Source organism: Aphelocoma coerulescens, chromosome 26, assembly GCF_041296385.1.
Source record: "Aphelocoma coerulescens isolate FSJ_1873_10779 chromosome 26, UR_Acoe_1.0, whole genome shotgun sequence".
NCBI classification, from domain to species: Eukaryota; Metazoa; Chordata; class Aves; order Passeriformes; family Corvidae; genus Aphelocoma; species Aphelocoma coerulescens.
The window spans coordinates 3743934-3816022 of NC_091039.1; the positions used below are offsets into that span (position 1 = coordinate 3743934).

General features: G+C 44.2%; 1 protein-coding gene across 3 annotated transcripts; it reads left to right on the plus strand.

Annotated features, from left to right (window-relative positions):
* The first annotated feature begins 25962 nt into the window (after positions 1-25962).
* On the plus strand, positions 25963-52487 carry NGF (nerve growth factor). Of its 3 annotated transcripts, none has more exons than XM_068995739.1 (3): positions 25963-26447; positions 48522-48649; positions 51624-52487. In XM_068995739.1, exon 3 carries the CDS (start codon positions 51635-51637, stop codon positions 52349-52351), a length of 717 nt encoding a protein of 238 aa, XP_068851840.1. In that variant the 5' UTR covers positions 25963-26447; positions 48522-48649; positions 51624-51634; the 3' UTR covers positions 52352-52487. The 3 variants fall into 3 exon arrangements, with proteins under 3 accessions (XP_068851840.1, XP_068851842.1, XP_068851841.1); XM_068995740.1 differs by lacking the exon at positions 25963-26447 and adding an exon at positions 47856-47874; XM_068995741.1 differs by lacking the exon at positions 48522-48649.
* Positions 52488-72089: the final 19602 nt, after the last annotated feature.

Genomic DNA, 72089 nt, shown 5'->3' on the forward strand with positions numbered 1-72089 from the left:
AATGTTATTTTTTTTCATCTAGAAGCGGAACTGGGGAGCAGGAGCCATCAGACCACAGGTTTCCCTTCTCCCCAAGACAGAAACTCAGCAGCTCTCAGAGAGGAGCTGGGGATTCCTTGGCTTTGTGTGTAGCAGCAACACTTCCCTGAACTGCAGAGTTCAGGGAGGGAAACTGCTGTGCCCTGCTACTGCAGGGCAGGGAACACAAACTGGAAGATATTTACACAATATTTGTCATTTAAAAATAAAAGATGACTGCAGTGGGAGCTCTGAGAGGTCCAACACTGTCAAAAGATTAGAAGTTAAATACATTTTGATTAGAAATTCTGGACTTTGATGAGCCTTGTGAGTCCCTTCCAATTTAGGATTTTCTATGATTCGATGCCTTAACTGTTTCATTTACCACAATCTTGCAGAAATGGCCAACACCAGAGCAGGGGTTTGGTACAGCTGAGGTGATCTTAAATCCTGTGCTCTGATGAAGATATTGATCTATTGAGATATTGATATATTGAGGAATTGTGTGGGCACACCTTGTCACAGGTGTGGGCAGCTCAGACCCAAGGCTGTGCTTGTACTGATGGTTCTTAGTTTGGCTAAACTGGAGCAAAAGGAGGGGAAAGCCACAATAATTGATTAGAAATAACAGTTTATAAGAGGGGAAACCATAAACAGTTAAATAACCCAAGGTATTGAAGGGAAATCAAAGCTAAAATCACAGAATCACAAACATCCTGAGCTGGAAGGGATCCACATGGATGATCCAGTCCAGCTCCTGGTCCTGCACAGGACAACCCCAAAATCCCACCCTGTGCCTGGGAGTGTTTTCCAACATGATGATCTTTCAAAGGATGAGAGGGACACAGGTTGTTCACCAAAACCTCAGCAGCATGACACAAAAATTAATTCAATATTGGTATTGGAGTTGAAAGGATGACCTGGCAGGACTGATTTCTCTCTCCTAATGCACATCTAATTTCTCTCTCTCCTCAGGTTCAGTTGTATTAGGATGACATTTCAAATCTCAGTGCTCTGCATGAATTCCAGAAGCAACTTGTGCCAGTGGGAAGGGAGAATTCAGCATCTGAATGAATTTCAGCCTCGTGTTTTGTCCTGAATGCTTGCTGTTCCCTTTTCAGATCTGGAAAGTTGCACAGTGACATATCTCTGGATTTTTTATGTTGTGATTCTTTTCTCCTAGGATCTATGCCCTGCTGGTTCTGGGAAACTTGTGACCTCTGCATTTTTAATTAGAACTCGTAACTTTTTCCATAGCAACATATTTTGATGCTTCAAATACAGAATCTGTCAAATCAGACAACTCCTGGTCAGATGAAATCCAAATATATGGAAATGCTGAGCAGGAATGGGATGTAGGATATGGCACAGTTAAGGAAAAAATTAAAAGAGACAACAAAAGAGGGATGGAAAACTTTGGTTAATTTATAAGTTTGATTTTAGTAATTAATGAATCAATACAAATTGTTCAATTGTTGTGTCAGTACCCACCTGGTACAAAGGGATGAACTGTTCTCAGGAAATATTTTAGATGTGGAAAAGTCTTACTCCCAGGGATGAGTAGAAGCAGGTGACAAAAGCAAAAGAAATCCTCTGAAACAAAACCTGAGCTCAGATATTAACAGAATAATGGATGGGTAAAGGCAAATAATTTAGTTAAATACAGCAGTTCTAGATGGACTTTTTCAAAACCATTGATTTATGATACATACCTTGCATGTGCCAAAATAGTATTTCCTCCAGCAACAAAGTTCTGGAATTTTTGTCATGTGGCTTTACTGTTTAAGGGTCACTGTAATTCATTCACTGATTCTCAGTTACAGACATTTTTTGGTATTATTGTTTTTACTCTATTTACTACAATTCGATGCTATTTATTAATTACTTCCTATAATTTGGTATTACTGTTTTTGACATCTCTGTGAGCTTTTTCAGCATATTTCTGTCAATAGAGACCTGTGCAGAATAGTGTCACCTTTTCCTTGGATTTACCAAGTAAGGCACTACTAAATTTCCTCTCTAGCATGAAAGGTCTTGGACTAAATTATTATTATTATTATTTTCTGATTGACCAGACTTTTGCTCACTCTCACTGTCAGTTACTTGGGCTTCCTTCTGCTTTAAGCAAAGATTTTCTTTCGGACTAAGGAATCACCTTATGTGATTTGGTTTGGTTCCTAATCCCACAGCAGTCCCTCACCCTTCTGCAAGGCCATCCCTCTGGGATTCCCTGTCAGGCCAGCAGCCAGGAGATATCCATGGGCTTGTTAAGTTTTTTAAATAAATGTTGAAGTGCAGAAACATCTTCGAGAAGCAAAGGCAAACACCAATGTGGGAATGGCTGCTTTGGTTTCTTCCCTCTGGTTAGTGTTAGACACATGATTACTGTGCCTTTGTCTGGTCCATCTGTTTCCACTTTCCATAAAAAACGCTGGAATATGAAGTTAAACTTGGTGTGTTTTAACCTAGCACTGCAAACAAGGGGTTCCTGGGGTTCCTGGGTGCTCCACTCTCAGACACCCTGGGGGTGTGTCTGGGCAGAGGGGCACAAAGCCCCGACATTGCCTCACAGATATCTGATATTTTCCCTCAGAAAACTCAGATTCACATCCCGGAAAATGTCCTTTGTAGTCTGCAAGGCTGTCTAAACAGAGTATGAAAATAGATGACATCACTTACACAGTTTAGGTTTTCTCCATGAAAATGAAAAGCTCCGTTCGTGTGAACTCCCCAACAATTGTCAGAGGAGGGAACTTTTCAAATGAACTGCTTCATCTCACTAATTTAGAATAACAAAAACCACAACACTGCTCTGCAAGCTTTGATTTCCCAAACCCATGACGTTTTTTAATTTATTTAGAAGCACGATGGAACAGTTTCATAAATCTCCTGCCACATATACCATCCACTTAGATCTGACAGCTTGTTTGCTGGAATATATGAGACACAGAAGGAGCATCACTATATTTATGTGTGCCCAGAAAGGACACAATATTATTTTTAAAAACCAAATAGCAAAAATGGAATGTTTTGGAGTTGGAGGAATGAAATTTCCCGCATTTTGCCTTCCAAGTACAGATTGTTCAAGGTTGTGCCTGCAGCAATCAGGTGTGATTTCTGCCCAAGGAGCTTGGTGAGAGCAGCTGGGACTGGCACTGCTTGGACCAGCCCAGCACCATTCCCTCATTTTCTGGGACTGAAGTTTTCCCAGCTATTTCCACAGATCCTGGCTGCCTCCTGGGTCCTGAGGATGCCACAACCTCAGACAGTCCTATAAATCTAGAGGGGGAAGCGATCTGTCTCTCGCTGTAAGCAGAGAGCCCACGAGAACGTCTGTGGGGTTTTACCAGCAAAGCTGCTGAAAAAAGAGCCAAGATGGGATCCCTGACCTTTCCCAGCCCTCCTCCACCCGGATCAGCCCACAGCCTGCTCTGGAAAAGCTTCAGCTCACCCAGGGAGCAAAATTAGAAATCTTCTCCAGGGACACTCTTACTCTCTTGCACCAAACCACTCCTCAGCGCAACGGGGGATGGAAAGCAGGGAAGAGTGAGTTCAGAGAGCGTCTGTCCCTCACTGAGGGTTTCCCACAGCACAGTGGGAATGCCCAGACACGCTCAGGCAGCGTTGAGAGGGAGCTGTCGAGGGGTAGGAGCAGAGCCAAGCCCTGGCCTGTGATTCACAGAGCAAGAAAATCATGTTTGAACTGAGTAACAGCAGCAGTTCCCAAGTGTCCAGATCCTCTCATCCCTGGTGCTCATACAAACCTGACTGGCACTCCAGTAATGGAATCGTTTTTCCAAAAATGTTTGGACTTATGGCTGTTACTTAAGGCTTTTTGAAGGTTTATGATAACCGTGTACAGTTTCTTAGAAAAAAACCCTGGTTATTATAGTCTTGTTTTTATCCTAAGTCATCACAAGGTGAAATCAATAATTGTGGAGTATTGTCCAGTAAATTGAAAATCAGATATTCCAATGAACGAAACCCCAGGTATTTGCAATAAACTAAAAATCAGATATTACAAATAACCAGCTGCAGTACACAAATGTTTTTAAGTTCAGGTCACTAATTGTTGGGTTACGATTAGAGTTTTTAAGTGAAACCTATCAGACAGTTTGTCCAATTTTTGTGACCACCTCCAACTCCTCCTGCTTGGGGGAGATGTGAGGACTGGGGAGAACCATAGTGCAGAAACTGACCCTGCACCAGAGGGAGAGCAGCTGCTCCCAGGGAGCTCCAGGTGTGTTTTGGATGGGGAAAACACACTCAGCACAAAATTCCTGGAAGGTTTGGCAACTGCTGCCCCACAAACACAGAGGTGCTGGTGTTATTTCAGCAGATTTCCAGCCTCCACACCGTGAGCATCTCTTTTGTGTGCTCCAAAACCTCTTCTGCTGGTGCTGCCACACCCACTGAGGGCTGGTGTTGGCCTTGACAAGCACCAGTCCTGCTGGCTGCTGGGGGCAGTGATGGCAGAACCATGGAATCGTGGAATCATTTAGTTTGGAAAAGCCCTCTAAGATCATGGAGTCCAACCATTAATGCAGCACTGCCAAGGCCACCACTAACCCCTGTTCCCAAGTGCCACATCCACACTCTTTCCAAACACTTCCAGGGGTGATGCCCTGGGCAGCCCAGTCCAGTCCACTTGACAACTCTTTCAGTGGAGAATTTTTCCCCAATATCCACCCTGAGCCTCCCCTGGCCCAGCCTGAGGCCGTTCCCTCTCCTCCTGTCCCTGTTCCCTGGCAGCAGAGCCCGACCCCCCCGGCTGCCCCCTCCTGTCAGGGACTTGTGCAGAGCCACAAGGTCCCCCCTGAGCCTCCTTTTCTCCAGGCTGAGCCCCTTTCCCAGCTCCCTCAGCCTCTCCTCACCAGACTCATGCTCTATTATGTGCACAGAAATCTGAATTTGTAGGATTTTCCTGCAGGAATGTGGGAAGACACAGGACAAAAGCCACAATGCCCAGTGGCTCCCAGCTCACCCCAGGAGGGAACAGCCTGGGCTCAAAGAGCCTGATGAAAGCTCAGCAAGGCCATGCCATGAGTCTGCTCTGGGCTGTGACCTCACACAAGTAATAAGATTTTTCCTGAAATAATTATAAAATGTCTCCAACTGTAAGGGACCCATAAGGATCATCATGTCCAACTCCCTGTTCCATGCAGGAATTCCTAAAACTAAGCCATAGGACTAACAGCCTCACCCAGAAATACATATATAGAAATAGAAATACAGAAATAGAAATAGGAATAGGAATAGGAATAGGAATAGAAGAAATAGAAATAGAAATAGAAATAGAAATAGAAATAGAAATAGAAATAGAAATAGAAATAGAAATAGAAATAGAAATAGAAATAGAAATAGAAATAGAAATAGAAATAGATAGAAATATACATAACATAAAGTGTTTTGCAACATGTATATTATAATATACTGTATTATATATGTAACACATTACAGAGTGCATAAATGCCGTCACCAGAAACCTCACAGGATGTGAAAATTACCCTCTCAGCTTTATAAATCCTTGTATTACAGTAACTATCCACTTTTTTCCTGTACCCTTTTACTGGTTTTTGTGCTCACACTGAGATCTAAGGTATGTCAGCTTGGCAACTGCTTTAAGTGCAGTGTTTGTCCAGAACTGGAGTATAAAAGCCATGTACAGTAAATAACCAACATAAAAGCAGGTTTCCCTCCTCCACTCAACTCTCTGTAGAGGCAACAAAGAAAGAGTGGAAAGAAAATGTCCACTTTCAACTGTCTTGCTCAATGTAAAAACTGCAAAACTCAAAGCTTGGCTTCCTTTCCCAAGAAATTCCATATTACACGGTGGCAGGTAAATGTAACAAATATTTAACACGAGGTGCCTTCCCACAAGCAGTGGATCAGATCAAACGTTTTAATTAAATATCTTCCCTCCTACAACCATCTAAAGGGCATGGAAGTGTGTAAGATTAGGACACGTATGTGTTAAAGGGCTCCAGAGTATTCTGTCTTCCTCCAGAAAGTTGCATTTTAGGGGTTTCTCAAGTCAGAAGTCAGCACTGGTCCTCCCTGGGTTTTCTTCCAAGGAATGTGTCCATTTCCCCCCGAATCCACAGAAATTTCCCACGTTCACAACATTCTACAGCAACGGGAAGAGCAGTCATCCATCCTCTTTTCTGAGAGTGGATTTTGTTGCCCCCTGCTTCCCATGCTGTAAAAGCACACAGCATCACCTTTGCCACAGCTCTCAGGACTCAGTTCCATCAAATCCCTCCCATTTCCCACATTATTTTACTCTTTCCCCCCATTATTTTACTCATTTTCTCCATTATTTTGCTGCTTTCCAGCCTAAAGCATTCTTCTACTTCTGCATTACAAACACCTGCACCCCCTTCACTGTCCTTCTCACCCTTCTTTAAACCTTTCCCAGTTCCACTCCCCTCCCCCTGGAGCAGTGGAATAACTGCACACGTGTGCCCAGGGAATTTTCAGTGACAGAATTCTGTCTGCAGGTCACCTCACATCACAAACTAATTAAAAAAAAAATCCTCCAAAGGTATTTTTCCTGACTCTGAACAGTCAGCTCAGAGCCAATTATTCTTAGTGCAAAATTACATTTTTGAGGGGGTTTTTGTTGGTTTTTTAAAAAAAATTTAATCCTGGTGCATCACTTCACATACCTACACTGATCTTTACCTTTCACTCCATCTGACTGAAAATGTAATGTAATAACATCCTCCTGCAGTCCCTCAGGGAGTTTGAAGAGCAAAGCCCACCATGAAGATGGAGTCTCCTTGCTACTTTCCCATTCCTAATCACTTCTGAGTACCACGAGCCTGGGTTCAGACCCCAGGACCTCCTGGAAATCAACTCTTTAATCCCATCATTCTTCCTCCCTTCTAAAAGATCCATTTCCTTGCATAAAGACTTTCCTCTCCTGGACCACAACAGCCCAGCAGTGTCAGCACAGAACTTGCCTTTCTGAAATGCATCATTATGATTTTGAGATCGTTTCAGGGTAGAGAATTTTATGGTTTTATTTGGTTCCATTTAAGTGAAACCACTTAAGGAGTGGAAGCATTTTAGGAGGCTCAGATCTGGCTCTGCACAACTCCCTGACAGGAGGGTGCAGCCAGGTGGGGGTCGGGCTCTGCTGCCAGGGGACAGGGACAGGATGAGAGGAAATGGCGAGGGAAGGTTCAGGATGGATGTTGGGGAATATTTCTGCACTCAAAGGGCTGTCCAGCCCTGGCACAGCTGCCCAGGGCAGTGGAGGAATCACCATCCCTGGGGGGATTTAAAAGCCGTGTGGATGTGACGCTTGGGGATGTGGATTAGTGGTGGCCTTGGCAGTGCTGGGTTGCTGAAAATGAGGAATTCCAGGCATGCTGAAGAGGAGGGTAAGAGGGAAATGTTCTCTCAACCCAGATTTGTTGTAGTTTCAATTTATACAATTCCTTACAGAACTTCTGTTTGACCACTTTAACAAGAGGGACATCACTGCTGTCTGTGGTTTGAGTTTGCAGAACAGCATTAAATAACTGTACTGCAGGTACAGTTCACCTGTCACCAGAATAAGATCCGTTCATGGAGACATCACACCAAGGACAAGTGAAATTTTATTTTAAGGTCCCCTAAAACAAGAAATGAAACCATACCTTAGCAGTAGATGGCTTTGTCACTACTAGCACAAGCAGTAAATGTCCCTGATAGAGTCAGGGAGACCAAGGAATCATTTTTCCTGAAGGTAACTGGTTTCACAGGTGATTCTGTCAGTTGTCCGTAACTGGAAACTAACGGGGTCTGCTCAGAGAAAACCACTTGGATTTCCCCCCAGCCTGGGACTGTAGCTGATGTTCTGTGGTGGAGGGGAAGAGGAAAGGAAGGGGAAGAGAGGAGAACAACAGGACAGGACAATGAAGAGGAATTGTGGAGCTCCTCTGCCTTAGATGCTTGAAGATTTTGTCAGGAGAACAATACATAACAATTATCAACTTCAATTCTGTGCCATAATTTCACACATATTTTTATAAGGCAGTTAAATCATTAAACAACTAGATTAATAAAAAATAGTGATACCATAATTTAACAGTGTTGTCAATAATTTCCTGAACATTTTGTCTCTCAGCTGATGTAAATAATCATCGTTTACTGAATCCTAGAATGTCATCACGTTAAATCTTTCCATACAACTTTAAATCAATGATGGAAACACGGAAGTTTGCCGTGGTTGATCTCAGCTGTGGAATTCTGAACCATGTGTTGGAGATGGAATATACCAAAACACACAGGGAATGAGGCCCTCGGAGCAGGGATTGTGCCCCTTCCATTCAGAGCCCGTGGCTCAGTGTCCCACGGGGCTAAACCCTTCCAAGTCTGCTGCATCTCCAGGGAATTAATTAACTTGGAAATAAAAGAGCAGGATGACAGCTGATGGGAGTGCAGTAGATACACAGAGGTTTTTCCACATCACTGTTTTAAATTTGGGTGACCGAATTTCGCCCTCTGATTTCTGCACTTGGAGTCTGGCTCTGTCTGTAGAAGTCTTTGAATACAAGAGGCCGTGTACAAATGTCACCTTTTAGCTGGGCTGGATGGGAGGTGATATTTTTGGCAGCATTAAGGTTTTTTTCTAGAATTTCTTTATGTCCCAGATTCCTCAGTATTTATTTTATAGTTCTGTGTCCGTGTCCTCTGGGAGCCTTGGTCTGAGAACTTTCTGCCGTGGTTTTGGTCGGTATTTGAATGAACATTCAGCTCCCTTCTTGTGTCATGGAGTCACGTTTCCCCCCTCCCAGGACTGAAGTTTGGGTTTCTTTACCCCTCTTTGGAGAACTTATTGTCTGACATTAATTCCCTGAGGCTACAGATGAACCACGCACATTTGAAGTCTAAAGTTTGAAATCAAATGGGAAATAAAGGTGAAAAAAGAGACTATCTGATAATAAAAATTATATTGATCATCTGGCAGTATTTCAGGGGCTACAATTTGTTCTCATCTCCTAGTGGCAGTCAGTGAATCTCAGTTTTCTTTCCCAAGGAATGACTATAGGGAATTATTTGTAAGTGCTAGAGGGTTAAAATGTCATCATACCAAATAATAGCAAATTATCATAATTTCAAACTTACCAGTCTGTTAAAAGTTGAACCTGGTGATCTGCTACTCTGCAGTTTAATTTTGCAGAAGGAAAGTCACTGTTCCTCAGGATATTGACTCCTCAGAAATGACTGGACTTGGCTTTTCCTTGCCGAGTTCAAGCTTTAACCTGCAGCAATCAGCCTTTGTTTCTCTACCAGGAAGACGCTGCAGAATTCCCTTCACTCAGCACCTTGTGCCAACAAGCAGCCAAACTTCAGAGTCTCCGGAAAAAGGAAGAAAAGCCCACACTTGGTGTGTCTGGAGGGCTGCAGGCCATGGAACCACGATAAAAAGATGGAAAAGAAATAGACTCCAGCACCTGTGATAATAACCAGGCGTTTACATGTCAGTCTAAACAGTTCTGAAGAGCCACAGGTGAACTCTACACCACTGACTTCTCCTTTTCCTCAGAGAAAACATCCAAGGAAAACCAGGGAGTGCTGTACATCAGGAGTATATCCTTAACTTCAGAGAGTCACAGAATATCCTGAGCAGGATATTCCCCCTGGGAAGGGACCCACAAGGATCATCGAGTCCAACTCAGGACACCCCCAAATCCCACCCTGGGCATCCCTGGGAGCGCTGTCCAAACACTCCTGGAGCTCTGGCAGCCTCAGGCCGTGCCCATTCCCTGGGGAGCCTGGGCAGTGCCCAGCACCCTCTGGGGGAAGAATCCCTTAATTGCTCTGATTGCTTCTGAAATTCCTGCGTGTTTTCCACTGCTGACTGTTCTCACTTCTAAGATTTTCGAGGGACAGTTGAATACCGAGAAACGGGATTGCAGTTGTGATGAAAAGAAAAGCAGTACCTTCCAAACAGCTCTGGAACAGATGCTGATCTTTGCCTTGAGGTTAACGGGGCTGTGTTCGGCATCTGCTGGTGAGTCACCAGGGCAGAGATTAGAACGTTGTGTTTGTGTTTAGATTATCTGCTGTAAACGCATCCGGGTGACTGTCCTGGGATTAGTTTGATGAAGGCTGACATTTGTGTACTATCACCTCGTTGTTATCTGGTCCTCACAGGCTTTGCTGGCAGTTCCATCACTGCCTCCCCCATTCAGCTGAGGAAGGGGAATAAGAGAGTGGAAAAGGTCAGATGTCTGAAGTGATCTTCACCATGTGGTAACATTTACATCACAAAAATTAACGGACTAACTGCAACCCCAAGATCGAAGGACAAAAGCTCTCTCTCCTTTGGGGTGCAACCACCTTCTCACACAGAATTTGTGTCTGATTCTTCTCCCAGCTGTGTAAGACAGGAACAGAACAAGGGGGAACAGTTTTAAACTAAAAGAGGAAGATTGAGATCAGATATTAGGAAAAGAATTGTTCCCTGTGAGGGTGGGCAGGCCCTGGCACAGGGTGCCCAGAGCAGCTGTGGCTGCCCCTGGATCCCTGGCAGTGCCCAAGGCCAGGTTGGATGGAACTTGGAGCAACCTGGGATAGTGGGAGGTGTCCTTGCCCACGGCAGGGGTGGGATTGGATGACCTTTGAGGTCCCTTCCAACCCAAACCATTCTGGGATTCCATGATTCTGTGATTCTATGATAAGATTTATTTCCAACCCCCCAGTCTGTAGCTAAAGTTTGCTGAGACACTGGTTTTTCCTTCTCTTGCTGGAACTGTTGCACCACATTCCAAACACCTGCTCTTTCCACAGTGAGAAATGTTCCAGCAGAGAAACATCTGGAGGAACCACTGGTTCCATCCATTGGCAGGGATGCCTCCCACTAGACCAGGTGGGATTTGGGGTGCTGGAGAGCACAGCCTGAGGAATCAATGCACAGCTGGAATTCCTGATATAAACACATTTTCATCTGAAGCTGAAGTTAGAGAAATGCTCCAGCTCAGCACATCTCTGCCCAGTACAAAAGAACCCCAAATGCCAGGAAGCTCTTCTCAGAGAACACGGGGGAAGTCCCATCTGAGAACTCTCCCAAGGAAGCCTTTGGACTCTGCTGGTGCCACAGGGAGCTGCTCACTTCAGAGTCAGCTTGTGAAACTCGGAATCGGAATTATCTCTCTTTGCTGTTTCTTTCCTATAAAAGTTCCCAGTGGGACCCATTGGCTTTAACCACCAACATGAGCAGCCACTTTCCAGGGGCACTAATTATCACTTCATTCCACTGTTTTACGAGGCAAAACAAAGAATCTGAGGGGGAAAGAAAAGCAGTTTATGAAGTTCACAACAATAAGTTTTAATATAATGCATTATTTTCTCCTCATTTGGTTCTAGAGAGGACAATGTGGTTCCAGGAATGCTTGGGCCAAAAGTTTCAGTGTCACTGAAAGCCTAATCCTTAGAAAACATTGAAAGATGAACTTTGACTGTATAGAACTTTAAATAAAAATAGCATTTTTACTAATGTATTCTTCCCAAGTGCCTGCTTCTTCCTAGCATGTTTCCCATCCCAATACTGTTTTTGCAGCTGGCAAATGACACTGCCAGTGAGTCTTTATGTTCAATGTTATTTAATATATTCCCATCAGAAAGCTATTTTTACTGTACAATTTCAATATCTTCTTGAAGTGTCTTGCATGCAATGTTCATATTTTAATTTACATTTTTTTCCCATAGGATAAGTAAATAGAGATTCAAACAACAATATTGAACCAATTTAGGTTTGTTTGCTGAGAGAAGGGATCTTATAGAATGGAAAATTGCTTTGTTTTACTGAAAATAAAAGGGAAAATGCAACTTTTTCAGGCAGTTATCCTGGAGATAATGGATACACCACCATCCTAATGGGATATTTCCATTTTGTTTTGTAGGTTTGGGGAAATAACATGGTCAATAATCATAAATGGTGGGATGAAATGTTCTCAAAATCCTGTCTCATTCATAAAATGACCACTTTGACAGGTATGACCTTCAGCCTGAGGGAAACACCAACCTGGCCCAGGGCTCAGGACCATTTTGTTTGGGGTTTGAGGAGCAGATATCACTTACACAGGTTTGCCCAGGACAGATCTCGGTCACACCAAGATACACAGTTCCTTCCTGCTGTACTCTACTGTGTAATAATAATAATTAATGCACATCCCCTGATCCTTCTCTTGGACTGAGAAAATTTTTATTCACACACAACTGGTATAAAAATACTGTGACCTCTTTAACAATCTTCAAGCCAATACTTTCTGCTGAATTGGAAAAATAATCTTATGTGGCTACAGAAATAATGTTTGTGTTTTATCAGTACTGTTCCCGCCAAAGGCTGGATTATCTGTTTCACATCCATTTAAACACAGGAAGGTTATAACGGGGCAGACAGCAATCTGGGCTTTATTGGCTGGGAAAACTGACCTCATAAATCTGATTTGATACATCTGTCCTTTGGGCTGTCTGCATGTATGCCCATGCATCCAGTTGGCCATGTGCCTGCTCAGTGGTGGATCAGCTTCTGTGGCTACTGCTCAGAGGATTTTCCATCTCCCCCTCCATGCTACTAAAATAAATACACTGAGGGAAGTGCAGAAAGGAAGATGTGTTTATGGGTGCTTGGAGGTGCTGAAGAGAGACAAGATATTCTAGGAGGAATGCTCAGGAAAACATTCAAACCACCCACAGCAATGTTGATTCTCCATTTCTGGCAGCAAACAGGGAGGTCACCCCCACTGGCACAGGGTGCCCAGAGCAGCTGTGGCTGCCCCAGCCCTGGCAGTGTCCAAGACTAGGATGGACGGGGCTTGGAGCAACCTGGGACAGTGAAAAGTGTCCCTGCCCATGGCAGGGGGTGAAACTGGATGAGCTTTATGGTCCTTCCAACCCAAACCAGTCTGGGATTCTTCCTGATTCTGTGATTCCCTGTGAGGACACAGGAGAGTGGGAATGCAGCCCATCCTTACACAAGGCTGCAGGTCAGCCTGCATCCCAAATATCAACCACCACATCAACACCAAGAGCTTGTGCCTGCCACCTGAACAGCACATTCCAAACTTGTTCTTTCCACAGTGATGAATGTTCTGGCAGAGACACAGCTGGAGGAACCATGGAATGGTTTGGGTTGGAAGGGGCCTTAAAGCCCAAAGTTGCATTTCCATCACCCCTCCCACATCAACACCAGAACATTGCTATCTGCCACCCGAACACAGCTCAAAATGCCGAATTTCCAGCGAGACCAAGCTCTGAGCAGGGACTGAGGGATCAGAACCAGTCCTGTGTAACCCCAAACCAGGTGTTCCAACAATCATTCCAGGTGGATGGATGTGCTTGAACTGCCTTTCCTGCAGTGAAATGTTCCAGTGAAATGTTTCCATCACCAGAGACATGGGGGGTGGTGCTGTGCAGCATGGTGCAGATGCCTTGCAGTGAGTTATCTGAAGGAAACCACCAACAATCCTTTCTCCCTCCCGTGTCCCATCCATTCCATGAGTTAGGACTCTCCATTCAGGCTTACACAGTTTTCCACCAGCAAGCCAATCTAATATTTCTAGTGAGTAAAAGAGAAAGAATAAAAAAGAGTATATTTTGCCCTTTACCTTTGTCTATTTCAATAAAGGTCCAGGTACCAATCACAGAATTGTTAAGGTTGGAAAAGGTCGTAATTGGCAGTTTTTGAAACAGCTCATACAAGGTCAAGAATGTGTTTGCTCCTTTCTGTTCTCTTCCCCTGGTCTCAAGGACCTTGATGTAAAACTTCAGAAGTGCTGCTATTATGCTCTACATAAAAAGTGAAATGTATGATAGAGGTAGGAAGAAATTAAAAATTAAATATTGTCATTTTAGAACATTTCCCTCCTGCCTCAGGTTTTCTTTTTTGATAGACCCACATGTAATTTCAGGATTGATAAACATTTCTGTTCCAAATGTCTGATTTAGTTGCTAGATGCAAGAACAGCAGCAAAACATACTAAAAAATATTTTATAATTATAAATATGTGTAAACCCTAAGCAGCCTGGTTTGGAATCTGTACTGATTTCTGCTTGTCCCAGGCTCTGTTGTTTAACTTCATAGTGGGAGAGCAGAGGATTAAACCCCAGATTAGCCTCCATTCTCTGGGTGGATTTGGCAGTCCAGCTGTTTAGAAGGAAAGAGAAGAGGAATAGGCTCAGGCTATTGATCCAATTTTCTGCTCTGTGCTGAGAGGACACAGCAGCCTGGGCAGATTTTAGAACAACTCCACTTCCCAACAGTTCTTCTCATAGTGCAGGATAAGATAAGAAGATCATGGGAACAGCAGCTGATAGACTAATCCACCCATTGATTTCTCCTCCCTGCTTACTCCCTGTGTTTTAATTGAATTTTGTGGTTCAGTGTTGCTTTCAGCCCGTGCTTTCCGAGTCAACCAGATTATAAAGTAAAGCAATGGGAAAAATCAAATTCTTGAATTTTGTCCAAATGGAATTGGACAAAAATAGACTCAAAGATTCTCATTGCAAATTGGACTCTGGAATGAAGGTTGTGTTGGGGTTTTTTTTGTTGTTCTGGTTTGGGTTTTTCTCCTTTTCACTCAGCTCTTGCTTGCAACAAGGCCAATGTGAAAAGGAGAATGCTGGGAAAGAGACATTTTCTTGTTCCCAGCAAGCAGGTTAAAAAATTAAGGGAGCTGGAGGTTTTGAAGAACTCACTTTTGACACAGAAGTCACAGAAGAAACTTAGCAGACGGGGACAAGTTGCTGTCAGTCACCTCTTACACAAATACTTCCTTTGCCAGCCGTGCTCCAGCTCGGTTTGCTGGCTCTCATCAATGCTCTAAGTGCTAATAATTTAACTGCTGGACATCCAAAGGCATCACATTGTTGAACATAATTCTAAAAGAAAGGGAGTAATTTAAAAATAGAGATGAACAGATCACTTCCACTGCAGCACCGGGCAGTCTTTCCATGCCCTGCCTTCCCTGTGCTTCAGACAATGTACAGAGTTTTCCACCACCTTGAGAACAACTCCTGGATCCCTCTTTCTTTCTGCTTTACCTGGGCACTTAAGAACTTAGGAGGTAAGATTTACAAACACAGGTGATGATTTGTTTGGTCATTTACAGCCAAGATTATGGATGGTAATTTCAGTATCTCCTTACTCCCCAGCATCCCAAGCAAACTGCAGGGAATGGATGCCTCTTCCTCATTAGCAGAGCTGTCTCAAAGCCTGGTTCCAGTCCCAAAGGACACTGTGATGTGATCAAGTGGCAGAGGAACTGACAGGCCACGTGTAAACAGAAAATCCAGGATGGAAAAAAGAAAAGCACACGCACAACACAACTTTTCCCACTGACCACAATGTTGTAAAATGTTCCACTAAAGAGCTGCGCTCATAAAACCAGGATTAGACCCAAAGAATAAGGGAGGCACTCTTTGAATATCCTGTAAGTTCTCCTGGACTTCCAGAACTCCTGAGTAGTTGTTCTTTACAGGAAAACATAAAGCATATGTATTATCTGAGATTTCCAAGTGGGACTTCTGCTCTTAATGTAGTAACACTTAGAATTCCCAGGTTAATTCCCAAGCAGAATTACTTTACCCATGTGACAGCTTGCATTTGGAATGATCCAGATTTTGGAAAGGCTTATGGAGTGACAAATGCAACGTAAAATTGTCTTTGCTTTCCTGAAAAGAACAGGAAGGAGAGAACAACCCAAAATACCGACTGTCCCTCTGCATAATGAAGAACAGTTTTAGGACATAACATGGTTCTGTGCTTCCAAGGAATCCCACTACAGCAAGGAGAAGCGTGCCAAGACACAGCAGCGTGGCAGGAGCTCCTGCAGAGCCAAGCCTTCAGCAGATCATGGACAGTCAGGCAGGAGCCAGGCGTGATGCTCCCCACGAGGAGCTGCACGTCCCCATGGTGTCACCAACAGCAGTGCCAGGCTCCCAGAGCTCAGGGACATGGACATGAGGGAGACCCTCGAGAAACACTGATCAGCTGGCACCATCCAAACTCCTTTTTATGGCAATGACTGCTCCAGTATTATCTTTTTCATGTTTGGAAAGAGGACATGGCCTATGCCTTGCACTAAGGAAAGAAGGAATAGTATTGATATCCAGGGTAGAAGCAGTAACTGGTTTGGGGATCAGAACCCCAGTCAGTCCTGGTTTGGGGATCAGAACCCCAGTCAGTAACTGGTTTGGGGATCAGAACCCCAGTCAGTCCTGGTTTGGTCTAAGTGGAGCTTTTCCTGCCATCCATAACTTGGGCTCAAGGTGAGCTGGCCAAAACCTTCCCCTCTCCCCCTGCTTCCAGAACATTCTGTACTTCCCAGTCCTGAGGCAGTGCTGGAAGGTCATTAACCCATTGATTCCAGGCATGAACCAGTGCAAATCCCACAGTGCCAATCCATCCCCTCCATCCATGGGCTTCCATTCCTCAAGAGCACAGAGTGAGTTTTGTTTGCTACACAACTGCATTATATAAAGCTGCTGCTGGCAATATCCAAACATATTAAAAGTTTAACTAAGACAATGTGTTTGAGAAGAATTTGCTTTCTTTGGAGCTGGAATGTCCCCATAAAAAGGCATGATCTGTACGAGAGTGAGCTGTCCAATGATCTGCAAACCCTGCGTTGTGTCCTGGAGTAAACCCTGCTTTCCTCGAACCCAAATTGGTTTGGATTCCCTCTGTGCATGCAAAGAGCATTTTCAACTCGTGCTGCAGCTGCATGTTTTCAACCTGCATTTGGGGGGGTGGCTGATTTTCACAGGTGGACTTCCATGTCACAGTATTGCAGGTCTAGTGACAATGCCACAGAGCCTCTTCAGGACACCCTGGGAGGGAGCTGTGAAAGTGTCCCTGAAAAGCAAAGCTGTTCCTGTTTGCAAGGCTTGATCCACTACAGTGGTTTGGCAAAACCCATACAAATCTACTTTCCTTATCTCAGAATTCTCCCTTTTCCTACAAGCCCATTGAAAACACTGTTGTTCCATTGGAAACACTACTATTTATACAGATCTGTGCCGTGGGTTCCTGCTGGTTCCTCGTGCCTCCTCCCCACCTCACCTGGCCTCTCACGGCTTCACCCCATCTCTGTAGCATCCCACATCTCTGCTCCAACTGTTCCACTATTTCTCCTTAAAGCTTTGTATTCCCCAGGCTCCCCCACCTCCTTGTGGTCCCACCTCAGCTCACAGGGCAAGGATGTCCAGGATACATAAAAGTGAGCTGCTTGAGAGCTTCACTTCCCTGCTGATAATTGAGGGATTTTATTCTGCAGACTATTTACCCAGCAATCCAGAGGTGGAAATCATGGTGAGGATGAGACAAAGTCTGCGATATTGAAATAAAAACCTGGCGGATGAGTGTGACAGCCCTACCAGGGGTTCACTCCATGCCTAGTTTTCCTCATAGCAAAACTGAAAAGCTTTGTTTTCATTCAGTTTTCAACTCAGAATAATTCTCACAGGGAGAACTTTGCCTTTTCCTGCAGAGCAACTGAATGCACAGGCTCACTCCCACACTGGCTTGGCCCAAATGTAGTTCTGGCCTGGAGTTCTGCCTCCAGCAGAGCCCAGAAGTGTAGAAAACAAGTGTAAGAAACAGGGCAAGTGCAAAGCAATTCACTTGTGGATGTGCCCTCCCAGTTTACTGCCTTTTTTAGTAGTAAAAACAAGTTGTAACATTGGCAGGGAGTCCCAGTGTTTTACACTTTCATTATCTCTATTGTTATACAATACAGAGCTCAGGTCCTGGAAGATGAGTATGATGTTAAATACTTCTAGAGCTTTGCTTTAAATGTGATCATTTGAACTTCTTTTCAACCTTCTCCAAAGCCTCATTTAGATTTATCAATAAAGATAAGCAGATACTGGACAGAGAGGTGATGAAGAGCAAGTCCATCCTTTGAGTCTCTGGTGTCAGGGCAGGGTCCATCCAACTGGGCACTTTTTTTCAGCTCCTTTAAAATGTCCCATCCCCACCAGAATCATAAAATCATGGAACAGTTTGGGTTGGAAGGGACCTTAAAGCTCATCTCGTTCCACATCTTCCACTAGACCAGGATGCTCCAAGCCCTGTCCAACCTGGCCTTGGACACTTCCAGGAATGGGTCAAATTGTCAAATGCGTCTCCCACCAAGACTGATGTTAAGTCAATATTCCTAATTTCATAGCAGGACTCCCTCCTACATCCCTGCTACCTGCCCAGGTAGTGCTGGGAGGATGAGAGCTGGGTGCAGGAGCCTGGGTCTGACTCACACTGAGTGAGAAAACACTTACAAATGCAAGGACAACTTCCACGCTTTAAGATAACTCTGATATTCTGATCCTTAGTGAGAAAAAGGTGGTTTAATTAGGGATGACCACCCTAAAAAAATGGGCTCCTTCCAAAAGAGGCAGAACCAACTTCTCTGAGCCAGGTGAGAGGTGCTGGGTAGGCTGGACTTGTGTCCAGGCTGGGACATGATCCACATGCCTGAAGAGAAACTGCAGCCGGGGCTGACCTCACTGCTGTGAAAGCAGAGAAGCTTTTTCAGTATCTGCAGAATTTAAACCACCAGAAAAACAAGGGATCAGCCTCACAAAGCAACAGCACTGCTCTCTTCCACGAATAAAATCCAGTGCAGAAAAGAGACATTTCACACTAAATTGATGTGAGTCTGGGGTCCAGGTCTGGGCTGTTTCTCTTGGTCAGGTTAAACAAGATTGTGTGTCCCCACAAAGGGGAGGCCTGTTCAAGCACATTTTCCTTCTTAATTAAAATAACATTTTGAAATTACAATTGGCCTGTGACAAGAATGAAGGACAGCACAGCAGCTGGAGCCATCAGCTTGTAGGGACTTGCAAACAGGCACCAAGAGCTGGAATACACTCAATCCTACAGAATGGAACAGGATTTCTTCACATGGAGAAGGGATTCCTTGGGTTTTTTAATGAACTTTTAGTGCAACAGATGGCTTGGTGCTGTGCACATAAAAATGATTTTATTGGATATCATCACTGCTTGCAAATGTATCAGGAAATATGTGAGGCTCAGAAATCACCTGCACAAACCTCGGGGCACCTCTCTGCACCCACCCACTGAGTCCATGTGCAGCTCCAGGCTCTGGAAGGGCACAGGGGAGTGAGAAAAGGCTCACAGGAGGGCGTGTAAAGAGATTAAAGTGAGTGATGAAACAGCTGCCTTGTGAGACTGTGGCTCCTCGGGCTGGGGAGGGCAGTGGGGCAGGACACGGGAAGGTTTAGAGAGTGATGAAGGTGGTGGATAAGGTGGGGATGGAAGGGCTGCTCAAGAGCCCTGACACTGCTGAAAGGTGGGGACACTCACACGAGAGCAGCTCAGAACATGCACAAGTACTTTGAGAGATGGTGGAGAACTTCTGGATATTGCTGCCAGAAAAGGTTTGGAAGCAAACAGTGCTTCAGGCAGACAAGTTCACAGACAACAGGTTCATCCAGATATAAATGGAATTAGGGTAGGGGTGTGCCTTCAACATCCCTTCTGCCAGTAGATCTTATCTCCAGCTGTCACTTCAGGGGACAAAGTGCATTTTTTATTCATTTAAATCTGCTGTAGTCACTAAACACTTTTTTTCTGTCCCTAAAGAAATAACAGTAGTAGTAACAATAATAAATAATAACAAACAATAACAATAACAAAGAAATAACAATAATAAGAACAATAATAAAATAATAATAAAATCCAACCAAAACCCCAACCAACCCAGTCCATTTCCCACAGAACACAGACCCACAGAGCTCATGCTTCCAGGCATTGGTATGTAAAGAGTGAATAACAGTCCTGGTTTTAATTACTGCCCTGCAACAGTGCTAGGAACAGAGAGCCATGTTTTACAGCAATTCCTAAGTGTGCTCCTTCTTGGAAACACAGAGAAGGGCTGGCCAGGGAGAATCCTGCAGATGGGATTCTTTTTCAAAGTTGGAATTCAACCAAAGGAAATTAAATCTTGAATGACTGGGGGGCAATCTGGGGCTCTCCCCAAAGGGTGGCCTCTCTCATGTTCACTGATTTATGGTAAAGCACAGGTAGCTGGAAAACTTTTACAGGGCAGAAATGTTTGAAGAAATTGGCTGATTTATGGTAAAGCCTGTCCTGGTAGCAGAGCCTGGCCAAATCCTGGATGAACTTTAAAGCAGCCAGGTAATTCCTGTTATCACAGAGTAATTGCTAACTCTGACAAATTACCTTTTTTACCTCAATTCCACAGCTTGGTGACATTTTGCTAGTTAATACTTCTGTCTCCTTTCCACAAATATTCTCTTAAAAACTTCCAGCAAAAACCAGTGCCTGAGAAGGAAGGTTTAAGCAGAGTGTTTACAGAAGAAGACCATGTTCCGACCAAAGAGCAGGAAAAGGTGTTTAATGAAAAGCCTAATTTTACCCTTAAAAAATTATATACCAGCAACTCAAATGCCAAAGTGTTTGTTCCACCCCCTCCACAAGATTTAAGCAACAAAGCAACATTCCCTGAGAGCACCAAGTTCTCTCGTGGGGTCTGTTCTACAGCAGGAGGTCAAGGGGCACCCTGGAATGTTTTGGGGCACTCTGAAAAAAGCAGATACTTCTGTGGGAGAATCTTTGGCCCAGTGGCCACAGTTGCTGTGGTGTTGTGTACACGAATCCGCTGTGCAGGGCCATGGAACATCCCTGGAGAACAAGCACAACCTGATCCCACAGCTATGGCCCCAGTGCTGCAGCACATGAGGATTCAGTCCTGAAAGGAGGAAGAATTGTGCTCATGATCATATGTCATCTGCCCACTAACAGGGCAAAAAGGACCAGATTTTAATGCTCATCCCCTGCAGATAAAAAATCCCTTAAGCGGCTGCCAGCTGCCAGAGGTCATGAGCAAAGCATGGTCCTACAGGCAAATTATTGTCATTATGTCAGCATGGGCTGTGCCCCTGTGATGGGGCCAGGCTTGGGCAGAGTGGGATGGAAGAGCACTGGGCTCATTTCATCAATCAGAGCAGGGAGGAGTCACTCTTGGCCAGAGCTGGTGCTCCTCTCTGCTTCCAAATCCTTTGCAGCCAGGAGAGGAGTGATGTTGAAGCCAGGGATTCTCAGGGTATCTGGAATAATGGTCCTGCTGTCCAGCAAAGGCACGTGCAGACCTCCCCCAGAACGGTCCCATTTGATGCTGACATTGGGGGAGTGAGTCCTTGAGCTGCTGAGCTTCACTGACAGTGCTGGCACCCCCCAATAAAGGATCCCCCTGTCATACTGTGGGCATTTGAAAGATTAATGCTGGCACAGTGTTGGCAGCACAGAACCAGGCACAAATACCCAACCCCAGCACCGGGGAGGGATGTTCTTTACTGGCTTTTTAAGTGCCTCTGTCAAGGAGATGAATGTGAAAGGTGCACCAGAGCAGGTGTTCTCCTAAAACTCCATCAGAGCAGCTTCTGTCCAAGGAGAGAGACCTCAAACAAAATCCACCATCAGCAAACTCTGACAAGAAAATGGTTTCAAAGGAGAATTCAGACTTCAACCCAAGTCTGGCTCAGCCAAGCGCAAAAAGATCAATCCTGGGAAAAAACTTTGCAGCTACTAAGCAGAATTTCTTAAAAATCTTTATCCTCTTACAGAAGAGCACGGAATAAACATCGGAGTGCTGATTCTCAAAATCCATAGTTCCTTTAATATTTTAAATGGCACATATGTTCTCATTTGATCCTCTCTGCCAATGAATAGCTGATAATTAACCATAGAATCATAGAACAGTTTGGGTTGGAAAGAGCTTTAAATCCCATCCCATTCCACCCCCTGCCATGGGTAGGGACACCTTCCACTGTCCCAGGTTGCTCCAAGCCCCATCCAACCTGGCCTTGGACACTTCCAGGGATCCAGGGGCAGCCACAGCTGCTCTGGGCACCCTGTGCCAGGGCCTGCCCACCCTCAGAGAGAAGAATTTCACCCTAACATCTAATCTAAACCTACTCTCTTTCAGTTTAAAGCCAATAATAAAAATATATATTAAATAAAGAATATATTGCACGCAAGCCTGCATTCCAGAAAAAAAAGTGTAGTTGTTGTCATCTCTTCAAACAACTGTCAGGCCAAATCTGTGCTGAGTCTGAAGCAGAATGTGAAGCTTTTCTCAGAGCTCTGTCTATATGTCACTGCCACTACAATTATATCCTCTCAGTAACAGCACTTGAACCATCACCAGACATTTTGCTTTTAGTCAGCTCAGGCTTTTGAGATGTTTTCATTTAGAGTCAAAAGGTTTCCTTCTCCTGTGTGCTACAGAACCAAGTGAAAGAGAAGGAGAAAGAAAGGATTAGTGCAAATCACTTCAGCAATCCAGCACAGATGAGTGGTTGTCTCCCTGCTCGGTTTGGATTGCAGGCTATTGGAATTGCATCGTGTTCCCATCGATTTTCCAAGCCGCATTCCCTATGTGGTATCGACTCAGCTGTGAAGCCATGAGGCAGAGAGAGTTAAGAAAATATTTACAGGAGACTGAGTCCTACAGTATATCAGTAATGAACTCGTTTGTCTGACCCATTTATTCATGACCCATAAGTGAGCTTCTGCTTTTTTCTGGAAAGGTCTCCCCCCCCCCACAACCCCGCAGTGGTGCTGCACAAACTGACAAAGGCAAAAACAGACTTCCTCTATCAACTTTTTTGCTTGCTGTAATGAACACAAGAAGAGAATTTGCATTGTGCTCATTCCTTCCAACCTCTTGATTAACTTCTACTTAGCCAGACATGGGTGAGCTTCCTCCAGCTGAGTCGTAGAAGTTTAATATCTCCTATGGAGCCAGGCTGGGAGAGCTGGGGGTGCTCACCTGGAGAAGAGAAGGCTCCAGGGAGAGTTCAGAGCCCCTTCCAGGGCCTAGAGGGGCTTCAGGAGAGCCGGAGAGGGACTTGGGACAAGGGATGGAGGGACAGGACACAGGGAATGGCTTCCCACTGGCAGAGGGCAGGGATGGATGGGATATTGGGAAGAGATTCCTCCCTATGAGGGTGGGGAGGCCCTGGCACAGGGTGCCCAGAGAAAGCTGTGGCTGCCCCTGGATCCCTGGCAGTGCCCAAGGCCAGGCTGGACATTGGGGCTTGGAGCAGCCTGGGACAGTGGAAGGTGTCCCTGCCCATGGCAGGGGTGGGACTGGATGAGCTTTAAGGTCCCTTCCCACCCAAACCAGTCTGGTATTCTGAGATCTCTTTCCATTCACTTTAGCTCTGGGAACAGCTCTCAGACAAGTTTACACAAGTTAATGACGTTCTGCTTCCTGCAAATTTAAAAGTGTAAAAGATAAATACTCTTTTAGGTAAAACAGACACCGTCTTCCACTCTGAGTGTTTAATTTGAGATGCTTAAAACTCTTCCTCACACTCACATCAAAGCACCCCCAGGACAGGCAGGGGAAGAGGGCTACTTGAGATACAACTTTTTTCATGTAAAGACTTAGCATTACAAGGAAGTCTTGAATGTAATGCACACACACATGTAAATAAGCATCTCTGAAGAAAATAAAACTTGTTAAGCTCATCTTATCCCTTTATACTTTTACAGGATCTCTGAAAACTGTTTGATGCTCTGTGGGTCCCTTTCTCAGTGACCTGACACCTCTCTAAAGTGCCAAGATTTTATGAACAGCAGCTGTACTCTCCCATGTTGCTTCCAAACCCACAAAGATTTCAGAAATAAATGAGGATTCATCAAAAGCAACATTTTTCCTCGAAGGCTGTTTCTTCTAAACAAAAAGAGCCCAGACACTTCTTCCCAGATGCCTTCTCTGAGACTTTCAGCAGCACAAAAGACACTGATTCCAGGAGGAATCTGTAGAATGGTGTAGTGTTTTGGGTTGGAAGGGACTTTAAAGCTCAGCCAGTTCCAACCCCCTGGAAGGGACACCTTCCACTATCCCAGGGTGCTCCAAGCCCTGTCCAGCCTGGCCTTGGACACTGCCAGTGCTGGGGCAGCCACAGCTCCTCGCAGAAGAAGCTCATCCAGGAGATCATGGGAGGCTTTAAATTGCAGTAGAAGCAGAGAAATAACTGGATGCAACCCAGCAGAGAACCAGGATTCATTCATTCTGTGCTCACAAGACTCTTTATGCAGCTGCCTCTCTGATTCCAGAGCACATCTTTTCCTTACTCAGCCTAACATCCCAATCCCTCACCTCGCGCCAGTGACCTGCCCAAGCAAGAGAACCCTCAGCTCATGGAGGGGTTGAGCAAGGATTTTCTCTTTAAATCTGTGCCTCCAACCAGTGCTGGAGGAGAAGGGTTCACCTCCGAGCCCTACAGTCCCTGGGATCAGACATTCCTCTGTGCACTGCTGCCACACCTTCTCCAAAGCTGAATTGGTGTTTGTTTGGGTGACATGGGAACGTCAGAAAAAGCAGAAAAACTCCTTCTTCTTCCCAGGGATCCCAGCTGTGCTGCTTGCTAACATCAGCCTGCTGGGGTGAGCTCAGGAGGGATGAGAATGTGGGACAAGAGGAGGATTTCTTCAAGACAGAAATTAGTGCTGGTGATACAGATTGAGTACAAACACAATGTTTTGTTGATTACTGTGTCCAAACGAGCTTTTGTGACACAGTTTTAAGAAAAATCAGGCAGCTCTTGCCAAGAAATCAACTTAGAGATGCTCAACACAAGTGTGCGCTAACTTTTAAGTAAAGAAAAGAAAAATCCTATCATTTTATAGCTCTCATCTGATGATGTTTGCTGCAGTCACAATGGACTCTAAGGCTCTTTCCAATTTTCCAGCACGAAGTCCTAATCTGAGGATATCTTAATGAAGCGAGACAAATGCTCAGCACAAGCACAGCCTGGCAGTTCTGCCAGGGACCCTGAGGCTGCGGCCAGATCCCGAGGTCAAGGTTTACAGACAACGTTTGAAGCAACTCTCTCTGTGTAAATGAAGACACACTTGGGCCTGTGACTGCCATCACGTGAAGAAGCATTTTTCTTGGAGAAAAACAAAGCAATCTGCATAATCCTGGCAAATGGGGATGGCAATTTCAGCACTCACATCCAGCATTTTGTGCTGCAATTTCCTAAAGCATATTCCGGGCAATTTTAAACACACATCACCTCCAAGAATCAATCGAGCACTGAGGCCACTTTGGCACTGTGGGGAAGGAATTCAGGGTTTTTCTACTGGTGCTAATAAAACACGGGGATATGGGTGCTCCAGGTGCAGAAAGCAGCACACCCCTGTGGCAAATAACTTGATTATCTCAAAGCTTCTCTGCCTCCTTGCTCTTCGCCTTTACATAGTGCCTTCCACACATCTTTCCCCTTCCCAAAGGATTTAAGGACCAGTCTCTCCAGCTGGCTGCCCTCTCCTGGATGGAATCAAAAAGTGTTTGATTACTTCCACTTAGATAAAACGCAGTGATCTGCTTTTAATTTTTTTCCTTGGGTCTGTATAATCACAAAGGTTCCACTGTGCCAGAATGAGAGCTAGGAAATTCTAAGGGGCTGCTTCATAATCCTCAACAGAGCTGCCAACTTTTTTTGAGAGTAGAGTTTATAGCCAAATTGCCTTATATATATATATTACGATGTTTTAAATTTTTATATTCCTTTCCTATATTTATCAGTGCCTAAATCCCACTGTTGTTCCCTTGTAAACTGTTTAATCCTTCTCCTCGAACACACTGGAAAACATTTCCATATCTCTTTGTTGCTTAAGGTAAGCGTGTTAAACGCAGGATATTTCAGTTGGAAGGATTATTATATAATCTTTTCCTCTGCCTCAAGTCAGGGTCAAATATTTCTTTGCTACTCTCAGCCAGTGTTTGGCTGACCCCAGTTAAAGCCAGCTGATAATGGGGACTGCACAGTTTTTGCGGGAACCCGGTCCCCTCCTTCCCCAGTTAACCATTGGCGTTCCTACAGGTTTGTTTACAGGCTCCCGAGATGAGCAGAGGGCTCTGGAGATGATTTTCTAAAGGACCCATTCATCAGGGAGCTGGGAGTTTCATTCCGGGAGCCCTCATCTTTAAATTGAGGGCAAGGATTAGGATGCAGAGTGGAAAGGCTGAGGACAAACCATCCCTTGCAGAGGGCTTCAGTCACTGCCAGCGGCACCGGGAAGCCGGAGGGTTCTCTGGGCGTTCTGCGAGCGCACTCAGACGACCAGCCACGCTTTGAAACTTTCACTGCACATCTGTGCGTCCCTGCCTGGGCTCGGCAGCGAGCCAAGCGCCGAATTCCTGCGAGTCCGTGCAGCTCCCACACGTCCACAGCGCTAGGACCCAGAGGGAGCTGGATCGCTGTGAGTCAGAGCGGAGCCCTGAGCGCTGAATGAGGCTGCGGCGGCAGCGGGATGTGAATGGCTCTTCGGGCTGGGCACAGGGGCCGAGGACAGGGGTGCCACGGAGCGCGTAGCAGCCTGGACACCCCTCGGGCAGCGCAGAGCCCCCGGCGAGCGGCGCTCCGGCTCTGAGGTGAGTGACCCGCCCGGCCGGACCGCGGCTGCGGCAGCGCCCGGAGCTCGGCGGTCCCCGCTCGGCCCAGGTGCGCCGGTTCTGCTCTCCGGAGCCGGCACGCGTGGGATGGCTCCGAAACGCCGAGCGCTCGCTGCCTCCGAGCAGCGTTCGCAAGCACGGCGTGGTTTGGTGAAACCGAAAATCGCATCTGCTGAGGCAGGTTTGGCTGCACGCACATCTGGAAGGTGTTCGTGGGGCAGCTGTGGATAAGCTTAAAGCTTGAAAAACATCTTTAGCCAGAGCAGCTTAATCTTAGGGAAATGCAAGTGGTCTTTTTTTTTTATCCAGGTATATGGGAACTTAAGTTTTATTTGCATTCTGCAGCAGTTACACCTATATGAAAATTCTTTACTGGCTTTGTTCTGAATATTGAGGCTTTCTTATTTCCTTTTTTTCCCCTCCCTGTGATAATTCTACTCTAGATAAAAACCCCTTTCTTTCTTTACTAATATAAATAAATAGGAATTCTGCTAAATCAAAGCGTGACTGACCCAAGGCAGAATCCTTTTAGCTGCAGACAGAGCAGTACTTCACTAGAGACCATGTATCCTCTGGGATGTCCACTTGGAAAAGCTCACGACCTCCCCGCTGCCTGTGTGTAGTGACAGGATGGAGCTGACAATGTTTATTGATTTATAGCTGGTGATAACACTGTTTTAGCCAAGACACTGCTCACAGATAAAAACGGGGGATTCCAGGCAGGGAGACAGAAGGAATTTGTGTGCTGAGAACAAAAAGTGTTTGTGCTTCGGTTCTTTCTTCACTTTAAATTCTCCTTATAATGCTCAAGAAGTTTTAGAAAAACACCAAAAGTGAGCGTGCTTGTCAGGCTGGTTTTCCAAGTTGTCACAACTTGGAAGTTGCATTGTAACTGTTAGACGGATAATTTATGGATGTTTTCATGCATTAGAGTATCACAATAAAGTTTTTGGGGCACTTTTTTTGCTAAGCCGAACTAAAATGTGACAATTATCTGCAATAAGACAGAGAGGGAGCTGACTTGTCTGTACATTCCTGCTCTTGGCACTTCTGAGCTGGTTCAGATATTGTGGAAAACAGGCTTTAAAGATCCCCCTGCCAACTGCCATTTCAGGCAGTTTTGTCTGAAATTCAGAGGGTTACAATATTTTCTGCACTTGTCCAAGAGGTTACAGGGATGGAACGAAGAATCAAATATATTGGAGAGTTCTCAAGTATGATAAGAAAGACTCGGCCTTTAAATTTGTTAATAATCATGGATATGAATAAGTTTTAAACAAATCTCAGCAAGGTCTGGAGAGGAGCCCCCCGACACATCTGTGCAGTACCAGTGATTTCACAGCTTGATCAGCCCCAGCCACTCACCCCGGAGGGATCTGTCCCTCCCAACAAGGTGGTAAAGAAAGTAACCATGGCTGTATTTTCTCATCCTCGTAGCTCAGCAGTGCTCCTTTTCTCCATCAAAAGCTGAAACTCTCTTTTTAGATGTCTTCATTTAAGTTCAGTGGAGAGTTACAATGAGCACAAGCATCATTTTAACCCATATGCTAAATAAACAATTATTTCATAGGATAACTGAGCAGTCTATGAAATAACCATAAGATATTAATTTTAAAAATCAGGTTAGAAAAATACCTAAAATATGTATTCAGATTAGCATTTTCAAGTGTAAAATATCTTTATTTAATGGGACATCTAGAACAAGGGTCAAATAGAACACGTTAAAAACTAGATTGTTTCAATCAATAGAATAAATCCCATAAATTCCCCTACTGCTCCATGGCTTTGGCCATATAAATGTTCCTTTAAGAACAGATTCTATTAATTGGTTTTCTGTTTCCTTACAAAATGCTTTTAGGACTAACAGAATATTGGATACGTACTAATTATTGAATTAAATTAAAGGCCCGTGGAAAAAATATTGGTAATTTTAAGAAGTTAGCAGAAACCTCTGATTTTTTTTCATCTACATTTTACCAACAAAAAAAGATAAAGGGTTACTAAAATCCATGGTTTCATTCCAAAAGATTCAATGCTCTAACAGCAGCGGTCAGCGCTGGATTGGTGGGGTTAGAAATATTTGTCAATCCCAAATGGGAGGCCAATAAAAGCCGGGGAAACTCAACCCCTTCCAGCCCAGCTACGGCAACGGTGACCTCTGCCGGCAGCTGCCCGGGGAGCCTCGGCTGCTTGGGCAAAGGATTTGTTAAACCGAAGTATTTATTAAAACTCGTTCTACTCCCAGAGAAAGGGCGGCAACACCGCTTCCCACCAAATTTATCTCGTGGGAAGAAACAAACTTCTCTCAGGGCAGCGGAGCTGGGGAAGGGGCTGGAGCTCCAGGAGGGGCTGAGGGAGCTGGGAAAGGGGCTCAGCCTGGAGCAAAGGAGGCTCAGGGGGGACCTTGTGGCTCTGCACAAGTCCCTGACAGGAGGGGGCAGCCGGGGGGGTCGGGCTCTGCTGCCAGGGAACAGGGACAGGAGGAGAGGGAACGGCCTCAGGCTGGGCCAGGGGAGGCTCAGGGTGGATATTATGGGAAATTTCTTTCCTGAAAGAGTTGCCAGGTACTGGGACAGGCTGCTGAGGGCAGTGCTGGAGTCACCATCCAAAGCGTTCAAAAACGCACAGGTGTGGTCCTTGGGGATGTGGCTCGGTGGTGAACACGGTGGTGCTGTGTTAACGTGTGGATTCGATCATCTTAGAGGTCTTTTCCAACCTTAATGATTCCATGAGTGTATGGAAGCAAAAGGCACATGTACCAATGCTCCTACAACTGCGTTCCTGCCCTGGCCAGAAGGAAATTCTCCCTGTGCTAGGTCGGACCTGAGCAGGGTCACAGAGGCCAAAGCATTTAAGAACATTTCTCCAACCAAAGCTCAGGGACAGAGGTCCTGTGGGATGTGTTGTGGCTTTTTCTCTCCCCACAATGCCCTTTGTGCAGCCCCACAGAATTCATTAAATATTTGTGTGCATGTGGATGTGAATTTATACCAAAAATTATGTGGTCAAGCAAAGCAAGATCATTTTTGCTGTTGCCAAGAGATCCCAGGATCAATCACAGTGAGTTATGTGCACTCTTGTCTGCCCAGTGCCACTAATACTAAAGCCAGGGCATCTGGGGGAAGGAAAATCCCTGACCCTCATTATGGGTTTCATCCCATCCCCAAATCCTGGGTACTGCTTGTAGATCTGGACACCGGTTACAAGGACAAAAGGATAAAGTAAAACAAGAAAAGGTGCAGGATGATGAAAGCCTGGAACATTTTCTGTATTTAGAGAAACTACAGAGATTATGATTTCTAAGTCTGGTAAAGAGATGGCTGAGCAGGGGTGTGAGGGAGATATTTATAGTCACGGCTTTCCTTAAGATGTTGAAAGGAAATGGCTGTTGTCAAAAATCAAGGAGCAGGAAATAAAACTGGCAGGTGGCAATATCAAGGCAAACAAAACAAGGTGGTTCCTCTCTCTGGGCATAATGGAGCTGTGGAATTCCTTCCCACGGGATATTGCAGGTCACAGGGTTCAGGAAGCAATTGGGCACACTGAAAGCAAAGATGCTGCCTGTGGTTCCATAAATCTGTGATTCCAGAATGACCTCGGAGTGGGAGAGCAGCCCAAGGAGATGATCCCCACGTGGCTGCTCTGTGTGTACCCCGCTCCCAGCTGCTGCAGGAGGCAGAATTTCTGACCTGGGAGCACTTCTGCTCTAGTTCCTTCTCCTTGGTGCTTCAGCTGTCAAATACTTGACCTACCCCACCTCCAAAAAGGTGACTGTAATACTTACTGTGGGTTGCCAGGTCATTGGTGAAAGAATGGCAATTCTGACAAAATCAAAAGGTAAAATAGCATCCCTCATTTTGATTTTTGCTCAAGGATTAGGTGTAGGCCAGTGTTCATGGACGTTACCACTACAGAAAGACATCAGTGATGAGATTTACAGCTCTTCAGATGAATCCGTGTCTGAACAGTTCATGAGATAGTGGAGAAAGGCCATGAATCCTGAGGCATCTTGTGAAATTCACTGAAATGGAGAAATACCATTTTCTCTCATCTCAATGTGGTCTTTATATGGAGCTGACATCTTACTTGAAAGTCCTTATTGAACTCAGGTCTTTTCTAACAGCCCCCACTAAAAAAGTTATACACAAATAAATCTCAAGTAAAAAGTAGCAGGGAAATGCCTCATTAATTACACTGACAATAACCTTTCACTTTGAGAACTGCATCACCCTGAGAAATGCAGCAGAGAATGGCAATGCCAGCAGTGAAACCTGGATGCCAAGAACCTGAGTGCATTGGCAGAGAGCTGAGGAGTCACCAAGGACATCCAGAGCTGGCTACAGCAACCCAGAGTCAGAACAACTCCTGGGAGAGACATTTAGGTCACACCAGGACAGGACAGCAGGAGAAGATGAGCAGAGTGCTGCTTAGCATTTTGAGCCTGCACACAGCTGAAGGTTGCCCAGTGCATGGAGAAATCAGGCCCTAAACTCACACACACAGAGGAACGAGGCCTCTGGCACATTATCTAAATTCAGCTGCAGGATGTAGTCTGAAATGACGTTTGATGGCTTTTCTGCCACATTTCTGTCCATCCTTTGAGTTGCCCCAGGCCACTGTTCTCTGAATGAAACACCTCTGACTTTTCCTTATCTTGGAGGCAGCTGTTTATCACCTTTCTTCTTTTTTCCCCTGAGGCTCCTGCATTTCCAACAATGCTTTGAGATTTTATGGCACAGTAGTTGACACCATCAGGTGACCCAAATCAAGATGTATCAGTCACACACTCTCTGTTGCTGGGATGGGTTTTATCAAAGAAAACCAGGCATTATTTGGGTGAGAAGGGAACTCATCCCGTTTCACCCCCCAGCATGGGCAGGGACACCTTCCACTATGCCAGGTTGCTCCAAGCCTTGTCCAACTTGGCCTTGGACACTTCCAGGGATGGGGCAGCCACAGCTGCTCTGGACACCCTGTGCCAGGGCCTCCCCACCCTCACAGGGAGGAATTTCTCCCCAATATCCACCTAACTCTGCCCCCTCTCAGTTTAAAGCCATTCCTCCTTGTCCTATCTCATGGACGTGACTTCCACATTTCACAGTGGTATTTCCTGGAAGAAACTGAGGGATGGTGACAATGCACCAGTGCTGAGGAATTGCCTGGCCTGGACTTTCCAACCAAACCCTAACACAATCCCCCTCAGCGTGACAGAAATCAAACCTGCAGTGACCAGACCACTTGAGGTAGTTCAAGACTTCTTTTATTCAGGGCTTTTTTAAAACTGAACATCAACCCAGACCATAAACGGGTTCCAAAAAGTCTGTCCCTCGTTTATCTTCCTGGCTCCAAAATCCAATTTCCTGTCCCCATAGGGTCCATAACAATGTGCTAATAAAAGATCAGATTCTGCTCCCATTGGCTTGTTAGGAATCAAAATCCCCACTGCTATTGCCATGGGTCACATGGGGGATGGGGGTTCATTAACTGTGACACCACATTCAGTTGTTAATTGTGCTTGGAATTTCCAAGAGGCAAGCACAAAGACAAAAATCAACCAGAAGGTAAAACAAGATCTTTGACTTTGGTTTGGGCCTTGGTTTACATATTATTGACAAAATCATAGCATCATGGAATCATTACGGTTGGAAAAGACCTCCAACGTCATCAAGTCCAACCTCTGACCGAGCACCACGATGCCCACTAAACCATAATGACCATTCACGTCATGCAAATATGAAGCTCCTTCCAAGAATAAAATCAAAGAAATGAATTAAATGAATGACTAATGGATAAAATGAACCTGGTTCTTAACTCAGGGCTGGTCATTTATTTTGAGCTGCCGTATTTTTGAGAAATGTTGCTGCCTTAAAGAGGGTGCAGCAGAAATTGCCTTAACTCATCTACTTGTTAACTGCCCAGGAAATTTATAAAGATTACACTGATTCTGATAGTTCTGACCTACAATGAGCAAATTAGCCCAGTGTAAATACAGCTGGGCAGCAGATTATGATAACTTTCTATTTGCCAAGTATGGCTTTGCCAGGTGAAAAATTACTATTTTGATTTTTTTTCCTGTTCTTAATCACTTCGTATTTTCCCCTGTTCTATAGGTAGAAAGGTGACACAGATTTTTTAGTGGTCTGGTTCACTGCTTTACTTTGACTGTTTTATTTTGTTCCTGACACAACCATATGTGATCCAGGCTCTAAAAAAAAAAAAAAAAGTTCTTCAGGAATTTTTGTGATGGGGATTTGCCAAGCACCTCATTGCTACGTAATACTTTGATTATGATACATTTAAGAGCTCTGGCTCACAGAATAAGTGTTTTCCTATTTTGAAACATAGCTTTTATTCTTTTTCTTTGACGACTTTATGTCTGGATGAGTCAGGTATGAGAAAAGACCTGTGCCTGTTCACAAAGAGTTTTGCCCTGTGGTGGATGACACAGCCTGCATTTTCCAAGTGCATCATTTCCTGCCCATTATTCCATGATCCTTTCGGGATACTCTATGTCCCAGCACTGGACCAGCAAGGTGCTGGAGCTGGGTGCATTCCCACAGCCATACAAACTGTTTATGTGAATTATTTATACCATGATATGCTTATCTTGCTCTTAGAATCTTCTATTTGCCCCTGTCAGAGACAATGAGCCCTTCGCCTGGTCGGTATTGAGAGGACATTAAAGGGGTTCTCTCTAAAGGGGAATAAGTTGATTATTCTTGTTTCTGCTCAGCGTTAGCAATTTTGTCCATTTCCCTCAGCAAAACTGATCACAGTAACTGCACTTCTTACCTGGGAGGAGAAAGCACGTGAAGTGTGTCAAGAGAAATAAATAAGCACAGAATAAGCCACTGAAATGAGGTGTGGGTTTACTTTCCAAAAATCTTTTCCATCCCTCTCCTCATTACTGAGGATCAACCTGGTCCAGTGGGAGGTGTCCCTGCCCATGGCAGGGGTGGAAAGGGACGAGCTTTAAGGTCCCTTCCCACCCAAACCATCCTGGAATTCTGTGATTGGTGTTATCAGTGCTCTGAATATTCAACATCCATGTTTCTGTTCTGCCTGGATCCAAACACTCCCTGCCCCAGTGCCTCCTGCCAAACCTTCCTCTCATCATTTTCTCAGGCACAGGCTGTAAAGAGGAGAGTGCAAAGGGTCACTGCTCAGCCTCACATTCCAGGACACTTTATCTATGCCAAAAGTGTGAGTTTCTGGTTTTGGCAAAGCATCCAGAATCCAAAGCATCAGAGGGAGTTTGATCCATGAGCTCTCCCTGGATGCACGTTCCTGGTGCTGGGAAGGGCTGTTCTAGAGACCATTTCTTTTCTCTGTGTGTTCTGAGAGAGAAAGGCATGTGGCCCTTTCCTTCCCATTTCTTCCCTCCTCTTTGAAAGCAAAGAAATTAGAAAACTATTTCATGACCTGCAGAATTTCTCCCCTTTGTTCAATATTTCAAATTTTTAAAAGAATTTAAGTCATTCGAATTCAGTCTTCAGCACTTGCTTGTGCCATCACTTGAAAGCAAAAGGAAATACTTTCTGTGAAAATAACACATTTCCAATGCCACAGGAAAACGGATGCAAGGTTTAAAGTTCCAATTTAAAGTTCATCTCTCTCCCTTTGAATTTGAGAAAGCTCATTTTCAAGTGACATGTATTTAAACTCTGGCTTTGTGCACAGAAATGAAGTACACACCTAATCATCAAAACTCCCCTCTGGTTTTCATTTTAAACAGGCAAAAAATGATCTTGTAAGGCTTAGACCCTGATTATTGCTTGGAACGTAATATTAATGCAAAGAAACCCCAGAGAAAAGTTGAAAGATGAAAAATTCAATCACAATAGGCCTCTTTCAAAAGATGATTCCTTTAGAAATCTGCTAGACATATGTTATTTTAAAAAACAGAATAAAAAGCCTTTTTTTGGTGTGTTAGACAATGTAAAATTGTCATGTATTCATCATCGGATGAAAATTGTAGCAAAAATAGGCAAATACCAAAGAAAAATCTATTCCTATTGCCACAATTATGTCAATAATCTGTGGAGTCCCACTTTTCAACAGCATTTAATATTTTCATACTACAAATCACATCTGGCTACAAATGTCATCTTCTGTCTCCTCCCACTCCATCCTCACCCATATTCTCTTCCTTCCAGTTCACAATAAAACTGCTTTTTTGTAACCACAATGATTCTTCCTGACAACTGATTCTCCACACAAAAGCATTAACAAATAACACTGTAATAAATACAAGGTGCACATCAAATATCCAGACAAGGCAAATACGTGGTTACATATGGGGTTAAGTGACAGCTTATAATGACAGCTAATTTCAAATAATATCACGTTATTTGTACTAATTAATATTGGTATAACCCCATGGAAATTCAGATTTGGAATGGGAGTTTTCTGAATGTTTTCTGTGGAGCTACAGAAGGTGTGAAGCCCAGCCATGGCACCCGTGCTCATGTCCTGCTGCAGAAGAATGATGGACTCTGAAGTGAAATACAAACCAGAGTCACGATTATGTGGGAAAAGGATTGTGGAATTTATTATAGAATCATTAAGGTTGGAAAAGACCTCCAAGATCATCAAGTCCAACCTTTGATCGAACACCACCACACCCATTAAATCATTTTGCACCCCCTGTTGTGACTAAAGACCAAACCCACATCTCAGAGCTGGTGGGTCCCACCAAGGGCTTCCCAGTTTAGAAGCTTTGGACTGAGTGTTCCCAGATTCCTTATGAAACCCAAACACTTCCCTTCGCAGGGTTGGACAGAAAGGTTGAAAGGTTTAGGTGGGATATTGGGAAGGAATTCTTCCCCATGAGGGTGGGGAGGGGCTGGAATGGATTTCCCAGAGCAACTGTGGCTGCCCCATCCCTGGGAATATCCAAGGCCAGGTTGGATGGGGCTTGGAGCAACCTGGGATAGTGGAAGGTGTCAGGGTTGGAGCTGGATGAGCTTTAAGGTCCCTTCCAACCAAACCATCCCAGGATTCCATATTGATTCTTTCTAATACTGGGCCTCACCTGAGGTCTCCCCACCTGCTCTGCACATTCAGCCAGATGAGAAAAGGTTCAATCCAGGTGCAGGACTTGCAGCCAGATGTTCGTGTTGTAACTTCAGCCTTGATATCATTGGTGACTACAGAAGACTGGCTCACCCTGTGTGCTGTTGCCCTGGGTCACAGGGGGGCTGGGGGTTCATTAACTGTGACACCACATTCAGTTGTTAATTGTGCTTGGAATTTCCGATACTACAAACGGGATGGGATAGCTTCACACGACAAATATCAAATATTCACCAAAGCAAGCAGTCAATAAAATTGTGCAACCATGTGCGTGCAGGGAAAAAGATGATTCATTTACAGATGTGCTGCTGATAAATTTTTCATCGCTGCACACAACCTGGGGCACATCAGGAACCAGACAAATGTTTAAACACCACCGTTATTTTCCACTAGACAAAAGTCTTGCAAAAAGTCTGGCATTTCAGCTCCTCTTTGAAACAATTTCTGCTGGATGTAAGAAACAAAACCCACAGAAATTATCCTTTTGGGATTAATTCTCTAAACATAATGACTAAAAAGCCTAGTGGCTTTACCCTTAAATACTGCAATTTTTGCTGCTTGTACTAATATCTGCAAGAGGTTGGTATTATTTATCCTTCTAAAACCTTCTAAAATGTTATTTTAGCTCCTGGAGGCTGCAAATTTTCTGTCCCAGAGACAAGGCAGCACTGCAGCATTGTTCAGAAGGAAAAATGTGAGAGAGGGCAAGTGTCTTGTTCCAGTCTGTTAATCTGTACATTACACTGTAACCTACTGTAAGCCTAGGAAATGGAAATAAAAGGGAGCACTGGTGAAAATCTTCAAATTATTGCAAAGAACAAGTTTTCATGAAGCAATTAACTGCCTGACTGGGAATATCCCTGCTTTTTATTTGATGTCAAACTCATGGGTGGTATTTCGAAACATTTGATTGAGCTCAGTCAATTAGCCTTGATTATGGTTTGGCTTTTCCCTTGGAATAGGCTGATCCATAAGGAATGCCACTCATACCAGCACTGAGGCAGAGCAGGATGACTCAGCTGATTAATCAGCTTTCTTTTTTTCTCATTAAGAAGCAAGTCTTTGGCTTCCCCAGCTGCTGAAGTGATCACTATTGAACTCGTTTGGAACTCTCACAGCTTTGGTCACCCCTGACTCACATTCTGAGAGAAGAAAAGTCACCTGCACCCCTGATCTGTCAGAGAATCATGGAATTACAGAATCCCAGACTGGTCTGAGCTGGAAGGGACCTTAAAGCTCCTCTCATTCCACCCCCTGCCATGGGCAGGGACACTTTTCACTGGACCAGGCTGCTCCAAGCCTTCCCACACCTCTGGGACTGAGGGACACACACACAGCAGTGCACCCCGTGGTTTCTGTTCATCATAAAGTCCTTGGGATTTGCAGGAGAAATGTTTCCATTCCTGTTGCTTTCTGATCAAGATTTGTCCCTAATTTGGAATCAACCATAATCCCCATGTTTATGGGTTCTGATAATTCCTTCCAGACAAGCAGGTACTGAATCCTCACCTGTATTTTGCCAAATAGATCTAATCACTTCCTCAGGACACAGCACAGCATCTGCAGATGAGCCGTTTTTTCCAATCCAAAAATTAGATTAATTTATTAACTAAAGTAATGGAAGAAAAAAATGGCTACTTGTAAAAATCTTAAGTAAACACAGAGCTTTTTCCCCTTTCTTTAATAGGTAAATGGCACAAAACACAGCCAGGGTACAGGCACAGTGTGTAATCATGGTCACAATGCCTACAATGTAAATGGACTTAATGACAAAATTAAACAAATCTCAATTAAAGGCACAATGATTCCAGACAGGCAAAACCCATCACTCTCCCAGCTTCCCACTAAGTAGATCTCCAAGCATGGAAAGGTTGCCAGCTATGGGGAACAGTTTAGAAAGTTAATGACAGTAAAAATGGGATTCACTGGAGACTGTAATCCTGACTCTGTAAGCATTGCCAGAGGCCTGACATGAAGGAACAAGTACTATTTCAAGCAGACTGCAAAGCCAAGGCAAAGATTAACATCTGTCAGAATCAGCTACAGATGAGACTCTTATTGATCCTTGAGTGTCACAAGAATTTAGAAGGGCTAAAAAGAACTTTAAAGACAATAATCAAGTATCTGTGGATTTGGTTTGTAAATCTGAAGTACCTTTCCCACATTTCAGCTATTTTTTTTTTCAAAGAGCTGTGTGTGATGTAGCTCAGTGCTACAAGGCAGAAGAGCTATTTCTTCCAACTTAGTCACTGTCAAGCTTAGTGTTGCAGGAAAAGCAGTGACAGGGAGCAGTTCTGGTGCTGTTACCAACCTCCAAGACACTGCTTTTCGTGTTTGGATGATGTTGCTGTGGATTTTGTTTCTGCCTCATCCGTATCTATCCCTACTAACAAGATTAAGGCTTTGCTCACATTCTTCTAATTAAAATGCTGTAATACTGAGAAGAGATTCCACGTCTTCTTTTAGCAGGGTAATCAGTGCATCTGTGAGTTCAAGTTACTATTTTTTAACATCAAAGCTTGCACAAACATAGCTCTCTTCCATGCAGGCCATGACTTTTTATCTACACTGGTTTGAATAACAGGCTCCATTTTGTAGTGGGATCAACATCATCTCCTTCAAGGAAAGGCTGGGAGAGCTGGGAATGCTCAGCCTGGAGAAGAGGAGGCTTCAAGGAGACCTGAGAGCCTCTTCCAGCGCCTAAAGGGGCTCCAAGAGAGACTTTGGACAGCCTCGAGTGCCAGGACAAGGAAGAATGGCTTCCCACTGGCAGAGGGCAGGGATGGATGGGATATTGGGAAGGAATTGTTCCCTGGGAGGGTGGGCAGGCCCTGGCACAGGGTGCCCAGAGCAGCTGTGGCTGCCCCATCCCTGGAAGTGTCCAAGGCCAGGCTGGACAGGGCTTGGAGCAGCCTGGGACAGTGGAAGGTGTCCCTGCCAACCACAGGCTCCCAACATCTTGTCCTGTCAGGAACACGTGTGCATTTTTCTGCAGCATTTTTTCCTTGATAAACTGGAAGAAGCATGATCTGACTGGAGCATGTCCAGGGAAGAGAATGGAGCTGGGAAGGGTCTGGAGCCCCAGGAGTGGCTGAGGGAGCTGGGAAAGGGGCTCAGCCTGGAGCAAAGGAGGCTCAGGGGGGACCTTGTGGCTCTGCACAAGTCCCTGACAGGAGGGGGCAGCCGGGGGGGTCGAGCTCTGCTGCCAGGGAACAGGGACAGGAGGAGAGGGAACGGCCTCAGGCTGGGCCAGAGGAAGATTAGATATTAGTGAAAATTCCTTCACTAAAGGCATTGCCACAGGCTGCTGAGGGCACTGGTGGAGTGGAACACCTGGAAATGTTCAAAAAACATGTAAATGTGGTGCTTGGAAACATGGTTTGGTGGTGGACATGACAGTGCTGTGTTAATGATCTTAAAGGTTTTTTCCAACCTTAATGATCCTGTGGACTTCCAGCTGTATTTCACTTACCAGCTGCAACCTTGAAATTTTATTTACAAGTTTTTAGTTCTGTAGCTTCTTCTTGCTATATCAAGGTACCACTCCACAGCTTTCAGAAGTACCTCCTGCCTTCACTCCTTCCCCCTATTTTCTGTAAGCTTGTGACACTGCACTAAGAGAAGGTTTTGTTTAATCAGCTTCTGGAAGATTGTTTTAGTAAATGTAGGCTGAGGAAACTCATTACAGCAGTTTAGTTCTCCCAGTCCAAGAGTTCCCACATTCAATCTATTGATTGTTCTCATTGTGGAAATGGAAAAAAAGGTTCATATCTAGTATAATAATAAAAAGTAGCAAGGAAAATAATATGCTGGTAAACACGGGAACAGTAATCTTCTAATCCTGGCCTACTTTTATAAGAATTCCCTAATTTCCAAGTCCACATACCAGGGAAGTCAGTGAACCCCACAGAAAGATGAAGTGTGAATAGTGCAAAGATGTCCCATGCCATCAGTGATAGCATTGTGTTGCAGTGCAGGGATTCAGAGCTGTTCAGACTCAGAACAGGGCCAAAGAGAGTTCTAGAAAATGTGGTAGAAACACTCAAGGGCACAGTTTAAAGGAAAAAGAGGCATCTTTCCCATTATAGTTTGTACTGTAGCAAAAAATGCTTTCAGCAACCAGATGATGCCAGAAAATGTTAAGACCTTTCAAATGCTCCTCACAGAAGTGAGTTGCCAAACACAGATTTATCAGAGCTGCTGAGACTGCCAGGTCAGTCCAACTCCCTGTTTCCTGTTCTTAAGCAAAGGTTGCTGATCTTCATTTAAACTTCTTTGTGCTCTGTTCTGTGCTTGAAGGATTCCCACAGTACAAGACAGAATCTGATCTTTCCTTGACAAACTCTCTTCTGTTGAGCTGTCCTTTTGCACAGAGTAGCTGTGTGGCCAGGAGAACTGTTCAAAGACACAGGCAGTTATTCCAGAGACAGCTGCAGGCTCCCAGCAGGGGAGGATGTCCTGCACGCTTCAACATCATTCACTTCTCTGCACATTACACCGACCATCCTTCAAGCTTTGTGTGAGGTGAGGCTATTCCAGAGTTGTCAGGCTCCAGAGGTTCAAGATCCAGACAAACAAACCCCTTCCCACATTGAAATGTCACCTTAAATTTCATTTCACCTTAAATGGCTGAGCGGGGAATAAGAACCTCCTATCTTAAAACATCCACAGCAGCTGCCTCCCCTCAAACTCTGACATAATACAAAGATGGAAAACTCCTACTCCCCACTGCTCGCTGGGTCCGCGCCCAGCAGCCCACAATGTACAGCTGAAATATGGCCCCAGTTCAAACTGTCTCTGCTCTTTGGGAGCATGAGCAGATTTGTTGTGCAGCAGCTGCCTGACACACTCAGGGTGCTGAGAGTGCTGAAGTTTGGGCTGTGTTTCTCTGGCCTCACAGGTTTGGTGTCAGGGTCGCAGCGGAATCAGAGCTGAGATTCTCAGAGCATAGGAACAAAGTAAACCAATCTCTGTACTAAGTGCAAGGCAATGCAGCTTGGATTAGTTTCTCTGAATATATATTCTGTTGCTAATGTACAGAATCCATTGCATTTTGTTACCACCCCTCTTTAGGGTTGCCAGCAGTTGTCTGGCATTGTGAGTTAATACAGTAATGAGTTAAAACAATCATACAGCAAGGAGTAAATACCTTCCACAGCAGATGAAAGCCAAGACGCTGAAGAGGTCCCACGTGTGCTGCAGAGAAGATTGTGTGGGGCAGCAGCTCTGAGGCAGCTGGACTCAATGTGTGACAGGAGAAGGCAGGAGCCTTGCAGATAAAGGAGTCAGAAAGCACGTGGAGCAGCACTTGGAGCTGGAGAGGAAACAAAACAGAGGATGTCAACACATAGGCATGACCAGGGGCAGGAGTGAGAGCCAGAGAACAGATTTTAGGGATGGCTGTCTCACTCTCCTGCTGCTTTTTAATCCATTCACTCGATAAAGAAAGGTGCAGAAAAGGGTTTTGGTAAAGAGAGAAGGAGCTGGTACTCACATGGATTACAAACACTGGCAAAACCACTCTTGTTTTTCTACCACTTGAGGCATGCACACACTAAAATACAATGAACAAATAAGGACAATAAGGCAAATAAAAGCATGTGAAGAAATAGGATCGGTTTCCCAAACATCCTGAACACTTGTGCTTTGCAGTAGTTTACTCTGCTGCCAAGTAATCAAGATGATCTCCCAGGCTGAACTCAGAAAAACGTACAGGGGGGAAAATGTAAGTATGGAGCATTTTGCATAGTGCCAACACACTTCCACAGAAACCAGGCTTTAATCCTCAGTAAGTGCTGAGTACAAACATACAAAGTATGAAAGCCCAGGGGTAAAAATTCCTGCAGCACCACAGTTTACAAACCAGCTCTGTCTCTTCATGGAAAGCACCGTTGCTTCTGGAGTGCTGGAACTCCAAGGTGAAACCCCATTTGCTTGTTTCCTTTCTCTGATCGTGTTCAGATGAACCACAGCATTAGAAGGAATATTGTAAAGGTCTAAGCAACAGTAAGAACCTTGTGTTTTTCTTGGTAAACTACCCTAGATGTCAGGAGACTCCTATTTCTCCTGCAAGAACTACTTGTGCTTGCAGAGGACATTACAAGATGACACTGCAATCTGATAACTCAGTGTTTCTGTGGTTTATTTTGTTTTATTTGGTGGTGTTTCCAGATGTTTTGTGGACATCTCTACCCTGTTTCTTAGGAGGTTTTACCCTCTCATTACAAAACTACACCACATCTAAAAGGTTCCTGCTGTGCAGGGAAACAAAACCCTTTTTTCCACCTCTTTGGTAACTAAATTTTTAAACCACCAGCAAGTAGCAAAAAAACTTCAAAGCGGAAAGTTTTTCTTGCACCAAACTAAAGAATTTGCTTAGTTTAAACACATGAAGATTATTACTTAATATATATTTTTAATATTATATTACTATGTTACTATTTATTTAGACCTGCTTAGTTTAAAACCCACCATATTTCACATCTCTGTAGTGGAGTGCTTAGGAATTCTAAAGAAATTGTTTTGAACTCAATTTAAATGGGAAAGGCAGGTGGAGTACAAGGGTTTGAGCATTACCACATCTTCACAATCTGCCAAAAAAACTCAGGCTTTGCAATGAGCAGATAGACAAATATCTGCCCAAATCCAGTTGTCCAGAAATTATGAAAATATACTTCTCAAATGTCCAGGATATTCAAAGAACACAGAAGTCAAACACCTTATGAGAAACAGCCCAATGGCTTCGTTTTTTGTACACATAATTCACCTTGGGGTATGCTGGTTTAAGGGAAAATATTAACATTTTTCTGTAGTTCAGAGTATTATGCCCCTGCCTTGTGAGTTACAATAAGGAGGGCACAGAATGACTGTGACTGCTGTGGGGTCAATACCCATTTCCTATCGCAATAAAAATATGGAATTCAATTTCTAAAGGTGTCATTTGAGGGATTTTTGTCATGATTTTCCTACTGTAATGTAAAGTAAATCGTAAGAGAGGGAATTCAATCCCTAAGAAGGCAACTGAATTCTGTAGGTCTCATGAAGGCAAAATAGATTTAGAAATAGGAAAGAATATCCTAGAAATTAAAAAAAATAATAAAAGGAGGTGGGCAATGGAGAAGAGGAACACTGCTACTGCTTGGCAAGAATCCTGTGTTATTCTTTGGGTTCTTCACATGCTACAGAAGTAAATTCTACTGACCATGAGTGAGAGGAGAGGATCATTTTATTAAGTGTGTGTAAAAGCACTCGACATTTCTGGATGGAAAAATCCTACACAGGCAAAGCAATATTCCATTCCAGTATTGACTGCTTCTTCCCTATCTCAGCACTGTCTGAGTGAACACAAGAGCATCTCCACGTCATAAGATTTTATTTTGAAGATTTTTGTCTATATCCTTAAGGGCTTTTTTAATGGAAAAAAAAATCCAACACATCAGTTTGAACTGCTCCAGCTACAGAATTTATCAGGTGCAGCCAGAGCCTCAGTTCAGTAGAACAGAGGTTTTAAAGTTCTCAACTCTCCTTTGCTGCATCCTTCTGTACTCTGACTTGCCAAGCACAGACACCCTTCAGCTTCCCTTTGGAATTTCTCAGAATTCCTGCCCCATTAAAATATCATTGAGTCATTTAAAATAGTTATAAACACACTGGAAGATTTGTAGAAGATAAAATTCCTTTTGGATGTAAATAATTAATAGAACGGGAAAGTGAAAAGTCATGGCCATAATTTATGGCTGCTCCTTGTCCTTACATAATGTTCTTTTCCAAATTCATGATCCAGAGAAACATTGAAGATGATGGAGTCTACCTTTGGGAATCTAATCATGACATCCCAGCTCATTTTTGTTTTCTACCTCATTTCTGGAGTCACTACACTGATGCCTTACACTATAACTCGTGCAATTGCTAAAAATCACCTTTGTTCAAATTTATTTGTGCAGTTGTAGAAAAGTGAAAAAGGAGAATATAAATGAAAATTATGAGCCTGAATAAAAACTAAATGCTAGCATTGCTGCTGGGATTCAGCTGGTTCTTATTAATCAGGGTTTGGAAAAGAATCAGGATTTATATTCCCTTCTGAATAGCTGGAATAAGATCACTAGTTGGAAAGGTTTACTGGCCCTAAAGATATTGTATTTTTCTGCCTTAACTACTCTTGGCTGTAAGAGGGGATGTAACATCACAGTCTGACTGCCCTCATACTTCTGTTCCCAGCTGAATTCCAGTTCTTTTTGGTAGTGTCGTGAAGTCTGAAATTCCAGTTCTTTCATTACTGGTAATTTTGTATTGGAAACCTCAGAGCCAAATATAGCAAGCCAAGTATTCCCAAATTTAAATCCATTTGGGAAAGGTGTAGAGGGGAGAAGGGCAGGCCATGCTCCAGCCTCAGGAAGGCCTTTGGACTCACTGTTTTAAGAAGAAATAGGGAATGAGTCCTGCTGTGTTTGGATAGGAATTGTAGGGAGCAGCAATCTCATGCTGGCTGCCAGCTGGGCAGGATGGAGGCATCCAACTTTATATGGATGGATTTATCCCATTTATCCTGCAGTAGTTTTCCTGTCAGTTAGTGCCTGAGATCTTTAGTCACTCCTTGGTGCCTATGAATTAGGATATATGAAACCCTGGAGTCCTATAAAATATATATCCAGCTCCAAGGCTATATGGAAAGTTCCAAAGCAATCATCACATGTCAATCATTGATTTTAGGATTTGCTTTCTGGATGATAATATAGGGATGATATACAACCCTGGTATGCTCAGATAACTTTCTCCTAGCCAGGATTTTTATTTCTAGCTTATTTAATTTACCAGCTTTATGCCATTGCGGTCGTTGACTTCAGGAGAATCAGATTCACACGCTCCTCCAAAGGCTGTTTTCTGTCATTTGTTTTCAGAGATTTGTCACTAGTTTTGTAAGTGATGTGTTCTCCTTCATTTTATTTCAAGAGATTTTTATCTTGACAGAGACATTTTTTTTTTAATCTTTTATTTAATAACTGTCAGTTTGGTTTTGTTATCTGAAGCAGGATGGAGCTTTGTGCTCTGTCAGGGCGGCTCTGTGCATGTTCAACACTCACTAACAGCCCATCTGTCACAGCAAGAGCTGCATCCTGTCACAGGCCTTTACTGGTATGGCCATCTTGACCTAAGATCATGTTTTTTTCCCAAAGGAATCACATTTTAGATGGCTGTTGATGCCTCTGAATTCCCATGAGCACGTTCTACAAGTGAGAGACAGTATCATGATGCCAAACGTTGTAAAGCAAATTTGAGATGCAGAACAAATGATTATATTCATAGAAATTTTGATTTTGTTTTACCACTCAGGAGTTTTAAACTGAGCCTTCTGAAGGTGAGCTCTGCCTGTCCCATGTCACCAGACCTGTCACCTGCTGTACGAAACCCCCAGCTGTGGCTCCAGGCTGGATCTCTCCCAGCAGGTGGCCTCACTCAGCACCAAATGCTCTGAGGGGTGTCAGAGAAGGTGATGGGAAATGCACTTCTTTCCCTGTCTTTGGACTTCTCTACAGAGACACCAGCAAGTAAAATCTTGATGTACTGGCTCAGGATGAAAGAAAGGATAAAATTAGGCCCTTACAAATAAGCCATTTCCATTACTTACACCCCAGTAAATATAAAATAAACCTTAACAAGTGTTTTCCAAAGCCTCACTGGCTTTGGATTTGGTGAATCCCCACCCTGCAGAATCATAGAATGGTTTGGGTTGGAGGAGACCTCAAGGATCATCTGACTGCACCCCCTGCCATGGCTAGGGAATATTCCTCTCTCCCAGGTTGCTCCAAGCCCATCCAACCTGGCCTTGAACACTTCCAGGGATGGGACTCATGGTGCTATTCCCCCTTAAGTACCCCAAATTACCAGAGGCTTAATGGGCTATGAGGCATCCCTGTTATTACCTTTACCTGGGCTAAGGATGAGTCAGAGCTCTGGAGGCAGATCCTGGGTGCACATCCTGTGATGATGAGGAGGATCATGGTGACACGATGCTCTGTGCTGCAGGGCAGCATTTTTCTCAGTCTATTGCTCTCCCTAGAAATCCTCAAAGGAACATTTCAGTGCTGGAGGCATTTGGGAAAAGGAAAAAAAAAAAAGGAAATGAATGAGACACAGGTAGCTTCCAGCTGGCTCTCCAGCACCCATAAACCTCTTATTTACGGGCTGAGTCACTGCAGATATAATGGAGGAATGAAATGTTGAGTCCATTAGAAATTCCCATTTTCTTGCTCACCAGCTAAGATCAAGGGAAAGCTGTGCCTCTGACACTGCTCTTAGTCATAATGGCTTCAGGATTCCCTTCAAGGCCTCCCAGGGCTCAGAAATCTTCTCCCTGAATTGCTACTGCTAAATTTTAATTCATGTAACTCGTATACCTGTGAAAATGTTTCCGTGAGAGGTGTGCCAGAGGCACCTTCTCTTTACCAGCAACTTCAGCAGCAACTGCCTCCCTCATTTCTCTCTCACTACCAGAAGCAATGAGACAAAATTAATTCACTACTTGTTGCTTATTTTGGTGACCTCCATGATCCCATTTGCTGCACTGACAGCCAAGCATTCTGTTTATTTTTTGCACATCCCTAAAATACGCCAACAACTTCAAGAATGACAGAAAACAACATTCCAAATTGTATCATGCCTTAGATTACAACATTCTATGCTTATGTTTATTGACTATGTTTATTTTTATTTAGAAAATAATTTACTTGCTGTGTTTGACTGAGCCAAATGAGCATTAATTTATCTTTTCTCTGTGTAGGAGCTACTTTAGTGGCATCTGGTCAACGTGCAGTGAGAAGGCTGCACTGACTGCTGTTTGTATTTGGAAGCAATTAATTTAGTAAATTTATTAAATTTTCATTCCTCATAAATTTCCAGACAATATTCCCTGTCTGCCCATTTTTCCTCAGATTCTGTGGGTAACTTTAACAAAAAGGGAATTCCCTAAACTTGTTTTGTTTGGCACTTGCTGCACTTACAGGTCCTGCAAGCAAAGAGCTTTTCAAGACACAGAACCATTTTCTTTTTGATGTGATCCATTTCCTCACTCTCCAGAATCATGGAATCATGGAATCCCAGACTGGTTTGGGTTGGAAGGGACCTTAAAGGTCATCTCATTCCACCCCTGCCATGGGCAGGGACACCTTCCATTATCCCAGGTTGCTCCAAACCTCGTCCAACCTGGCCTCAGACACTCCCAGGGATGGGGCAGCCACAGCTTCTCTGGGCACCCTGTGCCCAAACCAGTCTGGGATTCTTTAATTCTACTCTACATGTGCTGAGACTAAGAAATAAGATTGAAGTGAGATTTTTTTACCCCTCGTGTCTGTCATCCTGGGTGCATGTAAATCCTGAAGAAAAACTCACTTCAGCAGGATATTTTATGAATGTCTGGGAGTGGTAGAACAGAGGAATAGTCTATGGATGCTGAATAACACCGCATCATTTACTGGATTCCACCACAGCCAGGAATCCGGGAAAAAGACAGTAAAAGAACTTTTAAAAAAAAGTCCGGCTGAAAATAAATGCTTTTGTGGTTAAAAACCAGCCAGTTGGAACTGAAACAGTGTTTTCTTAGGGTGGCAGAACAGTTGGAAAAGTTGTTGGATTATTTTTGGCAGTGGCCAGCACATTATAGCTCTATCATTACTGGTACTCAACTCTCCAGAGTTCACTGAAAGGGTTATTACTTCACTAGCACATTCCTGCAAAAATACAGCATACTCCATCTGTAGCATGAAGCTTTGGATTCTGGAACTCTGTGTGACCTTTCTGACACACTGATACGAGTGTGTAACCAGCTCAGCTCCTAAATACTGCAACACCCAGGGGGAACCTGAGCCACAGCCCCAGACAAAGCCAGGGTGGCCAAACCACTGCACAAGTGTTGCACAACGAGCACGTAACAGGGTGACTCCTGTGCCCTACACTGATGAAAACAGGCTGGGAAGGTTTCAGCTGGGGGTTTAAACATCAATTAATTTGTGTGTTGGTAAGAGCCAAACCCAGTGGCTGCCTTTGCTGGCAGCTGGTGCTCCCGAGGACAGACGCTGTGCAGGTGGAAAGTGAGTCCAGTTCATGCTTTGGCATTAGCAGCTTGTTCTCCTTAGCAAATGCACTTCAGCCTGAATGCAGCAGGGTTTTTGCAGTACAGAAGTACCTTATACAACCCCTATTTACCTTATGAAATGGAACAGATAAGCTATTGAATAATGAGATTAATAAAATATTATTTCTATTCCTTTCAGTGCCATGAATTTACAATCAGAAAATGTGTTTTGATGAGAAAGTGTCAGTGTGCTGGATTTAATTGGTGAGGAAAATAATGGTTTTCCCTTAACTGAGGTCTATACAACCATTCACAATGTAGTGATTAAGACTGGAGTCATTGCTGCCCTTACAGTAGCAACACAACAAACATCTTAAGTATGTGCTTTTATGTGCCTGCAAGTTTTGTATCTTCAATTCTTCTCAAATATCAGCCACAGTCAGATAATTGTCTGCCAATATGCGGCAATCTGTGATTCTCCTCCTGAATTTAATTGTAACCAGATTTGCTTCCCAGAGCAGATGTTGGGGCTGTGAGCCCTGGTTTGTCCCTGGCTGCTGTGCAGTGCCAGGTATTGCTGCCCCACAGGGAAAAACTCCTGGGTTTGCTTGTGGGACCGATTAAAAGTTTTAACTTCGGTTAACCAAAGTTAAAACTTTTAATCGGTCCGACATTTGCTGAGCCTGGAAGGTGTCTGAGAGGGGTGGGAAGCAGTGTATTGATAACCACAGTTACAAATGTGCTGCTCTGCAAAGTTTGGAACTGCTTTAGACAAGCTTGATGCTGTGACAGGGAAAAGGCACAGCTCAGAAAGCCAAGGGGGTTCGTCCCTGTGCTGCTGCCAAGAGGGGAATGGTACTGAAAACACTGATTTGCTGGCTAATTATTGAAACAAACCCTTCTGCCCCTAGTGACCCACGGCACACGCAGCTGGCAGGTGCAGCAGGGCCCCATGGCAAGGTGCAGCCCAGCTCGGCTCAGCTCTGGATGAAATAAGGACCTTGCTGGGGGAGCAGTTCTTTGTGCAGTCCACTCAGAGGTAAGCCAGCACTCACTGCCCAGAGCAGCCTGAAGCCACCCATGGCCAGGCTCACACAGCAGCCACACCAGAGGAAGGGCTTAAATGACACTTGACCAACATAGAAGTGGGATTAGTACAGGTGTTGTCGTTTTGGCATTAAAACCAAAATTTTGGCATTAAAACCATTTGGCCTGTGATAACCTTTGTGGCCGGGGTTCCCATCAGACACCCATGGACCTGGAACTGGCAGCTGCACATCCCCTGCGAGTTCAGGTGGCTGCACGAGGCATCCACTGTGAACATCTCCAGGAAGCACCATGAGAGGATCTAATAACTAATTATGTGACAAAGTTTAGACAGAGAATCATAGAATCCCAACCTGGTTTGGGTTGGAAGGGACCTCAAAGCTCCCCATGGGCAGGGACACCCCAGACTCCCCAAAATAGCCTGTAAAATACCTCTGTGTGCCAGCAAAAGAATTCACAACCCTCACAGCCCAAGGCACACCTATTCTTTAATATTAACTTCTCCTGCCTGTGTTGTCATCAAGTCACATTCGTTTTTTTAATGTGTCACTTTCTATTCTCCACTAACTCAATAATGGAAAAAGATTCCATTTTGAACCTTCACAAAAGTTACCACGTATCCCAAATATGTTCTGTCAGTATTTGGGCCACACTCCACAAAATGATTTGCCTCAAGGAGAAGAAATACAAGGCAATTAAAGAAAAAAGGCAAGAGGCAAGGTCTTTCTGCTTTTGTGTTAATGGCCTTAAAGCAAAAATCTTAGCACGTGCAGCACAAGAAACACGGAGAAGGGAGGTAAATGTAGCTGCATTTTAGAATAGCAAATTTTGTATAGCACAAAACCAGAACCAGCTCTTTGCTGACACTGCAGCACCTCTTTCCTATAGAAGGAAATAATAAAAAAGGGGTTTATGCATAAACACAATGCGTTGAGGCTGCTATTGGCATGGCTAAATTGTGCCTGGATTTTGTTCTGCAAACCTTTTCCATTAACATTTCTGTTGGGAAAGCTAACTCTTGAGAGATGTAATGAAGCATCTGACTTTAATTTGGTTGTAGAACAAGGGGTTACTCTCTGGAGGGTGCACAGCCAAGCTCTGAGCTACACCCAGCTCTGTTTCCTTATACAGAGGATGACGAGTGCTCCAGCACGAGCAGCACGTGGGAAAGCAGCAACCCTCAGCCTTGCTTTAAGCAAATTAAAGTGGCTTTGGAGCAGTAAGGATTTGCTCCGTGACAAACATTTGACTCTCGTCGTCATCATTTTGTCCCCAATGCCTCCAGCCCAACAGTTGCACAGACAAGTGCTCACATGGCTTTTGGCCTTTCTCTTCCTTCCTCCCCTCCATGCAGGCTCTGCTTCTCCACCCTCCTCAGTCACTACCTTCACTTGGCATCCCCTGCTGGTTTCCTAAATGTTTGCTCAGCCCTGCACAAACCCTGCTGTTTATGTCATTTCAGCTCCTGTCCGAGATAAGACACACAAGATCCTATGGGACATCTTAGGGTTGTTCTGCGTTTTCCACAGGATTATGCTCTGGCAGAGCACCCTGGTTGAGTCCTTTAGAGCTGCTTGGGATTCTAATCTGAAAAATCTCCACAGAGAGGGGGAACTGCAACCATAATTGACCCACACCCAGAAAAAACATTAAGACATGCTGGGAAATCACAGTGGAACTGCAGAGCCCAATTCCTCTGGTACAAAACCCTGTTTGTCCAGTGGCTTTGGGGCTCCCTGCCTGCTGGCCAACCACGGCAGAGCTCGGGGCCAGCTGAGACATGTCAGGAAAACAAGGCAAAGAGACGGGGAGGAGCCTCACCCGGGCTTTTCTGTTTATACCCTGTCTCTGCTTATTAAGTCTTTACAGAGGAAACACAATGTCTGCCCTTCACTGCAATTCCAGAGCGTTTCTGAATGTCTCTCGTTCCGAACATGTGGCTGAATTAGTCAGCACATGGTAGTTGCCCAACAAGGTATTACTGCTGCTGCTCTGCCAGCATGAAATGGGTCTTAGCAAAGGTTTAGACAGTTGGCTTGCACTTTTCCATGCCCAAACAGATGTGCATATCCTCTGGATCGAAGGAGGACCAGCACTGGCACTGCATCTGCTCTGCAGGGACTTTTGGGGAATTCTTCCTTGTGGCATTCTGAAAAAAATAGGTGTTTCCCTGTCCAGAATTCCCAGTACTTTGGCCACAACGGCTTTACCTTTGCTGTATCTAAGATGCCAATGCAGAGGTAGCTTGGCACCCACAGTGCTCCCGTATCTGCCCTTGAATCTGGAAAAATCCCATCTGCCCTTGTGACACAGATACCTGAGCTCCTTGAGGAGGGAGCCTGGGCTTTATCTGCCCTAAATCAGTGATGTGGTGTGTCCTGAAAGGGCAGGTGGGAGAGCTGGCAGCTGCTGGAGGCTGCTGAGCCAGCCAGCAGTGGGGGCTGGCCACATGGCAGGTGAGTGGCTGCTGAGGGTGTGACAATGGCACGAAGTACTGGCTTGGTGGCCCCCACCGTAGCCCCAAGGACACCTCTGCACACAAGTTTAGGGAATGGACATCTGTTTTAGCCAAGGGGCTGCTTCTACTTTCACTCCTCTACAGCCAAGAGACCAGCCCTGGCCAAAAAGGTTGCTGCAAAACTCACTAGAGATCTGACTCCTGGGAACATGCTGTCGCCATATGGTCTCCACATTAATAACACCAAACAAGTGCTTCATAAACAGTGCTCTAACAACAAATACCAGAGGAATTAATAATAATCTAGCTATTATTTTCTAATGTTCTCGCTTTATTAAGAACATTGATGCTGTCTGAATGAGCTCTTCCGGAAGAACAACATCTGGCACCCACATGAATACCTGATGAAATCCGTATGATTCCGGGTATCTGATAAATTTATGGCCAGAACGGCAGCGGTTTGTGCCCGCCTGGCTCGCAGTAACAGTGCCTTTCTCTCTCGTTCTAGGTCATAACGTAATGCCCATGCTGTTCTACACTCTGATTGTAGCTTTTTTGATCGGCACACAGGCAGCTCCCAAGTCAGAGGACAATGCTCCACTGGAGTATCCTGCAGAACACTCCCTGCTCAATACCCAGAGCGACCGACACCACATTGCCCAGGCAGCTCCGCAGACATCCCACGGCCACACCACGTGGAGCCTCGGTAGGAGAGAAGCTGTAAACATCACCGTGGACCCCAAAATTTTTAGGAAGCGGCGTTTCCGGTCTCCCCGGGTGCTGTTCAGCACGCAGCCCCCGCCGGTGGCCGGGCAGGGGCAGAATTTGGGATTTCTCAGTGGCACGGGGGCTCTCAACAGGACTGCCAGGAGCAGGAGGAGCACGCACCCCGTGCTGCACCGCGGGGAGTTCTCGGTGTGCGACAGCGTCAGCATGTGGGTCGGGGACAAAACCACGGCCACCGACATCAAGGGCAAGGAGGTGACAGTGCTGGACGAGGTCAACATCAACAACAACGTCTTTAAGCAGTACTTTTTCGAGACCAAGTGCAGGGACCCCAAGCCGGTGTCGGGCGGGTGCCGCGGCATCGATGCCAAGCACTGGAACTCGTACTGCACCACCACCCACACCTTCGTCAAGGCCCTGACCATGGAGGGCAAGCAGGCGGCCTGGAGGTTCATCCGCATCGACACCGCCTGCGTCTGCGTGCTCAGCAGGAAGGCAGCGAGGCCCTGAGCCCGCGCCCGCACCCTCCGACCCCCCTACCTCAGTCTGTAAATTATTTTAAGTTATAAAGGACTGCATGGTATATTTATAGTTTATACAGTACAGAAAGAACCTCATTATTTATTAAACTCTTTTGGAAACCTTTGGTGTTTTTTTAAGTTATTTACTGGCAGAGCTCTTTAACTCACCTTTAATCCATCTCTACAACTCTGAAAGTGTTCACAGGGCCGTTGAACAAGCTTTCAGCAAAAAGAAAACATTTTCCACACAGTTTTCACACATAGTCCTCTCTTCTACAAGAAAATTTCCCTCAGAAAACCTGCCAGTTTATTGTAGGCTTATTTTCAATTGAAATTTTTTTGTCCAGATACCAAGAGACCGAAACAGAACTTTGCTTCCAGTGTTACTAATTATCCATAAAGGTATTGATCATATATAATTAATCATCTTAGTCCTGGTAGAAACACTAGTTCTTCATTGTTGCCAGATCAATTTCCAAGTAAGACCTTTACTGTATATTTTTAAATTGCCAAAGTATTTTAATTCCAAAAATAATCCATTCTGAATTATTTTGGAACATTTGTCTGCACAAGAAGAGAATCTCAAAGTGTGTATTTTTGTGTTAAAATGATATTTTACAGCTCATTACTTCAGAGCTATATTGCAGTGATGGGATTTCAAATGTCAATATACTTAGATAAATTTTAAAAGTTCACACGCCTTATAATCCAAATTAATTTTCTCAAGCCAGTATTCTGGTAATGGGGACCTGCCATAGGAGCAAGTCTTTTCATGCACGACAGAATAAAATCAAAAAATAAATATTAAACAAATCATTGAGGCTGTGTTTTAGCAAGGACCCAAAATAACCCTGTGCTCAAGATTTCTGTGTGTTGGGGACATTGACCTCCAGAAATACCCGGCGGAGCCCCAGGCCTGTGCTGGGCGTTTCACTGCACACTCCAAAAGCTGCAGATCCCCTTATTGTTTCCCTTGGAAGAGCAGCTGTTCTCCATTGCAGAAACTGTTTCAAAACAAATACCATCAAGGTTTTTCAGCGTGGTCCCTTCCAAATCCTAGAGGGCACAGCCACCCTCGCCTTCCCTCCTGCACGGTTCTTGCTTTAATGCAAAAAGCAGAGCTGACATTTGCTTCCTCCACGTAAGCAGCCCAGCAGGGCAGCAAATCTCTGGAGAAAACGTGCTGGGGTAAAACAGTGCCAGAGGAATTAACCCAAGCCAGGCAAGAGGTGCCTCCTGGTGGGACAGTGCCAGTCTGCGTGACGTGGAAGGCACAGACACCACTCTGACCATCACTGCTCTGCCAGTTTTCACCCCCCTCTGATAAGTTTCTATGGTGTGGGGCAGCAGCGTCCCAGTGCGAAAGTTTGGCTCTATCCAGAGCAACATATTTGCAATATTTTTATGAAAAAACACTTATCTGAAAGTTCGAGGAGGAGGCGGGCTCCTGACTGTCCTGATCCTCCAAATAACAACTTGTTCTGGAGCAGGGGGAGGCAAGGAAGGCTGAGGGTGCTTTGAGTGCAATCCCAGAGGGACCAGATGCCCTGACACAGCAGCAGAACACAGGAGCAGGAGCAGCCACCTCCCTGTCACCATCACAGGAGGGATGGAGGGACATCAGTGACACACAATGTTCTGAGGCAAAGGAAAACTTGGAACTGGAGCAGGCTTCCACCTGTGCTCCTCAGTGGCCTTAAAGCCATGGAGCACAGTACCAAATTGCAGAACTGCTTTCCATACCTGACACAATAGGACTAAGGAAAAATGGAGCTGCTGCTCATTCAGGACTCCCAGGTTTACGGAGACTAACATTACTTTACCACTGACATAAGAGAATTGCAATTGAAAGTGTCTTCTGGATGCCTTTGGTAATTCCAAACACGTGTAAGGCATTTCTTCAAAAGCCCTGAAAGTGATGCCTTTCTTCCTTGGGAAAGCTGGAGAGGGACTTTTGACATGGATTCTTTGTGATAGTGGGGGAATGGCTTTAAACTGAAGGAGGGTAAATTTAGATGGGATGTTGGGAAGGAATTCCTCCCTGTGAGGGTGGGAAGGCCCTGGCACAGGGTGCCCAGAGCAGCTGTGGCTGCCCCTGGATCCCTGGAAGTGCCCAAGGCCAGACTGGATGGGGCTTGGAGCAACCTGGGACAGTGGAAGATATCCCTGCCCATGGATGATCCTAATGATCCTAAAGGTTCCTTCCAGCCCAAACCATTCTGGGATTCCATGATAATTAAAGCAATCTTGGGAGCTGCCATCCCTTCCACAGACCAATGGCAATTACAGATCACACCAAGAGGCCACACAGCAGGGCAGAGGGGGAAATCTGCTTGTTGATGTCACTTTAAGGAAAGAAGAAAACAATTGCAGGACTTAACTGCTCAGCAAGAACATCCTGGGTTCTGAGCAAGATCTCAGGTGATCAAACCTAGCCCACAACTGCAAGAGAAGGGGTGAGGGATGGAAGGGCCAGGTGACATCACAGCTCAACTCACAGTGCTGAAATGCTGCCAAAGGCACCAAAATCAGCCTCATTTGCTTTGTTTCTGCTGAATCCAAAGAGTGACAGGACCATCCATACTCGGATAAGTTCCATTCACTTGTAACAACTGCATTAGAATCTGTATGATGAGTCAAGATTAGTTCAGCATGGAGGATGGACCTGATGCCTTGCTCAGCTTTTCGTGTGACAGTAACTGAAACACCTGGGAGGAAGGATCTCTCCAGACCAACTTTGTTCAACATTAACTGCTCACTCACAGCTCTCTGCATTTTCCAAGAGTTCCTCTGGTGCCCTCAGCTTTTCCAGTGCTTTAGAAACAAGTGCTACTCACTGTGTGCTGAATTCTCTTCTAACTGCTTAAGAAGTCTACCAGTTTTAATTATGTAGATAAGCATAATAACCAACTGCTTCCCTAAAGATGGAGCATCTTCCTCTCTTCTTAAAGCCCTACTTCTAAATATAAGGATTGAAAACATTTATGGCTAAGAAAAATTAAAGCTACTTCACCTAAAATAAGATCAACTAAAGGGACTGCTATGAAGGAGTTTTTTTGGAAGAATTGCATAGTCACTATTACAAGAACCTGAAATTCTCTTTAGAATCTGAGGAAAGAAAAGCAAGATCCTTATATTTAAAAAGCAAATCAGATCAATTTGGTTTCACCTTTAGCCTAATGCCACATGCCTGATACCCACAATTTCACTCCTGCTCAGCGGGTCTGACTAAGGAGTGAAGGTTAAATTTTGCCTGGAGGAAAACAGATCAATCTGTAGAGAGAAGGATCATAATCAGTTTCCATCACCCAGCATGGGACTCATCCTCTCGTCACTGCTGTTATTAGTTTGGTGGGGCTTTTTTTGAGGGGGGGTGCAGGAGGGTGGCAACAACACGTCTGAAACCCCACAGGTTACTCAGTCATTCCTGCTGCTGACGGGATGCCAAGAGCCTGGAATGCCAGAAAGCCCATTCCAATGCCTACACCTGCAACCAGGCTGCTCTTCATTGGGCCTGGGTGATTATTTTCACTTCAGCTCCAATACAGACAGGAAATGTTGACACTGACAGACAAGAGATGGTTTACATAACAGTCGTGCTTTCTCACAGTTTCCTTTCACCCCTTACATGACACTGCTGCTCCACTCTCTAATCGCTTGTTCAAACACTCGATTAAAGAGCAGCCACACCCTTGCCAGCTCTTCCTTACTAAGCAACAACACTCAGGAGAGCAATTACAACCACTCGGGGAATTTACTTGCAGGGTTTGGAATCACTGTGTGTGTGTTTTCACTTTTCTCGGTCAATTTTCCTGAGGAATTCTCTGCTCTGGAGAAGTCGGTGTCTCTGTGCCTACAAATGTTCTGATACAGCATCTCCAGCCTGATATAAATCACTGGGCCTGACGTGCAATCCTGAATCCCTTGGTCAGTAAAACCATCAAGGATTTTACATTGACACTTCAGTATCACCCCTCAACCAAGCTGCTTTAGGAAGTGAAAAGGAATTAACAAAATCTAAGGAACACTGAATGTAGTCCAAAGCAGAACAAAATATGGAATAACCACTATAGAGCAGTTTAATAAATAGAGAAAACAGTCCAGCAGAATACCTGGCACAGGGCTGAAACTAAGAAAATACGAGACAGAATTATCCAGCTTCTAATCTGGTCAGGAGGCAGCATCCATTGGTTTTAGACAGCAGAAGGGAATCCTGACAGGATCAATATCTTGTTAGAAAATTTGATGGTTTTGTTTTGGTTGGTGTTAAAGAGGATCTGAGGATCTCCTCTTTCCTGTATGCCCAGTTTTACAGCAGAACCCAGGCACTGGCCTCAAATTACCAGATAATATATTTAGTCCTTATCCTCACAGTGATAACTGCTCCTGCAATGTGTCTTTACTTCAACAATGTACTTAGCACATCCTCAGTGCTCTTTGTGTTTTCCTTTTTGTCCTTCCAGATTTCAAACACCAAATACTTCCTGGTGGAATCAGAAATTCATAGCTTTTGGAGGGTTTCCCTAAACTCTCCGAGACATGAAGAGGAACAATGAAGCTGCCAAGTTTTGCTGTGCATCTTTGCTGTCTGAATGATGGAGACACTACAATCTGACAATTAAAGTGGCTGGGATGGAGTAGGAGGTTATTCTGTTGTGTTTCCGACAAACTGTTCAGGAGGACAAATTTTTCTTGCTTTACACCAAAAGAGAAAAAAAACAATCCAAACCTGCTCATGTCTAAGTCAGTGAAATGGATTTCTGCTTTAAATGCAAATGGCTTTTTCTTTTGAAGCATTGCTTAGGCACACATGGCTTTTAAATAGAATATTGCCAGCCAGTTCCAGCACAAACCCCACCAGACCTACTCTGCTCCGCTCCAGTGCCTGTGTGAAGGCTCCTTCTGCCTGGAAAAGGCAAGCCTGTACTGAGCACACTGACTCATGGATTGCCTCTTTTTTTATCACCTCTATTTCCATAATCCAGCACACTCAGTGGTCCCTGTCAGGCATTTAGCAAGATCTTGCCCTCTGGGTTGTGATCCGACTCGTGATGGGTGCAGGAGTGACTCACCCAGCTGGAAAGCTCTGCAATAACCTCAGCCCAGGTGATACCTTCAGCCTCACATGAACACGGTGCAGATGCTCGTGGCACCTCTGTGGAAAACACATCTGCTGTTGTTACTGATCAGATGTGTCCTCTGGGGATTTTGTTCCGTTTCCCTTTTTCCTCTTGAATCATTTGATTTGGTTACATTCCAGTTCTACTGCACACAGTCCAAGTCTGAGAACAAGTTAAGCTGTGGCAGGAAGGAAGGAGTGTGCACAACCCCAATTCCCTGATGACAGGTCTATTAAGCAATAAATAACAAGCCTTTTATTACAGGTTCTAATTAGAACAGGACTTGTCAGATTTAGGAGCTAAACTGAGTACTCATTCCAAAATTCATTTTGATCTGTTGCAGTAACATTCAAGCTCTGTTCATTTTCTTTTTAGATTGATGATGCACAGGAAGAAAAGGGAAGGGAAAAGTGTTCATGTCACCAGCTGCAAAGGATTGCTTTGGTTCTAGGCTCCTTGCAGAGACTGGAACCCAAATTTCTAAAAACATGTGCATTCCAAACTTTTAGACACCATGAGTTGACATTTTAAGTGGGGTGGAACATGCTGGAAGGAGCTGCTCAACAGGGAAATAACAAGAGTGTGTTCAGTTTGCTAGACAATGTCCACTGTATCAAACCTATAAAAGTAAAACCAAGTTTTTATTTTGTTTTCTCACATGAAGTCCAGACTATTTTTCAGAAAGTCATGGAAAACATTTCCCTATTAAGGTAGTAAAAAACCAAGCAGACAGATTTTGCACAAAACTTTAAAAAGCTTTCACATCACTGACAACAATTATAAGAAAGTTTTAGCCACAAATATTGTTTAGCAAAGAGTAAAACTGGAGGCTTTGTTAAAAATATTCTGAATCACAACAGCTGTAATGAGCTAAAATGAAGATGTGAAGGTGACCAGAATGGAAAATTGTCTGAAAAGTCCCTTGTCCTCCATTAACTTCCTAAGACTATAAATCAGAATAGACAGGGAGAGCAAAAAAGAGATTTTGGAATCATATCCATAAATTTAGATGATTAGTAGCACAGGAAGAGCAGTATCTAATGGGAAAGTACTGTTCTAAACTGGGACTGTTTACTGGGGAATGATGGAAGCCCAGTTCTCTTGTTCTAGGAAGTCAAGAGTTCTTGAAGTTCCCTTTCAAAGTGCACTCCCAAAGCAGATCCCTGAAGCCAAAGACAACAAACTTGGCCAGAGTTATTGTTAGGCTGAAGCAAACAACTCCTCAGCTGTGTGACTGCAGCAAGCTGTGAGCCCAGACAAATCAGAGCAATCAGGCACCAACACCATCTCCAACAGGCAGCTCCTGCAGCGTTATTTGCCAGCTACAGGGTCAGAATTGCTTCACACAGCTCTGTCACTGAACTGCAGAAAACCTTTTTGCCACAAGGCCATGAGCTGATGCAGAAAAGCCTCGTCTAACTCACAGCATCTTCTTGCTCCACCCTGGCCACATCAGCACAAGTGACCTACACAGAATGCAGCTCATTATGCATTGAAAGGACTGATACAATTAGTGACTAATTGCTGACGTAGGAAAGAGAAAAAAAACCCCAAACATTTGGTTTGCTTGCTCTTGACAACCTGCTGTTGGAGTTCTTACACTTCCTCCTTGCTGCTGCAGTAAGAGAGAGCTCAGAGCCAGAAGAACTGTGGCAATAAAGTTTCTGGGAGAAGTTAAATGCTTCCTGCTGTGTCCTGAGTGGAACCAGCTACTCTGATTGTAATTTCCACAGCCAGCACAGGGACGAGAGTGGAACTGTGAAAATTAAGGCCACACATTCCAGAAGCAGCAGATCCTGTATAAGCTCAGCACTGCTGACAAATGCTCCATTTTCATACAATCATGGAATCATGCAATGATTTGGGTTGGAAAGGACATTAAAACCCATCCCATTCCACCCCTGCCATGGGCAGGGACACCGTCCACTATCCCAGGTTGCTCCAAGCCCCATCCAACCTGGCCTTGGACACTCCCAGGGGTCTAGGGGCAGCCCCAGCTTCTCTAGGAAATCCATTCCAGCCCCTCACCACCCTCACAGGGAAGAATTTCTCCCTAACATCTGACCTAAACCTACTCTCTCTCAATTTTAAACCATCCAATTAATTTACAACACAAGATTTTTTTTTCTGAAATTGGAAGATGGGGTCCCCGGCAGCTCAAGTATAACCAACCCAAAAACTTTCTTCAAATTTGCACTTGAAATTAAATTGCTTCTATCTTACCAATGTGTTAAAGACATTACAGATCCTAATTTCCTAATTTTTTAAAAAATAACCAGACATTTATTTGGAGAATTTAAGATACAGATTATCTTACCTACAATGGATTTGGGACAAATTGAAAAAAAATATTATTTATCTCATCTTCCCTAAACTCAGATCACCTTCGGCTTTATCGAACTGCTTAGACATTGTCTGATGTGAATGAACAAATGATTCATTTGGTGATTAATAACTCCCAATACAGCTGTCATCTGCAGCAAGGCTTAAGCAGTGACTTCAGAACATCAAAGCCATGCAAGGGCAAACAGGGAGAATCAAATTAATAAATGAGATTTTGCAAACTGGATCTGCTCTGGCTCCTTAAGCATTGGGCTGAATAATGATGTTGATTGTAATAGTTTATTCTTAATGTTCATAACAACCCATCATTCTTCAGACAGAGTATACAGCACTTATCTTCCCATCCATCAACCAGCCCTGGGTTTGTGTTAACCAGTTGTAACAGGATCTTATGTTTGAGCATCAAAGGTGATTCAACAAACATTTCACACTGTCACTTTCTCAGCATCGCCCAGTTTCTGTTTTGGTTTAGCCAATTTTCTCCATCTCATTCTTATTTCTCTTTTATTTTCACGAACTATTTTTTCTTTTGTGCTCAGGATCTTGCTTATTAATATTATTTTTTAAATGCTCCTCAACAGCAGCAGCTCTCATTCTACTTTTCCTATTTTTCACAATATTTTTCAGTTACCTGCTTTGCACCTTGTGCCACAAACCTTCATTTGTTTCTCAAATTGTCACCCAGGAGATGCTGTGATTCCCCCCAAGCAGGTGACCATGCACGGGGTGGGTGCTCCATCAATCTGAGCCTTCAAACCAGGTTTTATTCCTTCCCAAAGGATCTTCCCTGTCAATACCCTAAAGTGAAATGGCAGCTGGAGGCAGGAGCACCCCAGCCAGTTTTGGTGCTTATGATGAAGTGGTGGCTGGGGGAACAAACACATTTTACCCTGCAGAGCTCCTGCAGAACAGGCTGTAACAGCACCAGTGCTCCTGCCAGGATGCTTCCCTCTTCCTTGACACAGCCTCTGTCACCCAGCTGCCTCAGATCTTTCCCTCAGGTACATATTAAATGCTCTGTTTTTAAACTCAAGCATCAATTAGAGCTGGAGGTAAACTCACCCCTCCATAGGATTCAGAGCAACCCACAGAAAGAATCCGTTTCTTGGCCATTTGCCCTGGATGTGTGAGAGCTCTGCAATCCCCTCTGCTGGAAAACTGCTAAAGAGACCTCTCTGCAAGGCTGGGCCTTTCCAGACACCTTGGAAATGTGAAGAAGTTCCTATAGAGGAACTGAACAATGTTTTATTTATTCAATTATTTATTTGAGGCAGGATTGAAAATGAGAAAAACCACATGCACTTACAGCATTTATTTTATGTTCCACATTTCCCTGGCAGTCTCTGTGTAGGTACCACATCTCAAGCATCATTGTAAAGCCCTAAAATACTCTTTCAAAGAAAAAGTACATTTTTGAAAAGGCTTTTTTGTTGGTTTATTGAGGGGGTTTTGTTTGTTTGTTTGTTTGTTTGATTAAATAAAGCAGCCACAAGGATAAAATATGTTTCTGGGCTGACTCCAGTTGCTTTCCTGGCTTTTTTCCAATGATGTTCAAATCAGGGGTTGTTCAAACTAGGAAACAGTAGTTTTGCCATTTACTCATACAAAAAATTGGGAGCTCTGGTATTTTTTTAGTACACATTGCTAACAGGGTTCAAGAGTACCCTCTCCTCTGTCATGTGGCTCTGGCCATACATAAACATTGCTTTGACCAATAGGGGCAAAATTAGATACTTCCCAGAATGATTTGTTGCATTCTCACGACAGTTGCGATCCCAGACTGGATTAGATCCAGTGGGAAAATGTTTAGACAAAGTCCTGCACCAAAGAACACTTCTGAGATGTGCCTGTGGCCTGCCCAGGACAGAAGGCAAGGTTACAGCCAGGCCTGGAGAAATGTCCTGCTACAGGGAGGTGTCTTGGAGTGCTTTGCCTGTTTATAGGGAGAAAAAAAATTGGACCATCCAGCAAATGTGCAGCCACGTTCCTGTTCTTCCCTGTGAGGGTGGGGAGGCCCTGGCACAGGCTGCCCAGAGAAGCTCTGGCTGGTCCATCCCTGGAAGGGTCCAAGGCCAGGCTGGAGCAACCTGGTCTAATGGAAGGTGTCCAGGTTAGAACTGGATGAGTTTTAAGGTCCCTCCCAACCCAAACGGCCTTGGAATTCTATGATCTCTAACACCAACCATTTGGTTCAGCTCATATTACTCAAACATCATGAAATGGAAACCAGAAAGAAGAAGAAGAGATGTGAGGAGATCAGAAAAGGAAGGTATCACTCAACTCTCTCTTCAAACACTTTCTCCTGACTCATTAGATTTTAGGATTCAAGAGTCTTTAGGAAATATTTAGCCAAAGACTACTCCTCATTCAGTGATCCAGTAGGAGAGATGAGCACTTCAGGACTGAGAGTTGGAAAGCGCAAATGCAGCATGAAACTGGAAGCAGGAAAATGCTCTTAGCACCTCCACTGTGCTGCACCAGCCAGAGCTTAACCAGCCTCTGAGGCCTTAAAAACCTAAGTCCCTCGTAATTTCTCCTCATCGAGTACTTTGGAGCAACATTTCCTAACAGTTGCTTGGGTGTTTCTTTCTTCTTCCTGCTGATCTCCCCTTTCCTCTTCTATGAGAGTTGTTTGGACTTGTTCAGTTTGCAGATTCCACTCAAGGCAGTGGAGTTGTAATGCTTCTCATTCAAAACATTTCTACTCTCAAAGGCATTTTTGCCTTTGCCTTCACTTTGAATGAAGACTGTTCAACTTGCACAGCCTTGCCTTTTTAGCACCTTCAAGTGAGTTTTATCAATTTTTGTTCCTCACTGCTCCAGCAGATTGCTCTGAGTACTTTATGCACACATCCACACAACACTGAAATAGTGAATTATGCCTGTAAATCTGACACACGTATTGTTAGAAGTTCATTAAACCTTTATTCCTGCAGTCATATTGTGACAGCATGCTTAGGAATACATTTCCTAACTCAGGTGACACCGTTATTCAGCTTTTCCTATCCTCTTTGATTGCTGGAATATTACCTAAAGCTGTTTAGAAGATAGAAGATGTGAGAAATTGAAATCATCTGGAGACAGCTTCTTGTCTGCCACTGCTGACAGGTAACATCACAAGAACTAATTCATTGTTATTGTTAAATTCCTGTTAGTTTCATTCACATCTTTGCTGTGAAGACACAGAAGATCCTTTGTCAAGCGAGTCTAACCAACAGCAGAAGATAAACAGAATATGCAGGAATGACTTGGTAGTGCTTCAGCTGTACATCCCCCATTTTATGTTTATTCTTAGTGTTTAAATTGCCTTCCTTTCTAAACCAGAGGTGAAAGTGAAATTTCTTTTTTTTCATTTTCCCAGTGTGATGGAAGCAGCAGAACATGGTGGTGCTCCTCTGTGACAACTCTGACACAGCAGACAGCAGCTCAGGCTCCAGCTGAGGGATGTTTTGGAGCAGTAACAGAGGAAAGCTGAGCCCTCTGCTCTCAACCTGGGAACCTGGGAATTGTGGTGCCCTTGGGACAGTCTGGTCCCTGAAAGAGGGAGGAAACTTCAAGGCTCTTGGTTCATTTTATCAGGGTGGGAAAAGAAAATAGGAAAAAAACAGAGATAAGAAATAGAGGACCTCTGAGCCAACAGCAGCAAACCCAAAAACCTTCTTAACCTTGTCAAAACCAGCTGCTTTTAGCACATAAACAGGATTTTGGTATTACTGTAAAAGCACCTGTGCCTCTATTTAGCTTCTTCCTTTATAAATCTAAGACACTGAGGGAGCTGGGAATGAGTAAGGAATCAAATAAACATTTCAGCCTCCTGTATTGGACCAGTGTTACCAGGAGTCTGGGAAACCATCTCTGGGAAAGACAAATGCACTTCAGTGCTGGAAAGAGTTCAGTCTCATCTGAAGTTTGAAGAACACAGCAATGTACTTTCAAACAAAGCTGCTGTAGCAGGAGGCAAAGTGCTACAGAAAGTAATTAACTCAGAGCCACCCCTCTCCATCCTCTCTGCCGTGGCTGGAATATACAGAATTTATCATTGTAATCATCCCTCATCATGGGCTGCATATATCCTGCACCATTATCAGCATATTCCATAGGCCTTGCATCCCTCTTTCCCTTCCCTAAACTTTTAACCATCTTTTAATTTATAAGTAACATTTAAGTTCATATTTCAAGACCACACAGGCTCTTGGCCTCTATAAAATCTCCAAGAAATCACCTTTACTTCCCACAATGTAGATCCAGAGCATCCAAAGTCTGTTTGCTTGTTATATTAATAGAATTCAGAAAATTGCTCTACAACATTCCTAAAAAAGAGAATCAGCCAAAGTTAGACTTGGCATCTGCACAAGTCTCAGTTATTTTTTGGAATACTTTGACAACACTCTTATGTTATTGTCTCTGGGTTCATTTTTCTGTTCATGTATTCCCCAAAGAAGGAAAGAATGGTATTCCTGTTCTCTGAATAAGGACACATCTTGCTTGTCAGAGAGATTTAATTATTTATTTTCCCTTCTCCTTCTTAAATTGTTGGATCTTCATATCAGGAGGTTTCAGGTCCTTCTAAACATTGCTTTTCAGAGAAAGCCATCAGAGTGCCTCAAATAAAGAAATGAGAACAGAGTTACCTGCAGAGCAGACAGCTTCAATTATTGTCCTTTCAGGTGGATACTGCAGGGAGAGCCTTTGGAGAGCACAGAAAACCCAATAGGTTCCTAAATCTGATTTAGTAACACAAAAAACCTGAGCTCTTCAGTGCTGGCATGAGCACTGTGGCAAAGCCCCAGCTCCACAGGCTCCACTTGGCTTCACCTGGGTGCACCAAGGGACAAAATAAAGGTGTAGGATGAAGAAGGTGACTCCTCCAAAGCTGCTTCTGAAGGAACCCTGCAGTCAATTGAGAGCATTTTCATTTTCTTTCTTCCATTTGATCTTCTCAGCAACATATTTTTCATATTATTCCTCACATTTTACTTCCATCTGGTTTCAGATTTTGATTAGAAACTTGGAAGCTCAGCTTTAACAGCTCAGTGCAGAGACCTGAGCTGCTTCCAGCCATATTCCTCCTTGGAGGATCTTAATTCACCGTATGGTTCTTTTTACTGGGGCTGTGTCATCAGTAAATAGTTTTCAACTCTTGGAAATAGCAAAAACTCTTGCAAACAGAGGAGGGGTTTGTTATCCTGGAAGAAGCAAAACCTGCAAGACAGATGATACTGATTGAAAAATATTTGCTACGCAAAGTGGCATTGATAGGGACACTGCAAATTGCCAGGTTTATCAGACAGGACTCAATACACATTTAAATGTTGGTCAACATCTTACCAGTAATACAGGACCAAGAGTACCCTGATATCTGAACTCAGCCCAGAATTCACTGCAGCCACCAAAAACTGACACTGACGTTACTGCTCGGAAAAAAAAAAAAATTTAAAATGTTCAATAATAAGCATTGTTTTGATGGGGTCGTAGAATTGTAGAACCACAGAATGGTTTGGGTTGGAATGGACCTTAAAGTTCATCCTGTTCCACCCCTGCCATGGGCAGGGACACCTCCCACTGTCCCAGGCTGCTCCAAGCCCTGTCCAGCCTGGCCTGGGACATTCCAAGGGCTGGGGCAGCCACAGCTGCTCTGGGCACCCTGTGCCAGGGCCTGCCCACCCTCACAGATAAGAATTTCTTCCTAACATCTGATCTAAACCCACCCTATCCATGACTTTCCCTGTGCAGGATATGGAGAAGCTGGCAGTCATCAGGTCAGGACAGGGTGGTGGATGGTCCCATTTTTACACTAAAATTACAAATTTTCCCTTAAAAGCATTAAAACATCCTGAGCCAGAACACATCTGTATCTCCCCAAGTGTTTGCAGTAAGGGCACGACTGTGACAGCAGCAGGCACAGAAACACCCAAGAGATGGGGGTGGAAAGACAAACAGGTGATCTGGGAATGGTGACCCTCCCACACCACCTCAATTCCAGCAGAATTCCAGAAGTGCTTAATACTCAAGGACCTGTGAAAGTCACAAAAGTAAGCCAGATGTAGGCCAGCATCAGAGGCACCAGAAATCCTGTGATTTCCAACAGCTTTTGAACAGCACCAGTAATTTTCCAAAGCATCCTGAATCACCACCTTCCACAAGCATCCACAAGAAGTTACCTACCTGGCCTGCAAGTGCAGGGGGGAGCTGGGAAAAAGACATTCTACTACTGACTAAGAATCAAGGAAATGGGTTCAGACTTCCCACATTTCTGAGCAATCAAAGAGGACAGCCAAAGAAAGACAGAAAGCAGTATTCTAATCACAAAGCTATGAAGGAGCAATTTTCCAGATTCATCCAGCTTTTGTCACTTGGATTTTTTTCCCCTACATTCTAAGCTTTTTTCCTACATTCTGATACCACCTCATCTGGGCTGTGCTTTTATATTATTCTTTGCAGTATTTGCAGAGTTCACAGTAAAGACTTGAGACATATGTAGGACATATGCAGGAGATATCCTGGAATTATCTCATGTTTACAGCTCCAAGAGGGATCAGAGAGCTGAAAGTTGGTCTGGGTTGTCCCCTAGTGGTCCCCACCTTTCCTGGGGAGCAGAATCCCACAGGGGCTGTGAGTGCTGGTTGTCGTGGTCACCCACAAACTGGGACCTGTCCACATTAACCAGGGGTTGCCTCCTTCCCTGCAGCATTTTCTGCTCAGCTCACAGCATCTCCCAAATTCCTCCCTGCAGACCTTACCTGGCCATTTGCTCCCAATGCTGCCCCTGTGATGATGATTATTCCTACACAAATCCATGATCTTCTATGCTATTATTAAGTTATACCTACTCTTTTAGAGGTTTTCCCCAATCTGTCATCTATAATTCTATGTCTGTCCTCCCCCATTCTGGCAGCATTCTAAAGCTTTGTTTTCATTCATAAATTCCTGACAGAGTTCCCATTACATTATCCAGGTCATGTGAAAGAAAATATCGGCCAACACATTGTCACCCAACTTCACCTGGTAGGCACTAAGGGGCACAAGGAACTGGTGCAAGTTATATTACCAAAAACATCCAAGGAAAAAGACTGACTTCCCAGAAACTTCTCACAGATCTTTACTCACATTTATCTTGTTTTCTTCAGCCACACAACTTAGAGAAACAACTCCCTATCTAAAATCTGAAATGCTGCTTTTTCAGTAACAGGTCAAAATTCTGAGTCTAGATCTGTTGCCAACTCTGCCCATGCACTATTTTTTAAATTTACCTCTTGTCCAAATCAAGTCATATGGCATCCCACAGGCTTTCTTCCTGCATGTTTTTCCATGTTCAGAGTGCTGTTTTGTAATTTTACTGGAAAGTTGACAGTTCCAGACATCCTAAATCTCTACATAGTAATCTCCTCCATGTTTGACCTCAGCAACTGGAGGGGCTCCTATGCTTTTACCAAGTGCTTTAAACCCAGGGGAGAAGTTTTTGCTCTCATTCCTTCCTTTCTGCCTAAATCATCCTCCAGCCCCATGTGCATCCCAGCAGTTTGGGTCAGACTCACACTTATTGTCCATTGTTCTGTTATTCTTCCTCACTCCTCTGTTCCTCTCCATATTCTGAGTCCTCTCTGATGCAATTTCAGCTGTTTTGCTAAGGAAGGTCCTGTCAGGCCACACATGCAGCAGCACAGGAAGCTCAGAAGAAACTGTGGTATTAAGTAGCTTAAGTGCAATTAACTGAAGGATTGTCATGGAAACAATCTAATTTAAGCTAAAGAACAAAATCATTAGCCTCAGAGTTTCACTAAACTTTCATTCCTGTTCTCTATTCCACCCAAAAACACTAAGGAAGGAGGGAGTTCACCAAACACTTCAGGTTATGGTATTTGCTTAAAAAAAACAACATGAAATTAATTTAAAAACCCAACAACAACAAAATATATTTGCAAAACCTCCACTCAGCAGAGGGAAGGGAATTTCTTCTTATTCCAGGCACAGAAATCTCCTCCTAGGGAGGTAAAATCTATTCAGTTTTAAAGGATATGAGCCTTTTAGACAGACAAGTTCCCCTGTGCACAGCACTGGAACCATTCAGGAGGTTACTACAGAATAACTCATTTTATTACCCATGTGCTCTAAATTCTGATTATAACTAAACTGCAAAGAATCCCCTTCAAGATACTTCAAAGAGGATCTTTTAAAAAGTGATAAAATTTGGAGGATTTGGGTGCTCAATGTTTCTAGTGGTGTGTTCTTATGCCTTAAATATCCATAGGCTATACATGGAAAGCATGGAAAGATTAGATCAATATGTCAGTAGTAAAAAACAGATCTGTGTCTCCATCCACTCTATCCCACTCAGTTTTTGCATTAATCTCATTAACAGGTTCCAAGCATAACCCAATAGTGCTCCAAAAAAGCAAAACCAGCATCTGCCACAAGACATCCTTCCCCTCTCCTCATCCATGGGAACACGGATGGAGGTGCTCCTGCCTCACTCCATGCCTCTTTGCTCCTGGAGCCAGATCAAAAGAGCACACCTGGCATTTGAATGGAATGCAGAGAGGTCTGAGGTGGCTCCTGGATCCTGTGAGAGCTTGTCCAGCAGCCCTCAGCCAGCTCTCACAAGGCTTTTCCCTCTGCACACAGCTTGGCCCCACTGGAAGGACGTGCTGCACGTGTCAGCCTGTCAACAAACGTGTCCTACCTCACTGCTGGGAGCAGGAAAACTCCCACTGTGCCTGGATATTCATGAGGAAACACGTACTGAAAGCCAGAAGTAGTAGGACAGCAATTCAGCTTTTTTTAAGAGTTGCTGCAGGTGGGGTCTCACAAGGGCACAGGAAGGGGAAAGATGAGAGGCTGAGGAACAGCAAACACAGACAGAAAGGTCACAAAACTGACCAGCAATTCCCTGCAACTGGGGGAGTGTGATCCACAAAAAAATGGGTGTTCCACAGTACATACAAAGAGTCCATGTCCTTCATAAGAAACCTGACTTACCAGAAAGTCTGTAAATTACCCAGAAATTTAATTGCAGCTCGTAGCTTTGTTGAGTGAAGCTGCTATGAGCTGGAGTTTGTTTGTGGCTGTCAGGGCAAAAGAAGAATTGTTTGAAACTCAGCCACTCAAGTGCCTCCTGCTTCAGAGACAGCCAGTTCTCGAGCAGAGTTTGTTTTACAAACACATTATGGTCATCTGCAGGAAGTGAATTGTCAATGGTGCTGTGCAGCAGCACCTGAGCCCAGTGGGCTCTGCACAGGCAGAGAAGGTGCCCAGGAGCTGCTCTGCTAGGGCTGGGCTCCAGGACCTCAAAATGTGGGGCCCAGCACCAAAGGCAGAGAGGCCCTGATCCCTGAGAGATCAGAAAATCATGGAATCAGTTCAGTTGGAAAAGCATTTTAAGATTATCAAGTCCAGCCGTTCCGCCAGCACCGCTGTGCTCACCACTAACCCATGTCCCCAGGTGCCACATCCACACGACTTTTGAACACTTCCAGGGATGGTGATTCCACCACTGCCCTGGGCAGCTGTGCCAGTGTCTGATCACTCTTTCAGTGAAAAAATTTTCCCCAATATCCAATCTAAACCTCCCCTGGCACAGCTGGAGGCCACTTGCCCTTGTCCTGTCCCTGTTCCCTGGGGGCAGAGCCTGACCACCCCCGGCTGCCCCCTCCTGTCAGGGAGTTGTGCAGAGCCAGGAGGTTCCCCCCGAGCCTCCTTTTCTCCAGCTAAACACACTCAAACTTCTGTGGGTGTTTTCCACACTGGGAACCAGACCAACATATTAATTTTTTTTAACCAAACCTCTGAAAGTGGGTTGTAAGCAGTGGGGTCTGCACTACCTTCCTAGTCTTCAGTATTTAGTATGGATACTTTGCAGAAAGGCTGTCAGGTGCTGTTGGCTCCATTCCCACAAAATCAATCATTTTAGGGCATCACACTCCAAATGGGGAGAGGACAGGAGCAAGATCATTACAGTTGGAGCAAAGAGCAGCTCAGCTCTCCAGACATTGCTCTGTTTGAGACTAGATTTTCTTCAAAGTATCCCACATTTCTGTGCTTGATCCATACACAGAGACAAAACACTATTGCAGTCAATCAGCAATTTTTACATTATTTCCTCCTAATTGCATACAGTACCTACGAGCAGAATTTAGACCTGGAAATTCTCACCTATTCCTTCCCATTAGGCTGTTGGGGGAAATCACTGATTGTTCTACCAACCTAATAGTGATAAATCCTGATAATTTCCATGTTCAATTCAGTCCACTGCTGCTCCTGGATAAGCATCCTACTACTCTGACCTTTATCTACTCGGGAAGAAGCAGCTCAAGTGCCCTCTAGTGTGGTTCCAGAAATCCAGTCCCACGCTTTTCCCAAGTTTTTGATTCTAAATGAGAGATTTGGTTTGAGGCATTTCTAAAGGTCCATAGATTTTCATGACTTAAGCCACTGTGCAAAACAGGTTTACTGCAAAATTTATGGCAGTTGTGATTTTTTAACAAAATCGCTGAGTGATAGTTATGGCTACTTTCACTTCATCCCCAAAATAGCAAAATTTACTCAACATGTCTGATATTTTCATGACCATTATATCTGCTTGTGGAGTGTTGCTGTTGTTGGATTTTTTCTCTTGATATAAAAAGGTTTCGAGCATCACCGTTCTACAAAAAAAAAAATACGGTACTTCTATTTACTTCTCCAGTTTCTTATAAGCCCAAACTTTTAATACATATTAATCCAAGTTGGTTTTATTTTTCTTCTTCCTACATTTTTAGTGGCTCCAACAAACATTTCCTGAACTTCTCAAGCGATTCTTACTGCTCCATTTGAATTACTTTCTTAGCTGATTCAACCCGAAGAAATTTGGCCCTTTTAAAGCTATTCACAGGCTGAATAATGAACGTGCTGAGATCATCTCAGAGCACATGTTTCTGGAAGCTTTCCTGGCTGGGCTGCACAGGCTTTGAAATAAGCTTCCTGTTTTAGCTAATTCTGATTTAGCTCCAGTCGTGTGCACACCATGTGAGTGAACAGACTCAGGCACCAAATGGGTTTGTTTTTTTCCAGACTGAAGGTGGAAATGGGAAGAGCACAGGCTGGGGACTGATGTTGTTTCAGACATCTTGCAGAGTAGTGAAATTCTCAGAGCTGACTTGAAAGAAATGCCAGAGAAATAAATGTATGTTCTCGTAGTACCGATGGCCTGTCCACTTTATGGGCAGCTGCCAGTAAATGCTAAAGGAAACAGCTTGGGAATGTAAGGGTAGGAATAGGAGGAGCACATTCCTAGTATTGGCCTGCTGGAATCCAGGGATGTTTGTTTTAAGAAGATCAGAAAAAGAAAATTTGGAGGAGAATAATGGAAATAAGGACAGGCTGAGCTGTGGGATGATTTCAAAGGAAGAGTCCTGTCCCTTGGCTCATGGTTACACAGATTGGAGCACTGGAAATGGGTCTCTCCAATTCTCCTCTGCACTTGAAAGCCAGGCACGAAAACTCCAATACCTTTCCTCCAATTTTTCCTAAACACTTAATCCTACTCCACTCTTAACAGCCTTTTCTATTACTTCTTAGACCTGGGAAAATGTAGAAGTTTATTTAAAACACTGGCAAGTTTCCAAGCAGCAGCAGCAGCTGTGCTCAGATCGGCTCTCCCTGATGGAAATTTTCTCTTCTTGTACCCAAACAATATCACACCATGATCACATCAATATATTTCCTTCAAAAGTTCCAGCCAGAAGCAGAAAAGTAGCACTCATGTGAATGGGACAGAAAATGAGATTCTATCATGATTGAAATAGGAATCCTTGTGAAATAGGAATTATGTCCTCATACAGCCCTGATTTTCCTTTCCACACTTGCAAATATTTTTCCACACTGCAAATATTTTAACAGTCCTGATGAGTGTTTCTTACCAGGGTTAGTAGGAATTGGGGAAGGGGAGGAGGGTTATAAAACTCAGTGAAGTTTTCTGTAGTTAACATGCAATAAATAGTGATTTTAGATATGAGTTGATTTGATTTAGCTTGAAAATAGACATTTTGGTCCTAGTGGCAGGTTCTTGAGATAAACATCAGTCACTATTAGCATCTGATTTCAGTCTTAAAATCAAAAGTACTTGACTTTTCTACCAGATCCACAAACAGTTAAACACCTTTATGAGTTGCCAAATATGTCTGAATTAGTCTGAGTACATTTTCTCTGGAAGGACATTTTGTACCTCTCTAACATGCAGTTACAGATGCAAAGGCTTTGTATAAATAGCACAAGGATAGCTTTGGACAT

Coding starts and splice junctions, on each gene's coding strand:
- NGF (XM_068995739.1), top strand. CDS start 51,635: ATGCCCATGCTGTTCTACACTCTGATTGTAGCTTTTTTGATCGGCACA.